The sequence below is a fragment of the Rhinopithecus roxellana genome, chromosome 2, assembly GCF_007565055.1.
Source record: "Rhinopithecus roxellana isolate Shanxi Qingling chromosome 2, ASM756505v1, whole genome shotgun sequence".
Taxonomy (NCBI): domain Eukaryota; kingdom Metazoa; phylum Chordata; class Mammalia; order Primates; family Cercopithecidae; genus Rhinopithecus; species Rhinopithecus roxellana.
In genome coordinates, this window is record NC_044550.1 from 123,656,608 (window position 1) to 123,728,696 (window position 72,089).

At 36.8% G+C, this 72,089-nt stretch overlaps 1 protein-coding gene and 1 non-coding gene across 3 annotated transcripts; both read left to right on the plus strand.

Annotated features, from left to right (window-relative positions):
• The first annotated feature begins 25,693 nt into the window (after window positions 1–25,693).
• On the plus strand, window positions 25,694–56,213 carry YIPF7 (Yip1 domain family member 7). Of its 2 annotated transcripts, none has more exons than XM_010367550.2 (6): window positions 25,694–25,777; window positions 27,223–27,339; window positions 42,549–42,712; window positions 49,187–49,332; window positions 53,610–53,791; window positions 55,804–56,213. In XM_010367550.2, the coding sequence occupies exons 2-6, from the start codon at window positions 27,224–27,226 to the stop codon at window positions 55,964–55,966; spliced, it is 771 nt and encodes a 256-aa protein (XP_010365852.1). In that variant the 5' UTR covers window positions 25,694–25,777; window position 27,223; the 3' UTR covers window positions 55,967–56,213. The 2 variants fall into 2 exon arrangements, with proteins under 2 accessions (XP_010365852.1, XP_030775451.1); XM_030919591.1 differs by having other exon boundaries at window positions 42,549–42,559.
• Window positions 37,566–37,782, plus strand: LOC115896311. Its single transcript, XR_004056198.1, has one exon. It is a non-coding gene; the product is annotated as a small nucleolar RNA U3 (small nucleolar RNA).
• Window positions 56,214–72,089: the final 15,876 nt, after the last annotated feature.

Sequence of the window (72,089 nt, forward strand, 5' to 3'; positions counted from 1 at the left end):
ATATTGTCTGTTGAGTGCTGTGCCAATTCCTTTGCATTGTCTGTTTCTCACCACTGCCCTGTGTTGTGTGTACTGTCAGTTCCCCCATACTACGTCAGGAAATCCGGACCAAGTGACTTGCCCAGGAGCTCACAGGTGGGGAGCTGTGGAGCCTGGAGTGCCGCCCAGGCAGTCTGATTCCCCGACCAGGAGCGGAGGTCTTAGTCCAGGGATAAACGATGCTACTATTAGCACAACGTTGAGACTTAGCCTTCTACCTAATGTCTAAATAATAATGGCACTTTTAAAATCTGAGGTTGAAATATATTCCCCATGTTGTCAGTGACTGAGCTAATCTTGAAGTGCATCTGAAAGGAAACGGGCGATAACATTGATTGTAATAGTGAAAGAAAAACTTTATCTGAATGACACAGTGTCCTTGATACCATGTCTATATCTCACCTAAATCTATCTTGGTGCCTCCACAGGTATTTGTCCCACACTTTAGAAAACCGCAGTATCTTATAAGGCTGATATTATAATATTTCCCAACCTACAAACGGAAAAACATATTTATTAGAAAAATGCTGAGCTCCACTGTGTCAGGTTATATACCAGCTCTGGAAACTCAAACAAATTAAGCAAAATGTCTAAAATTCCATCATAGATCAATGCAAAAATTATTTGAATCCAATTTTTTGGAAACTAAAGCTCATGTCTTGCAATATCTTTGACAGCATAAGTTTATTATTCAACTTGAGAAGAAACAGGAGGTATCTTTTCTGGGCTTTGAAGGATAGGCAGTTTTTTGTTTTTACCCAAGGAGGTGAATGAAACTTAAGCAGAGGAATAATCGACAGCATAACACGTTTTTCTCAGTTCCCAGTACTATTCTACATACTTTGTGTCAATTCTTTTGATCTTCACAGAGCCCTCTATTGCTGGCACTTTTAATATCTGTTTTATAGATTTCCAAGAAAAATGTGGCCCACGCTTTTTAAATAACTGCCTAGAGTCACAGTTAGTGATGAACTGGGGCTGTGAGTCCACACAGTCTGTCTCTAGAGCCTGCACCCTTAACCACTCCATTAAACTCGGCTCAGCTGAGCAAGGATACAAATGAGGAAAAACACACAATATATTGGGTTAATAGTCAGTAGAGAACACGGCCGACATTCAGGACAGTGGCATTTTATTTGAGGCAAGGATTTCTGAAAAGTTCAAATAATTTATAAACTCATAAATCAAGGCTCAGTTTCTCTGTAAGAATACATATATAATATGGAGATTGCACTCCTATATAGTACATTAATCCACAACTGTTGTATGGTTTCTATATTTGTAAATATACTGAAGGGAATATGAGTTTACTAGGGCTTCCATGACAAAATACCACAGACTGACTTGGTAGTTTAAACAATAGACATTTATTTTCTCACAATTCTGGAGGCTTAAGAGTTTGAGCTCAATCAGCACAGCTGGTTTCTTCTGAGACCTCTCTGTTTGGCTTGTAGATCAGTACCTTCTGTTTTCTTACAGGGTCTTCCCTCTATACATGTCTGTTTCCTAATTTTCTTACCAGAAATAAGTGAAAGAAAAACTTTATCTGAATGACACAGTGTCCTTGATACCATGTCTATATCTCACCTAAATCTATCTTGGTGCCTCCACAGCTATTTGTCCTACACTTTAGAAAACCGCAGTATCTTATAAGGCTGACATTTCTGATATTTTTCTTATCAGAAAATTATATACTTTCTTTAGAGCATAATCACACAATATTTAAAAAGGTTCTCTAGTATTGCTGTTAGGCTGCTAAAATGGTGCCACCATGTGTCCACAGTATAAAATACATCTTTCAGTTCATTTTTGAGTCATCTTTGATTTGGGCCAATCCTAATAATTTTAAATTAATTTTCTCATTAAAGACCCTATCTTTAAATACAGTCACATTCTGAGATACTGGGGGTTCGAACATCAACATATGAACATGGAAGTGCTGACACAATTCAGCCCATAACAAAGGAGTAATAAAAACAATCTATAAATAACTATCTCCTCTAAATTCTTTTTCAAAGTTAATGATATTGTGGAGCATTTTTAGCACTAACAATACCATTAATAAATGATTAAAGTAGTATCACATTAGCCATTTAAAGCGCTTGCACAATTTTAGAGCATAATCACACAATATTAACAAAGGTTCTCTAGTATTGCTGTTAGGCTGCTAAAATGGTGCCACCGTGTGTCTGCGGTATAAAATACATCTTTCAGTTCATTTTTGAGGCCCATTTTTAAATTATTCTGAGTTTTTTAGACTTTTATATTTTTTCAAATGTTGAACATAAAAATTGGATCTTTACAAATATTTTCATATCAAAAATAGAAAGTGTGTGGGGTAGAGGAGGAATCACAGAAAGAAGAGTTTGTATCACTTTGTGAAGGGCTTTGAACAGGGACTTACTAGTTAGCATTTCACCATTAATCTATGTAGAAACCATTGTAAGGAAGGAAGTAACAGAGTTTTTTGCTCTAGGGGGCTTTCTCTAACAATGGTGTATAAAATGGATTGAAAAGAAGTCAAGTAAGGTCATGAGAATCAAAAGGAAAAGAGAGTATTTTATTTTAATAGTCTAGGTAAGATACAGTACAGTCCTGGGTGAATCAATGGCAGAGAATGAAGAGATGATTAGCAGGCATTTTGGAGACAAAATTAACAAGATTAATTTGATGTAGAGAGAGGGATAAGTCCAGGATAACTCCAAATTTCATCTTAAGAATGCAACCTTGAGCTGTTAGAAACTATATTAGTGTTTGTTCAAGTCTTTTGATATGTGTGTAGGGGTGAGAGAGGGGAGGATGTGGATGAAATCAGTTTTGCTGAGAGTCTGTAGTTTTTATAGGCCAAAGTGGAGGCTTTGCCAGTAAAAGGGATCAGAGGAACCTGGCTATAGTTTAGTCAGGAAGAGTATTTTATCAATCTTCCTATTTCTCTTATATACTTAATTTTTTTAATATTAACCTACCTTTTATATATAAATGAATTTTAAAATAGAAAACATTATATGATTAATATAAATCGAAACAGCATAATGACCCATTAAAAACTAACAGTATCAACATAATGAATAAAAAATGTGATTCATTTAGCCTTTGATTTCTTTTGATTTAAAAGGGAGATTAGTCAGCATTAGGGAAGAATTATAAAAAATTAGCACCAAAATAAGGTGTTGGCTGGAACAAACAGATTCTTTTGGCATCTTTGAGCTTTCCCAGACTGAAACTTAAAGAGACTGGGGTCGTCATCTGTTTTTCTGGAGAACATTGACTAATACAGATGCTTAGAGGTAATTTTTGAAAAATGTAAGAACAAATCGATATAGGCTATTCTGTTTCCTCAAGGCATGTTTCACAAAAGGGTACCCTCAAGTGTATTGAGTTATTCTCTCTTCTTTTCTCAACAACTTTATTTCCTACCCTCTGACTTCAAAAAGTTATCTAGTACCACAGTTTTAAAAAAAAATTGTTTACAGATGGTTTCCAGAACTCTAGACCTGAATCATTTTCCCTAAACTCCACTTATAACTACCTATGAGATATTGAATATTAAAAACCTTCTAACAGCAATGTTATTCTCCAATCTATCTGAGCCAGAAATATTGGATACAATGGCTGCTCACATTATTTTTCAAGGTGCTTCACACACTGTCTGACATGCTAGGTATATATACTGGCTATACACACACACACACACAATGTATATATATATGTCTATATATTTATAGCCATGCATGGCATGCACTTGCATGTGGAGACAGAGAAAGAGATCATATTTAAAATTTTAAATAGTTGACTCACACGATTGTGGAAGCTAGCAAGTAAGCAATTTGTAGACCAGGATGGCAGTCTAGAAATTCAGATAAGAGTTGATATTGCTCTCTTGAGTCCAAAATCTGCGGGAAATTCAAAATCTGCAGGAAAACTCAGGCAGGATTCCTTCTTCAGTTTATCTTTTACCTCTCGTATTTTACTGTAAACAACAAGGAGAAACCAGGCTGCACCTTCAATACTTTGTTTAAAAGTCTCCTCAACTAAATATAAAAAGTTCATCATGGATACGTTCTTTCCACTCTACAGAACACAATTCAACCAAATTCTGTCAGCTTTTCTTCAGTTTCCATTAACATGGAACACCTATTCTCCAGTTTCCAATAAAATGATCCTCATTTTTGTCTGATACCCCACCATCTTTAACATTCATATTTCTAACAACATTGTTCGTGATGATGTATGATCTAAGATGATAGAAGCTTTCTCTGCAGCTTTCCTCTTTATGAACTCTCCACAGACTCTCCTTTAACATCCATACTTTTTACCAACGATCTCTTCAAGGCAATCTAGTTTTTTTCTGCCATTTACCTCAAAACTCAGTCTTTGCTCATTTCTTAAGTTCAAAACAACTTATACTTTTTTAGGCATTTCTTGCTGAAGCATCCCACTCCCTTTTACCATCTGTATTAGTTCTCTAGGGCTTCCGGAAACTGAGTGGCTTAAACAACGGAAATCATTATCTTACAGTTCTGGAGGCTAGAAGTTCAATTGGCAAAGTTGATTTTTACTGGGAACCAGGATGGAGAATCTGTTCTATTCCCCCCTACTAGCTTCTGCTTGTTTCCTGGCAGTCTATGGCATTTCTTGGCTTGTAGCTGCATCACACCAATCTTTGCCATATGGTGTTCTCCCTGTGTCTCTTAACGTAGGCTTCTGTCTGTGCATGTCTCTCTCTGTGTTTGGAATTTCCCTTTTTATAAAACACCAGTAATATTAAATGAGGGCCCAACCTAATGACCTCATTTTAATATGGTTATCTCTGTAAAGACCCCATTTTCATATAAGGTCACATTCTGAGGTACTGGGCATTAAGACTTCAGCATATCTTTCTGGTGGGGACAGAGTTTAACCACAACAGCATCTAAGAGCTGACCTCCAGGCAGGCCCAGAGGTAGCCTTCTGTCTAAATCTTGATCCTGGTTAAGAATCTGGATAAACCTCCTCTTTCAGAGCCTCAAAAATGAATCAGACTGAGACTCTTGTATCATAATTTATGGTAATTTGTAAAAGTTACGTTAAAATTAGCCTTAAGTTCAAAGACTCTTTTAATAGTAATAACTTTTAAAGTATTTATTTTCAAGCAGAAACATTACAAACCCAAATACTCTGAATAGATACTTATGTGGTAGTTCTAAAATGGCCATAGCAGTATTTCTTGTTTGAATACTTTCCCCAGAAACTCCATTATTTTAGTTTTGTATTGCTATGGAACTAATTACCACAAATGTAGCACCTCAAGCAATACAGATTCATTAGTTCACAGTTATAGAGGGTGTAAGTACAGCATGGTTCAGCTTAGCATTTCACAAGGCTGAAATCCGGGATCTAGTCAGCCCGCACTTTTACATGGAACCTCTAGGGTAATATCTACTTCTGAGTTCATTCAGGCTGCTGGCAGAATTCAGTTCCATGTAGCACTGAGATACACATTTCCTAGTTGGCTGTCATCAGGGGGCAGCTCTTCTGGCGGCTACTCACATTCTTTGGCATGTGGCCCTCTCCATCTTAAAGCTAGCCATGGTACATCAAATCCCCACTGAGCTTCAGATATCTCACTTCTTCTTCTGCCGCCAGCCACCAGCCAGAGAAAATTTTCTGTTTTAAAAAGATTCATGTGATTAGATGAAGGCACTCAGATCATCTCCCTATTTTAAAGTCAACTAACAAGTGACCTTAATTATATGCCTTTTGCTAAGGTGACACCCAGCAACAACCACCAGACATATGGACTCAGCAAGCCTTCGCATTATTCCAGCATTTAGTTTCTGAGCTACCACAGATTTTGCCAAGGAGAGCAGGGAAGAGCTTTCCCCATCAGCACAGCCCAAATTGCAGGTTCCTGAAAAAGATAAATGTCTCCTTGCTTAAATTCAGTAAATTTTGATGTGTTGTGTGTGTGTGTGTGTGTGTGTGTGTAGCAATGGCTATCTGTAACAACTTACGTACATATATTTATTTTATTCTGAGAAATCTGCATTCATTGTTAAGTATATTAGCCCATTTTCATACTGCTATAAAGTACTGCTGAGATTAGGTAATTTATAAAGGAAAGAAATTTAACTGACTCACAGTTCAGCATGGCTGGGGAGACCTCAGACAACTTGCAGTCATGGAAGAAGGCAAAAGGAAAAGCAAAGCACCTTCTCCACAAGGAAGGAGAAGTACTGAGTGAAAGAGTGAAAGGGGAAGAGCCCCTTATAAAACCATAAGATCTCGTGAGAACTCACTCAATATCACGAGAATGGCACAGGGAAAACCGCCTCCATGATTCAGTCACCTCCACCTGGTCTCTCTCTTTACACATGGGGATTATGGGAATTACACCGCAAGATGAGATTTGGCTGGGGACACAGAGCCAAACCATATCATTTATTAATCACTCAACAAATATTAGCTGGATGTTTACTATGTGTCAGACACTGTATTAAGCCATGGGCATGCAAAAATGAAATAAGTGTGGTTGTATTACTGAGAAAATTTACGATAAATTTAAAAAACCATTTTATAAAAGATAATAATGTTACAATGTTATAATTGCTTTGATATAATTTTCAATAAAATATTATAAAGGAATGGAGAAGAGGTCTCTTCTACAGCCAGAGTGGTGGTATCAGGAAAGTCTTTCCATGGCAGGTGACAATAATACTTAGTTATACACATTAATAATGAACTTGCTGTGTGTCAGGTACTCTTCTACACACTTTGTAAATATCTCAATTAATCTTCAAAGCAACCTTATAAATAGGTATTATTGCCCCTGTTTTACAGATAGGGCAGTTGAGCTTGGGCCGGTTGAATAACTTGACTGAGTTCATACAGATCATATGTAGTGAGGGGGCATTCAAACACCACTCTGGAAGATTTGAAAGCTATTCCCTTGACCACAGAGTTATGCCCCTAACTTGGAGGCTAAAGGATAAGTCAAATTCAACCAGGCTGAGATGAAAGTGAGGTGTGAGGTTCCAGATGGAAGATCCTACGTGAACAGAGGCATGACATATGCCTCTATATGTTGCAGGAATTTAGAGTTTGGCAAGAGGTGAAGTTGAAAAAGGAATTAGGAACCAGACCAGGGAAAGAGGAGCTTGGATTTTATGTTGCTGGTAATTGTAGCCCCTGCTAGGTTAGAAAGATTTTACACAGGGGAGTAGCATGGCAATTTTTGTGTCTCATTTAGGTCATTTTGACAGCTGCATGGAGGCAGGGAATAAATTAGTTTCAAGATATAAATGATGTCAACCTACATGGGGACAATGATACTGTGACTGGAGAAGAAATGTGTTTGACTGGATGGTAAATTTATCCTGCCTTAATATAGAATATGAAAGAAGCAATTGCCTATTACAAATCCAGAGTAAAGAAAAGTTTTTGCATTTCACACTTGAAGTGTATCAACTGATTGCTGGTTTCCATTATGCCTCCATTATCATCTGTTGGTTAAAAAAATTAAGCAGGGCAGGGAGAGGGAATATTTTGTTTAGTTTTGCACTGTAGAGACTTGTGTCATTCTTGTCAGATGAAGACCAATTCAACTACTTTCTAAGCTTGTTGTTATATTATTCTAAAACAAAAATCTCAAAAGCAAAGTTTATTGTTCTCCAATTCTTCAGTGAATCTTACTGATTCAGGAAGTTAGTAATAACTGAAAATGACGTGTCTCTGGCGTCCTTCCTTTTGCTCTTTAGGGTGTACAGAAACTTGTTTGATGCCTTAGCTTAAAGTCTTTGACCTGGAGAAATGATATGCTACTCATGCACCAAAGTATATACACAGAAAAGGCTTGGCTGTTTTTTCACCAGTCCGATAACTTTCACAAATTCCAAGACAATCAATCCCCAGGCAATGGTCGTGGCCTTTGTACTGTCCTATATTTGGGAACACACATATTCACACATACATCTTTCAAAGGTATGTCTTCTTCAGAAACCTATGTTGTGGAGCAACGGTATTTTGTTTAGGAGCACGTTATTAAGAGTTTTGATAGATTTCACTGTTAAAAATAAAATATAGTATTAATGTGTGATTTTTATCCCCTTAAAATACTAGGAAGGATAAGATTAGGAGTGTTTAAATTGAAAAATATCCCGACCCAACATACACAACAATAGCTAAATAAAAGGCATCAATTAAAGGTACTTTGGAGTTTGGGGAGTGCAGTGGCTCATGAGGCCTGTAATCCCAGTGATTTGGAAGGCAGAGGCAAGAGGATCACTGGAGACCAGGAGTTCAGAGCTGCAGTGAACTATGATTGTGGCACTGCACTCTAGCCTAGGCAGTGGAGTGAGACACTCTTATCTCTTGCTGCGGGGGAAGATGCTTTGGTTGTTAACTATGTTTTTACAGGAAGGTGTATTGTAAACTTTAAGTTACAATTATACAGCTTAACCTGGTCTAAATAAATTCTATTGGCTTTTATCACTGCCAAGTCTCTTTAAGCCCTGGATTTATCAGAACCACAGGTCTGTTTCTCTGATAGTCCATTGGTTCTGCCTTGCTCCATAATTTGGTTTATTCTTGTCTTACATCCTTAAAAAATGAGTTAGAAGCAATTGAAACACTGTTTTTTTGCTTATTCAGATACAGGGAGAGAGCACCAGTTTTCACAATTAGTGAAATAATCCTTTTTTGAGGTGTTGATGTGGATCTACTAGTAGCACTATGGAAGAAATTCTGATCTGAGCCCTACGACTCTTATACAATGTCAGCAGGGTGTTCCCCAAAAGGAAAACTGGGTGCTGACAGGAAATGAGAAGGTGGATTGGATATTGAGTAGCCATATATGTCCATCACAAGGATTAAAGGATTCGTAAGCAACCCAGAAGAGTACATTTCTAAGTGCACAATGCCAAGGAAAATAGATCTTTATTCCTTAAGGAAATTAATTTTCCTGTGACTTTGTCTTTTTAAAATATTCCTTTAGCGTCTATTTCTTACCTGTGTTATTTTTTGCTTCTCTGACATTTTGTATTCTTATGTGAGTCATTTTTTGCATAGTACTGATCAATTTTTTCTCTAAAAATTCCTCCTATTTTGTCACTAGTTTTAGATTTATTAAGCACCTCACAGTAGTATTCATTCATTTGAAAGTGAATTATCTTAGAAAAACATCATTTCCTTTTGTGCTTGTTTCTCTGTGGCAGTTGTGGAATTTAATATTTATTTATGCTCACAAGGAAGGGAATTGTCACATGTTAAATAAAGAATATGAGAAATAAACACTTTTTTTTTTGTTTTTTTTTGAGACGGAGTCTCACTCTGTCGCCCAGGCTGGAGTCCAGTGACCGGATCTCAGCTCACTGCAAGCTCCGCCTCCCGGGTTTAGGCCATTCTCCTGCCTCAGCCTCCCGAGTAGCTGGGACTACAGGCGCCCGCCACCACGCCCGGCTAGTTTTTTGTATTTTTTAGTAGAGACGGGGTTTCACCGTGTTAGCCAGGATGGTCTCGATCTCCTGACCTCGTGATCCGCCCATCTCGGCCTCCCAAAGTGCTGGGATTACAGGCTTGAGCCACCGCGCCCGGCGAGAAATAAACACTTTTAATCTTGCATTAGGAATATGAAAAAAAAAGAGAACTTTTTTTTAGGCCTAAAAGGATTTATTCAAAAGAATCCCTACGAAATCCAGTAGATTCAAGTTTGCAATAAAATGTCTTAGCAGAAATTTTTGGCACATTTAGGCAATATATCAAGCAGCTTTGCAACACAGATAATGTCTCCCCATCAGAAGCTTCTGCTGTGGCCATGTTAAAAATATAAATATTTTTAGGTACACTTACAGTATTTGAAATGTTTCAGCAGGTATGGGGGTGTCCTTATATACCATATAGTCCAGAAATATAATTTTATGCTTAGAAAACTGACATGCAGAGAAATTAAGTAAATTGCCATAGGTCACAGAGCAGGAAGAAGAGAACTTATGTTGTAACAGAAATACAATGCTAGCCTACAAGTTTACAGGAAGCTATTATTAGGGAAATCTCTGTGACAAAACTTGATGGCTCTCTTAGGGGAAAAATTTGATGATGTTTTCCCCTTGGAAAAAGATGAGCTGGAGGCCCTCTGGTACCATGTTAAGTTTTATTCTATGAATGTAATGTCTCCCATTTTCCTTCTTTGTCATAATAGATGATTTAGGGAGAAATAGCATGAGCATAATACATCAAGAGAAGATGTAAGAATGGCTACAGGTTTGTCTTGTAAGGTAAATTATCCAGTTTTCTTAGAAAATGAAAATCGCACCGTATTAATGATATATGTGAGGATAAGTTCTTATATGTTTAATTAGTATTTTAAAAGATTTTGATGTGAAGACATATTTAAGTGTGTCGTTTTACTAACAAGTTATTGTATTAGTTATCTACTACTACAGAACAGCACACATTTTTTATCTTATAGTTTCTTTGGGTCAGGAAACTGGGTATGGCTGAACTGGGTTCTCTGCTATGCAACCTATCACAAGGCTGCAATTGAGATATCATACAAAGATCAACAGTCTCATATGAAGACATAACTGAGAAAGGACCCTTTTCCATGCTCATTCAGTGATTTGGGGCTGTATTCAGATCTTGTGGTCTGATGGACTGAGGACCTCTTTTTCTACCCATCCATGAGAAATGGGATGGGTAGAAAGTGAGGCCTCCCTGATTTCCATGCTCCCTGGGTCTCACCCATACTTTAGCTTGCCTCATCAAAGTGTGCAAGCCAAAAAGGCAATAGAGTCTGCTTGCAATATAGAAGTCATAATATTTTTCACTTAATCACAGAAATGACATTCCATTATCTTTTCCGTATTTTATTGGTTAGAATCAAGTAATCAAGACTATGCTCAAGGGGAGGGGATAACACAAGAGCATGAATATCAGGATGCTGGGATTATTGGTGACCACATCAGAAGCTGCCTATCACAGTTAGAAAACAACCTTTCCAATGAGGACTGTCAGTAAAACTATTAATATTATTATATGAAAACCACAGTGCGATATCCACAGTCTAAAAACATGGTCAGCAATAGATTTTTATATAGAAACATTGATGCAATAGAAAGAAAAAAATATTTTAAGCTAGTTTTGGTATATTTAAAGCTACATAACATACTTAGGCAATAAAACAATGCCAGAAACTGTTTGTAACCCAAAACTTCTGATTTCCCCAGCCAAAAACAATCAAACATACGTAATAATATAATTTGAAATACATGTTTTTAATATAAATATTTGTCTTTAATATATAGTATGCAATTTAATTTATCAGTTTTATTAATTGCTGTGATTTATCACTGTTTTTAGTTCCACAATATGTATATGTGTGTGTGTGTATACACACCCAATTAAAACAAGCTCATGTAAGTCATAAAGATCATTATATCATTTGATACATTTTACATCATTTGATAAATATATTTAAAATAGTCCTGAAAATCAATTCTGCCGCATGAATTTGAGAATATATGTCTTATTAGTCTCATTTTTCGAATGTCTGCTGTGAACATAATACTGTATATTTTATTTATCATTTAATCAATTTATTCATCAGAAGACAAATAGATTTATATGTATATCTTATTTTTAATAAACTGCTAGTTCTAAATGACTATGAAAAGAGCAAATATATTGATGGGGTTTTGCTATGTTATATGATACTTTCAAGTATATTACACTGATAAAATTTTAAGAAAGCCTCTTACACAGAGATTTTATTATAAATAGATACACATTAATTTTGTTAAGGTAACAAAAAAGTGAGGTTAAAAAAAGTCTCATTTGGGCATTCATTAATTCACCAAACCTTTATTGAACATTTATTGCATCTCAGGAACCGTGCTAGATGCTATGAAGACTATATGAATGCAGTTAAACTCTCAAGTGAATCACCAGAATAGAATGTAAGCCTTGTATATAATTATAGTAGATGGTAAGTGATGGCAACAATGAGATATCTAAAAGAAAGATTTTCAACTTAAAGCAGTGATTGCCTATGATATAATTGGACTATTATATATGATGTGCTGTGTTTCACCCCAACTAGTTCTAACCAGCTGAAGCTTTTAAGCAATCATGAACATTGAACATTCACAAACCATGGCTGATAAATGAATGTAAACTTTGAGTGACTCCAGGACATTGGACCATTACTGAACACAATTGAAGACTCTTTTTTTTTTAATTTCAAAACTTTTAATTGCTCAAAACAGCACAAAATGACATCGCACTGTGGTAATATTGAGTCACAGGGGTTACTCTACAATAGTGAACGTTGTACTCTTCTCAGAAACGAGAAATCAAAGGGCACGCGGGAGAGGAGATGGGGTAAAACAACAGGACCGGGTGAGTGGGCATCAAGGTGAGTAAATGTGACATTTTCCACAGCGAAATATACTGTAATACGACAAATCAGAGGCCCTGGATGACACAGCCCGCTGCATCTCCAGGCAGAGTTTAGGTGCTGAAAAGATTGGCTGCTTGGTTCAAATCCTTCTGACTTTCTCACAAGCCTTGCTCCTTGCCGGAAGCTCGGGGTGTGGGGCAGAAAGCTCCAAGCAGGTTCCCCCAACCCCGGAGCCTGGCCTGGGTTACTTGCTGCACATTCACGCAGCAGGTGCTGCTACTGGTGGCCTGCTCCATTGCCTAGCCTCACTTGTGGGTGACATTACACAGTCGCCCTCCTGGGCTGCCAAGGACAGGTTCTCCTCCATTCTCCACTCTTTCCATGACAATTTGTGGGAGGCGGCACAGTGGCTGCGCAGAAAGCAGCAGCCCTGTGTGGGAGGCGGCAGCGGTGGTGTTGAGGGAGGCGGGGTAGGGACAGCTGTGAAGCCAGGACAAGGAGTCCCCAGCCCACCCTCAAATCTCCCTCAAGCTGTACCCTATAGGTGCAGAGTGATCGCCCATGAGGAATGAGCTGTCCTTCCTTCTAGCGGCCTGAGGACAGGCAAAGGGGCAGAGGACAGGGGCAAGCAAAAGGAAGTTGGCCTGGGAGGCAAACAGCAGGCCTCACATGGCAGATTCCACACCTCTCCTGCCATGACTGGCCCCAGCTTTTCCTCCAGGAAGATTCCTGCCAAGAATTAGCCAAGGAGAAAAAAGACACACACACACACACACACACACACACACACACACACATGCACAGAAAAAAAGATTATAGATTTTGTACACAGGTTAACAAAAAAGAGACAAAACCTCACATGCTAAAATTACAATGAGAGTGTGAACGTCACTCTTTCTTAACAGGTGAACAATGGGGCTTGTTTTAACTAACCTTGGGCATACTTATGGACTGGCAGTACTATCCAGAACACAAACATCAAGTATTCATTAGCATAACCATCACAAACTCTCACCACATCCCTATTGCATAGTGCTCCCTAAAGTTTTTCCCTCAGAAAACTACTCCTTGAATTTCTTCTCTGGTGTGTGTTCTCTTGCCTGGCAAATCAATAAACTCTGTACTCACTTTGATGGTCACAATAGTGGTTCTGGTCTTTCCTTTATTGTCAGATGCCAAAACACCCATCTGAATTTTAGCAATTAGAGCAACTACATTAATCACTTAAAACGTAAAATCTATAGGAGATGAGTACGAGAATATCCAAAACCACTTCAAGGAAAAAGAATAACGTATGGTAGTTTCCCTCTTACATGTGGTTTCTCTTTCCAAGTGTTGTAGTCCATTTTTGTTGCTATGAAGGAATAGCTGAGGTTGGGTAATTTATAAAGAAAATAGTTTTATTTGGCTCACCGTTCTGCATGCTCTGCAAGTAGCACAGCACCAGCATGTATGTCAGATGAGAGCTTCAGGCTGCTTTTGTTCATGGCAGAAGGCAAAGGGGAACTGGTGTGTGTAGATCATATGGCAAGAGAGGAAGCAAGAGAGAGTGGGGAGGAAGGTGCCAGGCTCTTTTTCACAATCAGTTCTCACAGGAATTAATAGATCAAGAACTTATTACTGTAAGGATAGCACTAAGCAGTTCATGAGAGATCCACCCCAGAACCCAAACACTTCCCAGTAGGCCCCACCTCCAACATTGTGATCACATTTCGAATGAGGTTTGAAGGATCAAATATCCAAACCATTAGCAAGCATACAATTTTAGTTACCTGTGGTCAACTGTGTTCCAAAAGCATTAAATGGAAAATTACAGAAATAAAAAGTTCATAAGTTGTAAGTTGAGTGTCATTCTGAGTAGCATGATGACGTCTTGCCCTGTCTTGTTCTGTCCTTCTTCTGCTCCACTCTGCCCAGGACATGAATCATCCCTTTGTCCAAAGTATCCACACCATGTATGCTCTTTGCCCATTAGTCACTTAAGCAGCCTTCTTGGTTATCAAATCAACTAAAAGAAGGGTGATTACAATACAATAAATTTTGAGGGAAAGAGAGACCACATTTACGTAACTGCTATTACAGCATATCGTTATAATTGTTCTGTTTTATTGTTAGTCTCTTACTGTACCTAATTTTTTTCTGTACAATTTTTATTTTAGACTATTTCATGTAAATTTCTTTTTTTAATTATTATTATACTTTAAGTTCTAGGGTACATGTGCATAATGTGCAGGTTTGTTACATATGTATACTTGTGCCATGTTGGTGTGCTGCACCCGTCAACTCGTCAGCACCCATCAACTCGTCATTTACATCAGGTATCACTCCCAATGCAATCCCTCCCCTCTCCCCCCTCCCCTCTCCACATAATAGGCCCTGGTGTGTGTTGTTCCGCTTCCCGAGTCCAAGTGATCTCATTGTTCAGTTCCCACCTATGAGTGAGAACATGCGGTGTTTGGTTTTCTGTTCTTGCGATAGTTTGCTGAGAATGATGGTTTCCAGCTGCATCCATGTCCTTACAAAGGACACAAACTCATCCTTTTTTATGGCTGCATAGTATTCCATGGTGTATATGTGCCACATTTTCTTAATCCAGTCTGTCACTGATGGACATTTTGGTTGATTCCAAGTCTTTGCTATTGTGAATAGTGCCACAATGAACATACGTGTGCATGTGTCTTTATAGCAGCATGATTTATACATTAAGCTTTATCACAAGTATGTATGTATAGGAAGAAACAGTATATATAGGGTTCCATACGATCTGTGTTTTCTTAGGCACCCACTAGGGGTCTTGTAATATATCCCGTAGGGATAAGGGGTACTGCTGTACAGAACAGCACAACAGTTGGTTTAATGTAACAAATGGTTTCAATATAACTAAAGAAAAACACGTTAGTCAGAAGGAAGATAACTCAGAAACAAACAAGGAAGAAAGAGCATTGAAGAGAAAAAGGCTGACAATACCTCTATAGGATTCAAAGTTGTGAGTGCCTTGAGCCAAGAACTCTATCTGCTGGCTAGAGATGGTGACAGATAAAAACCAATTAACTTGGTAAATAAAGACCAAGTCCCCATTCTCTGATTCCGCCTCGCTAAGTAATATTTCTGTAATCTTTTGTCTTCCACGTGGGTTTATCTGCAACACTTTTGGTCGAATGTACATTTTTATGTTAGGAATTTGAAGATTTAAGTCCAATAACTCTCACCTCCCAATGAATGATGTCTCCTCCCTGGTGGGAAACATATAGGATTAATAAATTATGCTGCTTTTTATTGTTGTTAAGAAGATGACATAAAGAGACCTGTGTACCCTTTACAAGTGACAACAAATGCATGTTGCAACAAATGGAACCTGTAGTACTTGCAAACTTTGTGTAAGAAATTTTACTATTTACAAATCTTACCAGCTTCTATTCAAAGAACAGAGATGCTCAGTCAATTCGCTGCCTCCCTATTTGAATTTCTTATGAATCAATTTATAATTCACTTCGCCACAAATGTTTCTTCCCAAGATAGGCCTTTTTCTACTTTAGACCCCCTGTGTGGTTCTTGTGGGATGTTAATATTTCTAAAACCCTTATTGTTTAACTGAGAGGGTTCACAAGACGTGCCCAGGAGATACTTAGAAGCCCTACTAAGTATACCCTTACATCTGTCTGAAGTCTTAACAAATAGTTTACAGTCACAATCTTGAGTTTATCTCCGAGCCCATACTTTAATGGTGGCATCCCAAGTTTTATCTTTGTGCTGAAGCTACTTTCTACTTTGAGAATTTTTGCTAAGAGAGACTAAGGTTGGAAAACTATTTTGTTTTCAAATCCAGCAAGTCCTGGCCCTTTGAAATTTTCTCTAAATTCCATTTAGAATCTTAACAGTTCCTGCTTTAGTTTTTGTAGTTCAGTCTCTTTATATGTTCTTATAGCTTGCTGCAAGAAACTGTTTGGCATATTCTGTATTTTGTCTGTAAAGCTCCGCTGTCTATTTTTCACATTAACCTGGGCACCAGTATTGCCAAACTTTTTGGTACTACATAAAATAAGTCTCAATTTTTTCCATCCTACAAAAACGTATTTTTCACTCTCCTTCAAATCCTCACCCTGGGACCCTTTGAGCTTCCACTAATAGTCTCCTTGAGGCACTTCCATCTTTTTCCTACTACTTGGTCTCAGAGCCAATGTAACATTTTCAAAATCGAATTCAATTTACCAAATGTGTTCTAGTTATTTATTGCTATATCACAAACCACTCCAAAATTTAGTGACTCAAAACAATCATTCCTTTTGTGCATTCATCTGCAATTTGGGAAAGCCTGGCAGGAATGACTTGTTTCTGTGATGTCTGTAGCCTCCACTGGGATGACTCGACCAGCTGGGAACGTGAAAATCGGGCATCTCTTTCTCTCTCATCTTGTAGTCAGTCTCTCCATGTGGTCTCCCCATTAAGCCTCTTCAGCATCACAAACTCAGGTACTTATTACATGGCAGTCAGACTCGAAGAACAAGTGTTCCAAGGGATCCAGACAAAATCTAAATGGCTTCTTATCCAACCTTGAAAGTCTGAGAACATTGCTTCCTCCACATTTTATTGGTCAACCAAGTCACTAACGCCAGCCTATATTCAAGGTGAAGGAAATTACATCCCTTCTTAAAAAAGAGTGTCAAAGAATTTGTAGCTATATTTAATATGCCTTGAAATGCAAAGTGTTCAATTACATAGGTGTATCATGATTTAATTAACTAGTCCTCTGATACTAGACATGCAGGTCACTGTAATTTTTTTTTTTTTTTTTTTGAGACGGAGTCTTGCTCTGTCGCCCAAGCTGGAGTACAGTGGTGTGATCTTGGTTCACTGCAAGCTCTGCCTCCTGGGTTCACGCCATTCTCCTGCCTCAGCCTCCTGAGTAGCTGGGACTACAAGCGCCCGCCACCACGCCTGGCTAATTTTTTTGTATTTCTAGTAGAGACGGGGTTTCAACGTGTTAGCTAGGATGATCTTGATCTCCTGACCTCATGATCTGTCCACCTCGGCCTCCCAAAGTCCTGGGATTACAAGCGTGAGCCACCGCAGCCGGCCAAGATTTTGTTTTAATGTATATCACTGAATAAGTCTTTAGGATAAGTTATTTTTGCTAATAAGATTTGCTATAAAATTTGCTAAATCAAGGGAATATAGATGTTTCATAGTGCTTTTTAACGCTTACCCGCTAAAGATTTTTTAAAACAATATATACTAAAATAAACTTTATATGAGATTTTTGGTTGTCTTCAGCCTTACTAACACTAGATATTTTTATTTTGTTTTTTCTTTGCTAACTCGATAGGTCAAACATTATGTCTTATTTTAGTTTAAAATTATTAACAGTGAGTTTAAATGCTTTCCACAGGTTTTTCCATTATGAATTGGTCATTTCTTTGCTCTTCGTTTTCTTTTTCATTTTAATTTTTTTGCCCTTTTATTTTGAATTAAGAGATAATATCTTAAGTGTAGTCTCTATAGCCCTGATCCAATTGTCAGCACTATCATTTATACTCTCTATCATTTGCACTATTTTACTAGATTTTTTTGCAGTGCTTCCTAAACTAACACGTCTTTGTTTCCTACTCTTCTCTGACTGACTTTGAAGCCATGTGTGCATATTGTAAGGTCAAGCTTAAGTTAAAAAAACATAATTTATAACTACATTTAATGCACACTTGCAAACCACAGTACCCTGTGGCTCTGTAAAAGGGAAGCAATGAAAATGGGTGCTGCTTTCAACATCTTCATGTGATGGGTTCCCGGTCTTCCTCATGATCCAGCCAACTCTGCAGATAAAGCCAGGCAAACAGGGAGAGTACAGTAATTGTGTAGACTAAATACTAGTAATGATTAGTATATTTCATATTTTTATATAGAAATAAATATAAATAATAGTGATATGGTTTGGCTGACTCCTCATCCAAATCTCATCTTGAATTGTAGCTCCCATAATTCCCACATTTTGTGGGAGGGACCCGGTGGGAGATGATTGAAGATATTTGAATCATGGAGGCAGTGTCTCCCATACTGTTCTCGTGGTAGTGAATAAATCTCACAAGATCCAATGGTTTTATATGGGGTTCCCCTTTTGTTTGATTCTTATTCTCCTATCTGCTGCCATATAAAATGTGCCTCTTACCTTCCACCATGATTTTTCTTTATAAATTACCCAGTCTCGAGTATGCCTTTATCAGCAGCATGAAAACTGCTAACACACATAGTCTACTATTGTTTTCTGTCTCCATTGGATCGTCTTGCACAGTTTCACATCAGAATTTTGGGTGAAAGTAGTGTGATACATGAAAAGCTTCATTCCCCTAATATATATTGTCATTGGGTGCTTCTTGTCTCTGATCTTGTAACAACAGGGTGGTGGAAAGACTATAGTTCCCAGGATGCATAGAACCATTATTAGTGTCTTAGTCTATTCAGGCTTCTATACAAAAGTGACATAGACAGAGTGGCTTGTCAACAGTGGAAATTTATTTTTCTTAGTTCTGGAGGCTGCAAGCTGAGATAAGGGTGCCAACATAGTGGAATTCTGACGCGGGCCCTCTTCCAGGTTGCAGACTGCTGAGTTCTTATTGTATCCTCACATATTGGAAAGAAACAGAGCTAGCTCTCTGGCCTCTTCTTATAAGATTACTAATCTCATTCATGAGGGCTCCATCCTCATAACTTAGTAACGTCCCAAAGACTCCACCTCCAGATACCATCACAATGGGTTTAGATTTCAGCATATGGATTTGGCAGGGGGTCGGGGGGAGGACATAAACATTCAGTCTATAACACTTTTTAAAAATTTTATTTATTTATTTATTATTTATTTATTTATTTATTTATTTATTTTTATAAAGATGGGTCTCACTATATTGCCCAGACTAGTCTCAAACTCCTGGGCTCAAGTGATCCTCCCACCTCAGCCTCTCAAAGTGCTAGGATTACAGGTATGAGCCACTGCACCCAGCCAGTTCATAACAATTAATGAGAACTTCCACCCCAATCCCACTAAGCCGCAACTTCCTTTCACCATATATCCTGAGAGTGGTCCTCCCTTCTCCCAGGAGTGACTTTCTCCAAATATATATCAGACCATAAGACCAGGTGTCAGGATTATTTCTCTGGCACTTAGAAAAGCAGCGTTGTTACAGTAGGGGGATGGCTGTTTATTTTTCTATTTATTACAAAGCCTGAATCTCTGAGGGTCTCAGGAATCTTCTTCCTTTCATATGAATGAGCTGTCCTGGTGCATGATAGAAAGACTGCGATGGTCTAAAATCATTTTTTTTCACTACATGCTCATCAACCTTAACACAGATATTTTACCCAGGCTCTGGCAAGAGGTTGACTCTGAGCATTAGTTTTTCACATTGTGGTATGTTTATCCTTTTATAAACCTTCATATGTCATTTTGCTGGGATTGTGAGACAACTTTCTGGCCTAGTGACACTTTAAACCAGAGAGTCAACTATGAATTTTTTAAAAGAAGATTCAATTGTATTTAAAACATTATTTTTCATGCTATACGCTACTTTCCCTAGCTTAGGTTTGTGTATGAAACATAAATACTGCAAGGCAGAGAGTTGTCCTTTAAAGAACTCCCTATATAGAGGCAATGTTTGGGTAAATGTTCAAATTAAGTTAAAATTCTAAGCTGTGAACCATTAGTTTCTACTATCGAAAGAAGGTAGAGATACTCTTTATGAAGTAGACTTTGTATATTGACAATTACATTAAAAACATACTATATCTGGTCATTTTTCTCAAACTATCTTAACAACTCTCACCTGCTGATCATAATAAAGTGTTCACTATAAACTTGGAATACTTTGACAAAAATCTTAATAATGGTGCAATTGCATAGGCCATGAAATAGCAATGTTGTCATAAAAAACATAATTACGACAGAACATTGTGAAGAATTTCACCTTTCTTTGCTAAAGGAAATATGGTCAACATAAACATATGTCCTTACTGAGCAGTACCTAAAGGATTTTAGTCAAAATAGTAAGTAATACTTGGACAATAAAGTCAATTTTTACTTTTCTTATTAGAATTTTTTTTTAATTGTAAAATAAGACATGAATGCTAAGGAAATGTTGAATCTCTAATTGAAGTCTCTCTATAAGAGAGAACATTTGCAATTGTCCAGCCTCCTATCTTCTTTTGGTAAAATAACTATTCAGATTTATGTTATATAAAAGTAGAAAAAAACGATGTGTTGAAAGATTGTAAATAATGAACACAGAGTAAATGTGGGTGCTTGCTGTTGATCCAGTTTCATCATCACCTAGAAATATAATCATAACAGGTCACATTTATTGACAATTCACTACTTGCCAGCTACTGTACTCAATTGTTCCTTTTGCAAAATTATGTCTAATCCTTATATTTTGTACTGAAGTTTATATGCACACATAAAAGTTATATATTCATTCATTAATAATCTTGATATATTGTGAAACATGGAAAAATAGAAATAAGTGGATGAGATAAAGATGAAATAAACAGTACCTAAGAGGTAAGAATAAGTTTTATTCCCTTTTACTGATGAAGGAACTAAGAATCTATGTGGTTATATAACTTGTGGGAGAATGTATATGGGAAAGACTTCCTATGAAAATTAATTACATAAATTTGCTAAATGGATGTAAATTTGACTTCTTATTATGTATTTAAATGACTATTATAGTAATATGGTTACTACGAATGTACAACTCAACCACTGCTCATATCAACTTTCATAATCTCAGGTGTAAATTATATTTTTGCTAACAAAACATATTGCCAAACTAAAAACTTAATAAGAGTTCAGCAATAAGTCTGCTAGAATGCAGTGTTTTCCATAAAGACAAATAAAGTCTTTACAGGAAAAAAAGTGGAAATTAAGAAGAAATAACCAAATTGAAAGTCAAAGATAATTATGATAGTATTAATGAAGCAAAATCCTTTAATTTTCTTTTCTTTGCTTGCTATAGAACATATTCAGCTCTTTAAAATTCATGCAGTGCAACAGAATTTTATGCCTATTTTCATGTGTCTCTGTAATATTCAGTGCTGTAGTTTCAGGCTTATAAAATAGAAGCAGCACAGTCTTTAAAAGGCAGATGATCAGGAACAAATCTTATGTGGTACTAACAAAAAGAGCATTTAGAGAACACTGATAAAAATGCATTAAAAATAAATAATGGAAAATAGAATGCATTGTATTCTTCTCTGAATTAATGCAGATGTGCATTAAATTGCAATACAGATTGCCAGAATAAAGTAATTACATGATAAACACTGGTAACTAACAACCTGTTTCTTTGTCAGCAGAGATAGAAAATGATGACATTATTTTTCTTTTGGTTTATTGGCAACTCTATTCAGCTGAAAATATTTGGGGTAGAAGGATATAAATAAACATTATTTAGTGTTCCTAAATAGGTACATTCATAACACGAGAGTTCTGGGCAGTCATACATAGTATTTTTGGAGAAACAGAGTAATCAAAGAAAACTGGGCGAGTGAGAGAACTGATGCTTCAGACTAGGTTCTTTCACATACTAGGTGTGTGACTTTGCACAAATCACTTTGCTTCTCTGAGCCTCCATTTTTATATCAGAGTACTGCAGTGATGAATGTCACAATTTTGCATTATAGTTAGATTGATAGACATCAACTAAAATATGGGATTCTGAGTATGCAGTATTAATAATAGTGATCATTCATCCATACATCAAATCATTCATTATTTAACTTAACACAATATGTATGCATAACTGTCAGGTATATGGCAAATTGTTGTCGGTATATCTGTTGAGCAACTCACAGCCTCTGCAACACGTGACAGATCACCAGAGAGAGGCTGAGAAACTATGGATGGAAATTCTTATTGATTCCTACTGCTAATTGCAGTTAGCAACCACAGAAGAATCTTTCCTGATTTTGGCAAGTCGTTAAAGGTGTATTTTTACAGTCTTTTTAAGTGAACTTTGTTATCTCCTACCTATCTGCTACTATAAAAGTGATATTTCACTTTTTAAATAATTACAAAGAGAATTATAAGTGGGAGAAAATGGTGACTTCAACCAGGCTGGTAGCAAAGGAGATGGAGGAAATTAGTTAGTGAGGAATAAATTTAAGAGACAGAATTGATAGAATTTGTTGAAAAATTAGATGATTTCTGATTTGAGTGTGTGCTTTGTGATGTCATTTCTTGAAACACAGAAGACAGTGTTGGATTGGGAAGGGTAGAGACTTTAAGAATCTAGTTTGGATTCTGTTAAGTTTGAAATGTCTATCAAGTAGTCTGATGCTGAGAAGAAAGGTCAAGGATACATATGTAACTTTGGGAACTGTCTATATACAGATAATATATAAAGCCCTGGGAATAGATAGCATCAGCTTAGGAGAGAATTCTGAGAGAGAACTGAGGGAGGGAAGGAAAGGATGGAGGTAAGGAGAGAGCGGGGAGAGAAAAGAAAATGAGAAGGAAGGAAAAGAATGGTTATGAGTAGAACATGGGGCTTTTCTTACATCAGATGAGAAACTTTATTCACATAATGCAGTCTTTTTGGTCATGCAGGACACAGAAACAATTACTGAAACAGATGAGTTAAAATAATTGATGACACTGTGACTATATGTAATATCAATCTACACTCTGTTCTTCAACATGTACTACAGCAATCAGATAATTCATTAATGGAAAAAACTCACTTAAATGTATATTTTATAGATACTCAGTGTTATATCCATAAGAATAGCTTTAAAATATTCTTGCATGTGCATTAATGGTCCATTAATGCAGTTCTAAAGAGACTGAAGTCATTTTGTCTTCAATGTTTCATGGTTTATAATTCACTTGAGGCTGAGATTAACTTTTTTATATGCCATTTTCAGTCCATATATTTCTGCAATTCATTTAATCGAGCCAGGTTTTTATGAAGGAAACTGTTGAAAAGTACAACATCACAAAATAAGTTTAAAATGTATCTAAATGGACTAAGATAAAAAATATTACCTTTGGTAGGCTTTTCGTGGAATTTATATGTCAAAAAAAAAAAAAAAAAAAAAAGAATGTACCGTAAATCTCTGCTGTTTCGTAACGGACCTATTTTCTCAGATAAAGAACTTTGAAAGAAGGAATAGAAAAGATGATAATCAAAATTTGGCCACTATATAACAATGTGGCCTTTTCCTATGGCATTATGCATTAGAATGGAAAAATTGACAGAATTCTAAAAATCATCCTCAGTAATTGCCTTTTCTTTCTTCCTCCTATTCAATAGAAGTTGAATCCTATTAAGTCTTTCCAAATATCTTCTGTATTTGTTCAGTACTCTACCTATACGTTGGACCTTTCTCAGTTTATATAACTCATCATCATTTTCCTGCACTGAATTTTCTTTTTACTGATATTACTGCTTCAGTATTGACCCCTGTAATTCATCTTTTCCTCAGTTGCCATGACTTTTGTACCAGTTCTCCTTCCACTGCAACCCTAGTTCAGGCCACTCACATCTCATGCCTGTGTTATTGTAACATTCTCTTCCTAACCAGTCTCCCTCTTCCACTTGTGAGTAATAAGAGTATCGTCACATTTTATACAACCCTAGAATGACGTTTCATTTCAGTTATAGTAACCTTTAGGCTCTTTACCATGGCCTGCAGGCTCCTTTTTGATCTGGCCTCTGTTCATATCTCTGACCTCGTCTCCTTCAACTTTTCTCTAATTCAAAAATCCCTAGAAATATTGGCTTTTTTTTCTAAACCAGAAACCACAAAACTCCTTGCCAGCTGAAAGTCTTTGCCTGAAATGTTCTTCATGTAGTCTTTAAAGTGACTTCTTCATTATCATCCATCAGATCTCTATCCGAATGACCCTCTTAAGAAGCCTTCACTGAGTATTCAAATTCTCTGCCCTTTGCACGCTCCATCTTAATAGCATATTCTATTGTTTAATTCCTGAAATTATCTTGGATACTGTGAGTTCTAAACTCAGTTAGGTTTCAAACATTGGCTTTTTCAGCTACTAGCTAATGGCCTTGGGAAAATTATTCAATCTCCATTTCTTTTTATGTAAAATGGAATAATAATACCTTATCAGGTTGTTACAAGAATTAAATGACTTAAAGTCTGTAGAACAATGCCCAGTTAATCATTATTATTAGGTGTAGGTGTAGCAAAATCAGTACTAAGATGTAACTCTTAGTTTGCCTGTTTCTGAATCCCTGGTATCTAGAACAGAGTCTGGAACTCAACAGTACTCCCTTGATAAATGTGTGAACAATTGTTGCCTGACTAGTAATGTAGGAAGGGCAGCTGTGATTAAAGATATTCAAATTCCAAATGCTTTTAAACAATGTGGAAAGAAATTACTTCAGCTTTCTGCCATTGGCTCCAGTTGAAGATTTCTAAGTGCCAAATTATCTGCCTTTGGACATAAAATTTCAGTTACTGAGATTTAGATGCATGGAAAGTTTTAAGTCCTAAAAAAGAGAATCAGCATGAAGCAAACCACAGGGGAACTTGACTTCCAACCATGTGATTAATATTAGGGATGAGAACACCAGATCTAGATAGAATTGATAGTATTAGCCAGGTTAACTGGGTCAGAACCAGAGAGCAGGCTCCCAGCAGTGACCCAGTGATACAGAGAAGGGCCAACTCAGGGAGTTTCCTGGGGTGGGGATGGGCCTAATACCTTCCAGTAGTTAGAATTGGCTCGAAAATGTACAGAACCTGTCCGTCAAGTAAGAAGCATTAGATCCCATTAGCATATCCATCTTGGCCTCTGCTGGAAAAGTAGGAAGCAGGAAAAAAGTCAGAGGTAGACCATAATTAGTTTTCATAAATATTGCTCATATAAACAGAACAGCTCTGATTTAGATAAAATTGACCACAACTCATTTTCATTTTGGTGCTGAGATCTTCACGATAAGACCATGTGCCATATTTTGATTTTTACTGCATATTATTAGGAAATCCATGAAATGGAAGGGATATTGAGGCCTCTTTTTAACTGCTTGCCTCAAATAAATGATCTTACCTCAGAGTTTAATAGACATGTACACAAGGAAACTGTATCTATCATTCCACAGTTTCCATATTATCAAATTATATGTCTGTACACTGTTCACTGTGTTTGTAAACCATAATAAGTGTTATAAGATACTGTATTTGGCTTTTGGCAGACTTTTTTATTTTTGGCTGTAGCATCTGCTCAGGATGTCAGAGTACAAATTTAGAAAGGTGTATATATAGCCAGCATGTCATCTTTTCACCAACAGATTTGCTTTAAATTTCTCACGCAAAGCTACTTTTACTGGAGGATCTTTCCATAAAAAATAAATAGAGGTATGTGACTAATCCTTCTAAAAGACTTGGCATTTCAATAAAATACAAACCTCAGTTAGGTAAGGACTGTAGTACCAATAGTCATATTACATAAAGCTTTGCATGTTATGAAAATTTAGTGTATTCTCAATAAATTACTCTCTTTGCTTTATAATAACATATTTTCATGTGTTGAGAAACTTATGCTATTACATTTTAAGTTCTTTAACTTATAAGTTGTTAAAAGATTTATCACTAAGTCCTGATTTTAGTTTACATAATTCATAGCTACTTTTATACACATTACTAATGTAAAACCTTGATTTATTGCATCAGATGTATGAATCACTGGATCTAATTCTAGAGAAGCTTTTTGTGTTTTTATTGAACTGAGCAAATTTAATGTATTTGACAATTGTTACTTGAATATTTCTGATTAACGATACCCTTAGAGTTGAGGCTGTTTATGCGATTTCATTTGAGATTTCTTATAAGTAGTATTCCACATATTATTATAAGTATATGGATTACTCCTGGTGATTTTTAAATCCACTCTTTTAAAATAAGAAGGTTTTCAAAGAAAGATAAAGAATTAAATGTTGAGTTGAGTAACCACATTTGTCCAGTTGAAAAGAGTCTCTTCTCTATTCTCTACTTTTTATCCAAAGAGCCACTATTACCTCTCTTAGGTCCTCTTCTCCTATATCTCTTCCTTCTCTCAGTTCTTTATTTTTCCCTCTTGTATTCCTGGCCATTAGGTCTAAATTCAAAAACAATCACTCCTCTTTACTCCCAGAAGTGAGTGGAAACTATAGAGAGAGTATATAGAAAAGACTTCCCTTAGCAGGATTGAGTCTTTTCCTTTTTGACTCAGCCAGAAGCCCAGGTGCAGTGTCCAGAGCAAAAGAAAAAGGAAAATAATCCAAACACTTTTTAAGAATTGCCAAGTAGAACAAGGAAATAGGTTTGTAGGGTTTTGGTTTTGCTTTGGGAAGGAGTATTATTATCAGCCATTTGCAGATAATAATCCTTTCTACGTGTGTGTGTGTGTGTGTGTGTGTGTGTGTGTGTGTATGTGTGTGTGTACTTAAAGTGAAAAACACATCATTTTAGGGAAATCCTTCTAGATGTGTCCTAAGTTTTAAGCTTTTTCTCTTAAATTGCTAAGAATAAGATATTTGGAGAAGATTAGTTCTTTCAGATCAATTAAAGTCAACATATTAAAAGCCACAGTCCAGGGTGTGAAAACTTCAGACAAAGTAATTGAAGATAACACATTTTGTAAATAACTTTCTAGCATATATTTCTATACCCTTCCCCCAATACCTTATTGACCCCATTCAAAGGACATCTTGTTTTCTGATAGGAATCCAGCCATAACCACATTGTCAGTTGAGCTTTGTAAATATCTCAAACTAAGTTTTATTGACTCATGAACTTATTAAAAACATACTCTTATGTTTCAGGATGTCAAACTTGGCACAATTTGACTCTGATTTTTACCAATCTAATTTTACTATTGATAACCAGGAGCACAGTGGTGATGACTCTAATGCCTATGGAAATCTTTATGAATCTAGAAAGTAAGTACTTAATACTTAATATTGTTCTTTTTCTCTTTTTTGACAGTCTCACTCTGTCACCCAATGAGTTAATTTATATAGTTTCATAACAGTTCCTAACATATAGTAAAAACTCAATATATTGTAGTTATTATGAAATTTGAAGAGTCTGACCCTTCTTGCCATCTAACCTAGACCCACAAAAAAATATCCAAGAAAGCAACTAATAAACAAAATATCTACAGTATACCTAAGTGACTTTAGGTAACAAAGTGTCAATTGCTTTTGTAAGTCTGGAGTCAGTGGTACAATCTTGGTTCACTGCCGTCTCTGCCTCCTGGGTTCAAGCGATTCTTGTGCCTCAGCATCCCATGTAGCTAGGATTATAGGTGTGTGCCACCTATAATATAAAGTGCTTGGATTATAGGTGTGAGCCACCGTAGTAGGCTGTATTGTTCTTATTTTAAGAAGTCTTAATATTATGACTGGGATTTCTAGAGAGGGAGGTTTCCTTGGGAAAAACCAGGCGTTTGCCTCAACATATCTCAGTAAATTGCCCAAGAAGAAATGTCAGGAAAGGGCAGAGAAATTAATCAAGTTCTCCATGAATCCCCTTTATCACCTCAGCCTAAGCCAAGTGAATGGCTTGTCTCCTCTTTTCAAACTATCACTTAACAGGGAACTGGGATACAGGCACTGGGCAAACAGAAAGCATTTTCCTTTTGCCTAATATTTTCCAGGACACTTCTTGTGAAACAGTATTTCATTTAATTTAATAAACATTTATTGAGATTCTGCTTGTGTTTCAGAAATTAAGAAGGGCACTGCACATCCAGATATAATGATGAAATTCGTAGTTTTTTCTCTTGTGCAATTTAATATTTTTATGTTGAAGAATTGGGTGATTAAATATGCAATTAAATTATGAAAAATACCGTGATGGAATCAAGGTAAACATGTCAAAATATGATAGCTATTTGAGGTAAAAATTCAACTTGAGTTGAAAATGAAACAAAATGATTAAGAATTTGATAGTAGCAAAATATGGCATTTAGTGTAAGAAGAATTTGGTTCAAATTCTGGCTGTGGCATTTTTTGTCTGTGATATTGGGATGACTTAACTTCTCTGATTGTCTTAATCTGAAAAATAAGGATATTAATAATACCTGCTTAATGGAATTGTTATTAAAAATTGTGATAATGTGTAGGAAAGTGTGTATTAAAGTAAAACCACTATGTATTATTTATTCATATAAATATGACTTACAAAAGCAATTGACACTTTGTTACCTAAAGTCACCTAAGTATATTGTATTTTGTTAAATAGTTGATTTCTTGGAAATTTTTTGGGTCTAGGTTAGAGGGCAAGAAGAGTCAGGCTGTTCAACTTTCATAATAACCACAATATATTGAGTTTTTATTATATGTTAGGAACAGTTCTGAAATTATATAAATTAACTCATTGGATCCTCAATTATATACAGTAACTCATTGGAGCACCATATGAGTTAGGCACTACAGGTTGAACAAATCCAAACCCAAATCCAAAATCAAAAACCTGAAATGTCCTTAAATCCAAAACTTTTTGAACACTGACATGTACTCAAAGGAAATGCTCAGTGGAGCATTTCAGATTTTTAATTTTCAGATTAAGGATTCTCAACCAGTATGTATTCTGTAAATATTCAAAAATCCATAAAAATCTGAAATCTAAATCAGTCTAGTCCCAAGCATTTCAGATAAAGGATACTCAACTTGCGCTATCACCCCCATTTTGCACGAGAAGACAGACACAGAGAAATAAAGAGACTTTCTCAAGGTTACACATCTAGTAAGAAATGGGGTTAGGATTTTAGCTCAAGGTTGTTTGATTAGGGCTATAACTAGTGTGAGCATATGACATTATAAAATAAAGACTTTTTAAAGTGTAAAATTAGTGCTATTATAATAATGTTGGGATAATAGGAATAAACTGTACCATAAATTAGGATGTGTGGTATATTTCAAATGTATTAATTTTTGAAGCTTTGTTATACACACACACACCTTAAAAGCTCCAGATAGAAAGATGTAAAGACAGAATAAATGTAACAGACAGTGGGGAGTCTTTTGTTCCCACTCTGTCCAGGAAAAAAATTGACTCTCTTTTTACTGACTGATCACTCCTACAGGTATAAGCAAATAGATGCTCTTTCAAGATAGGGAAAGGTATTGAGATATAATTTTCTTAGGCTGGAAAAGTTGAATATCTGGAATTGCATCTAATTCACACTCCTATGCTATCCTGTGTAGCACTAGTCAGGCTGCCTTTTATGATTTACACTTTGGAAGGTGGAAAAAAAACAGGGAAATGTTTGAGGCACAGGGAGTAGTTTGAGCACTAAGGTACACAAAGGTGGTCACTCTAAATTTGCAATCCACAATGAAAGCTATCTACTAGGCTTTTTAAGCTCTATTCTGTTTCGTAGAAAGGAACTAGTTGCCTTAAACCTTCTGTTTCTTTTCTCTACTCTCTTTTCCAGATAAGATTAGCATTTGGGTAGCGTTGATATTTTCAGATTAAATTAAACTAAAATGTACAATGAGAGAGAAAAAACTTTCTCCCTAAGCAAGGACTCATGGACCACAGCTTTATCCACCCACCCCACACACTCTAATTTTCTTTTTCCATTTGACTAAACATCTCCTAGAAATCAAAATGACAAAGAAATAGAAATTAATGTAGCCAGACGAGGAAAGCTCATAATTTTACGGTACCAGGTTGATGGCCTACCCTGCTTCAGATGCTTAGCATTTAAATCCGAGTCCTGATTTGGATGCAGCAACATTTAAATTCCTATTCACACTGTACATCTCAGGAATTAGGAAAGGGCATAGTAGCTGTGGTAGTTTTATGAGGTACATAAAACATGGAGTCAGGTCAGTGATTTACTATGTACGTCAAAGGAAATCCAGAGATTTGATCTTTTATGCATACCATGAATAGTTCAATTAAAATATACCCCAAATCAGAACAAGATGATGATCATTCTGGCAAAAGATGTAGCAATCTAGAGAATAGCTATAATCAGTCATTCAGCTTCTGTTTCTCTGTCTCTGTCTTTGCCTCTCTCTTTCACTCTCTCTCTTCCTTACCCTGTTCACAGAATATGAGAGCTTGTTTTAAAAGTCTGTTTGGCTCAATAGTGTACGATCTGAAAGCTGGGTGACTGTGCTCACTAAGACAGTGAAGATATTTATGTTTAAAAACAAGTTTTCTTATTTTAGAATGAACAGTAGAATCGTTATCTTTTTAAAAACATAATTATTCTGTCATTCAGATAGGGATAATTTCCAACCATCTATAACTAGTTACTCAGGCTATATTTTTCCACCTTTTGAAATGTGAAATCTATTCATATTATTTGGAAAAAAGAAATAGATACTGTTGCAGAAGGGTGTAAACAACTGGAAAAATCCCTTTGAGTGGTTTGGTAGGACTTTAACAGATAAATACTGAATCATCATCTTTTCTGAATCCTCAGACCTGATCTTCTAGTATTTCAAACACGGTTAAGGCATCACTGTGCACCCAGCTGGACCAACCAGAGTCTAGGAATGTTGTGGAAGCCAACTCTCCCAGCTACCACTGCCTAACTCATGCTACCACCAGATTCATCCTATTTGATAAGGTCTTACCAAGGGCACTTAAATTGCCTAAGTTTACAGGCTTCATTGGAAATTCACATAGATAAGTTACACAAATATGGTTTTGAATCAGCTATGTTTAACTACTTAATTCAGTGTTACCTCTGGAATTAATAAACACCAAAAAGTTGTGAGCTGTTCTTGTCAAACATTTTCCCTGACTCCACCAACATCTCTGCTTTTAGAAAACTATCTGATATCTAATTGTATCCAGTATAGAATTTGGAAAATATAGAAACATATGAATAAAATATTAAAATCACCTCAAATCTTGTCTCCAAGACATGACTATTATTAACAATTTGGTGTACTTCCTTGCTGCCTTTATTCTATTTTCCTACGAATGTGTATATTTTTATGTATATATATATTTAAAAATAAAATACTATTTTTCAATGAATGTATATGTATTTATGAGTACTTATACATGAAATTTGCTGATTGTTCTAAAGGAACCCTACAGTCACTTTTCTCTGTAGTTTGAAGTGATTTTTAAAGGAAGAGGAGGTGTTTACTAACAAAGCTAAAGTTTAAATTCAACAAGCCAGAGTTCAATGTTTCTTTTGATTTAATTCAGTTAACATTTATTTTATCTGTAATAATGTGCTGAATTTGAAATTATCACAATTTCAGTATTTATCTTTCAATAGAACTAAAGGTGTAATACAGGAGAAGAGTTACATTTTCTTGGCATATTCTGCAAAAGACTTATTGTGAGTGAGGTACAAATATATAACTTTAACATCTTAAATATTGAGCATATTAATCTGACTCATTACATTACCTCTAATAGGTTAATCATCAAGGATTATAAACTTAATAGAGCAAATAGTGAAATGTCCAGATCCATTATCTCAGAGACTTTTTTCATGAAAGGATATTGTAGGCTTGAAAGATGTCTCTAAGAATATATGAAAACTCATTGGTGTAGCCATTCAGAGTTAGTGGCACTTAGTAAAAAAAGGAGAATACCAGAAGACATAGGGGACTAAATGTAAATTCATAATATGTGCTTAAAATTAAGGTTGTTCATAGAAATTTTTGGCAAAGAAAACCTCTAAAACTTAAGAATTGGGTTATTTACTATATCAGGCCATTGCCACACTGCTATAAAGAAATTCTTGAGACTGGGTTAAAGCAAAGAGGTTTAATTGGCTCATAGTCCCACAGGCTGAAGAGGAAGCATGGTCGCAGCTGCTTCTGGGGAGGCCCCAGGGAGCTTTTACTCATGGCAGAGGGCAAAGCAGGAGCAGGAGTCTCACATGGCAGAAGCAGGACCAAGAGAGAGCGAGGAGGTGCTGCACATCTTTAAACAACCAGATATGATAACTTTATCACGAGAACAGCACTGGGAGATGGTGCTAAACCATCTATGAGAAACCACCTCCATGATCCAATCACCTCCCACTAGGCCCCACCTCCAGCTGGGAATTTCATTTCAACATGAGATTTGGTTGGGAACACAGATCCAGACCATATCCTTCTACCACTGGACCCTCCCAAATCTCATCTCCTACATGTCAAAGTTCAAATTAACCCTTCCCAACAGTTCCCCAAAGTCTTAACTCACTCCAGCATTAACTCAAAAGTCCAAGTCCAAAGTCTCACCTGAAGACTAGTCCCTTCTGCCTATGATCCTATAAAATCAAAAACAAATTAGTAACTTCCAAGATATAATGGAGGTGTAGGCATTGGTGTAGGCATTCTAAAAGGGATAAATTGGCCAGAAAAAAAAAGGAATGCCCCGTGCAAGTTTAAAACCTAGCAGTGCAGTCATTAATCTTAAAGCAAATTTGTCCAACCCACAGCCCACAGGCTGTGTGCAGCCCATGGTGGCTTTAATGTGGCCCAACACAAATTCATAAACTTTTTTAAAACATTATGAGATACTTTTGCAGATTTTTTTCTTTAGCTCATCTGCTATCGTTAGTGTTAGTATATTTTATGTGTGGCCCAACACAATTCTTTTTTTTCCAGTGTGGCCCAGAGAAGCCAAAAGATTGGACACCCCTGTCTTAAAGCTTCAAAATAATTTCATTTGACTTCATGTCCCACATCTGGGTAACAATGATGCAAGAGGTGGGCTCCCAAGGTCTTGAACAGCTCCACCCTGTGGCTTTGCAGGGTGCAGCCCCTGTAGCTGCTCTCAAGTACTGGTGATGAATGCCTGAGACTTTTCTAGATGCAGGTTGCAAGCTTCTTGGAGATCTGCCATTCTGGGGTCTGGATGATGATGGCCCTCTTCTCACACCTGCACTGTGAGGGACTCTGTGTGGAGACTCTGTGTGGGGGTTTCAACCCCTCCTTTTCATTCCACACTTTCCTAGTAGAGGTGTTCCATGAGGGCTCCACGTCTGCAGCAGGCTTCTGCCTGGACATCCAGGCTTTTCCATAAATCCTCTGGAATCTAGGTGGAGGCTTCCAAGCCTCAACTCTTGCACTCTGTGCACCTGCAGGCTTTACACTATGTGGAAGCCACCAAGACTTATGGCTTGCATCCTCTGAAGCAGTGAGCTGTAACTGGGCTCATTTTGCCCCAAGGCTGGAGCTGGAGTGGCCAGAATGCAGGGAGCAATGTCCTGAGACTATGAAGGGAAGTGGGGTCCTGGGCCTGGCCTACAAAACCATTCTTCCCTCCTAGGCCTCTGAGCCTGTGATGGGAGGGACTGACACAAAGGTCACTTAAAGGCCTTTGAGTCCTTTTCCTGTTTTCTTGGCTAATGGCACATGGCTCCTTTTTTTCACTTATGCAATTTTTTGCAGACTGCTTGAATTCTTCCCTTGAAAATGTGCTTTTGTTTTCTACCATTTGGCCATTCTGCAAATCTTCCTAACTTTTACACTCTGCTTCCTTTTTAAATATAATTTCAAGTTTCAGATCATTTCTTTGCTCATACATATAAACATAGGTTGTTAGAAGCAGCCAGGTCACATCTTGAATGCTTTACTGCTTTGAAATTTCTCCACTAGATGCCCTAAACCATCATTCTCACATTTAAAGTTTCACACATCCCTAGAGAAGGGGCACAATGCACCCAGGCTCTTTGCTAAACTATAGCAAAAGTGACTTTTACTCCAGTTCCCACTAAGTTTCTCATCTCCCTCTGAGATCTCAGTCTAGACTTCGTTGTCCATATCACTGTCAGCATTTTGGTCATAACAATTTAACGATTCTTTAGGAAGTTCCAAATTTTTCCTCATCTTCCTGTCTTCTTCCGAGCCCTCCACAGTCTTCCAACATCTACCTGTTACCCAGTTCCAAGGCCACTTCCATATTTTCAGGTATCTTTAAAGCAAAGCCCCCACTCCTCAGTACCAATTTCTTGTATTAGGCCATTCTTGCACTACTATAAAGGAATACCTGAGACTGGATAATTTATAAAGGAAAGAGGTTTAATTGACTCATGGTTCCACAGGCTGAACAGGAAGCATGGCAACAGCTGCCTCTGGGGAGACCACAGGGAGCTTTTACTCATGGTGGAAGGCAAAGAAGCAGGTATCTTACATGGCAGGAGCAGGATCAAGAGAGAGAGGTGGAAAGTGCTACACACTTTTAAAAAATCAGATTCATGAGAACTCTATCACGAGAACAGCCCTAGGGGGATGGTGGTAAACCATTCATGAGAAATTGCCCTCATAATTCAATCACCTCCCACTAGGCCCCACCTCCAGCACTGGGGATTACATGAGATTTGGGTGGGGACACAGATCCAAACCATATCATTTACAGATTTTGGGGTCATACTTTGGACTAATAATGTGATTCTTTTGGTATTGGTTGTGCTATTTTTATTGAGATGCAACGTTTAATATTACAGTGATGGTATACAAAGATATAAGATCTAGAAAAACATAATTTAAATTTAGATAGTTATCAAAGGTGAGCATGGTAATTTTATAAATTTTATGTTTTCCTTTATGCAACAAATTTTAAATTTTTACTTTCTTAAATAAGTGGTAGAGGAATTTTAATATTATACCCCTATTACAATAAGGACATTAGAAGCCAAGCTCCTGAGAACCTTTTTCTATAAAATTTTGTTTCTCTTTGAAGAGGAGGAGTCAAAGTTACTACTTGAAATAGTCCACCCATTCATAAAGGTTGCTTTGCAGCTAATAACTGTGAAAGTTATGTTTACTCAAGCCTGATTAGTAACACCTGATATAAGTTATGGTGAGGCCAGACAAGTACGGCAATGACATAGTTTTTCTTAGACATTGGTCCATTTAGACATCTTTATGTGTCCCTTTCATTTTTCTGTAAAGGCTTACATTAAAAAAAATAGGTATTGGGGGATTTTTATCAAGAAAAAAGCCATTCAGATTCCTATTCTAATTTGTTTCTACCAGTATTTTTGATGGTGTGCCTATTTTACTGGAAAATACATTAGAAATATTACACATGGCTAAGTGAAAAATAGTAGCAGGTAATCACCATACATTCTGGCAGGTTCAAATAGTATTACACGAGGCTCTCGCTCTTTTTTTTTTTTTTTTTTTTTTGAGGCGGAGTCTCGCTCTGTCGCCCAGGCTAGAGTGCAGTGGCCGGATCTCAGCTCACTGCAAGCTCCACCTCCCGGGTTTACGCCATTCTCCTGCCTCAGCCTCCCGAGTAGCTGGGACTACAGGCGCCCGCCACCTCACCCGGCTAGTTTTTTGTATTTTTTAGTAGAGACGGGGTTTCACCGTATTAGCCAGGATGGTCTCGATCTCCTGACCTCGTGATCCGCCCGTCTCGGCCTCCCAAAGTGCTGGGATTACAGGCTTGAGCCACCGCGCCCGGCCGAGGCTCTCGCTCTTAATGAATATACATTTGAGTTAGTAAATGATTAAGTGTGTATTCCCCCCTCTATATATGTGGCTTTCTTTTCCTAAATAAGTTATTCTCTTCGTCAGGCTAACTCACATAAAGGAGGTTGAATATGTTATTCTTAGATTTCATATTAAGATTAATATTCGAAGGAAAGTACTAAAGGCCATTTTGTAAATATTTTGTCATAAAGAAATCACAAGAAGTTACCAAGTTCAGAACCTTGGACTGTATATTTAGTTTACCCCAAAGGCTTTTGTGAAAGAAACTTAAAACATGTTACTGGACAGCTCTATGTTTCTTTCCATTCTTTAAGGTAAAAACAATTTAAAATGAATAAAAGTAAACAGCAAAAACATGTCAAAGAGGTATTTTGGTTTGGAAAAATTTAATTGCCCATTTTAAAAGAGGGACTCTTTTTTTGTTCAAGATGGCTGGCTTGAAGCATTTCAAGCATGCTTTATCCACTTAGAAGAAGCAAAACGGTGTGTGGACAGTCACACTTCTAATATGTTATCCAAGGCAGAACACTGGAATTCAACAGGAAAGTGACAGAAAACACCAGAAGCTAGGAAGGGGAAGGAAAATAGGCAGCGTACATGGCCAAGACCAGCCAAGAACCAGGAATGACTCCCCAGTACAGGAGAGGGTGAGTGAGAGTCTTTAGGCGGTCCACTCTTCTGCTGGGGAATTGCACGATCCAGACTATGGGAGAGCACCTTGACCCTCTCAAGCCCTAAGTCTAACTTAGAAAGCAACCAGGAAACTGTAAGAAGGAACTGCTTTAGAGAGGGAGCATGCCTTGGATTCCATGCTGTTTCTGAAACCCAGGCAGCTATAGCAAGACACGATTCTAGATCTTAGCCCTTAACAGACTGTGTGAAGTCCTGAGAATTCAGTCCTAGGCATTAGGGAAACTTGGGCTGCTGTTTGCAGAACTGGGGTGTGAACTAGGGGCTGGCCCTAACAACCAAGACTAAGAAGCTAGTGTGGCATGGGCTGCAGCCACCAGTACGGGAAGCAGGTACCGCTCCTACTTAAGCAGGATGAGAGTTGCCATGAAGCCTTAGTGTTGAGCTAAGTGGGGACTCCTATGGGCCATGAGCATGAACTGAGGGGCATGGGGTCTAACAGAACAGTTGGGATGGCTATGACACCTGAGACAGGGGAGTGAACCCTGTCCGGACTGGGGGCTGTAAGAAGGAAACAAGTCTCTTACTGGCCAAGGCTATGGCCACTGGGACTGGTCCCACCCTTCTCGTGGCAGGACCTCAGTGCAGTGGTGACTACAGTTTACCCAAGAATTCAACCTGAGGCCTGAGGACTGTTTCTCCCCTACCTGTCATGGCTGGTGCATGCACTCATGACTGGGGAGCCTGAGTGTAAGCTTGCCCAGTCTAGCTCCATCTGGCTTTGGCCCTCAACCAATAATAAGTGACAAAATTGAATCAGCCATAAAAAGTCTCTCAACAAAGAAAAGGCCTGGACCAGATGAATTCACAGCTGAATTCTACCAAATGTACAAAAAAAGAACTAATACTAATCCTCCAGAAACAGTTCCCAAAAATTCAGGTGGAGGGAATTTTCTCTAAGTCATTCTACAAGGCCAGTAACACCTGATACCAAAACCAGACAAGGACACAACAACAACAAAAACTCGACCAATAGTTCTGATGAACATAGATGCAAATATCCTCAACAAAATACCAGCAAATCAAATGCAACAGCACATCAAAAAATAATATGTCATAAGACTGTACTTTCAGGGATCATTTCTATAGTTTATTACTAGAGAAGTTTCTCTGAAGGTGTAGAGCACCGGAAACCACGAGGAGGAAGCGCAGTGTTCTCTCCTGAGCGTGAAGCTGGCTTTTGGTATCGCTTCATTTGCGACTGCCTTTTGCCATTGATGATCGTTCTTTTCTTCCTTTGGGAGAATAGGAGGGAGAGAACGCAGTCTGGGTGGCTCCAGCGTTATTATTCGCGTACTAAAAGTAGTTTGTTAATTAGTCAGCGTTTTTTCTTATTAATTATAGCGTAAGGCAATGCTCGTTATTTTTGTTTGTTTGTTTGTTTTTGGAGACTCGTGGAGTGTGTATGTGTACTGTGTTGTTTTCTTTTTTGAGTCGGGACATTGTTCTGTCATCTTAGGCTGGAGTGCAATGGCCCATTTTCGGGTCATTGCAGCTTCCGTCTTTTAAGCATTTCTCGTGCTTCCGTCTTCTGAGTAGCTGGGACTGCAGGTTCGCCTTCAGGCCCCGCTAGTTTTTGTATATTTAGTAGAGTGGCGATTTCATATTGTTGGTCAGGGTGGGTTCGAGCTCTTTAGCCTCAGGTGATCCAGTCGCCTCCGCTTCCCAAAGAGCTGGGGTTACAGGCGTGCACGATTAATTTTTTCTTGGTAGGTAAGACGTGTTTTCTTTTTTTTATTTTTTTCTTGGTCGTGTTACTACTTTGGCCTTTTTCTTTTTTTTCAGTCCCTTTTAATTATTCACAGCCTCATTGTTTGATAGTACTGGAAATTGGTCTGTTTTGTGTATTTTGTTTTCCCTTGTCTAATTAGTCTTTATACTTCACTAAGATCTTTTAGGTGAGGACTTGTATTCCAGTGAGCTCTTTTTATGTTATAGCCTTCCTCCCAACACACACAGTATCTTTAGTCCCTCCCTCATCCCCTCCCATGATTGAGAACCATTTTAATCCATTTTGTAATACACCAGAGTGTGGTGAACTAAATGCTTCAATGCAACTTTCTATAAATATTTTTGATGAATAAACAGTGAGTTTGCCTTCCAGTATATCTATGTGTGACTAAATAATAATAATAATAATAATAATATGTCATGATTTAGTAGGTTTTATACAAGGGATGAAAGGATGATTTAATACATGTAAAGCAATAAATGTGATAAATCACATAAACAAAGCCCAGGACAAAAACCATATGATTATCTCAATGGAAAATTCAACATCCTTTCATAATAAAATCCCCCAACAAACTAGGAATATAAGGAATGTACCTCAAAATAATAAACTCTATTTAGGACACACCCACAGATAACATCATGCTGAATGTGAAAAGTTGAAAGCATTTTCTCTAAGAACTGAAACAAGACAAAATGCTCACTCTCACCATTCCTGTTCAACTTAGTAGTGGAAATCCTATCTAGAGAAATCAGGCAAGAGAGAAAAAAGCCATCCAAATTGGAAATTGGATGACATGATCTTATTTCTAGAAAAACCTAAAGAATTCACCAAAACCTTTTAGAGTTAATAAATGAATTCAGTAAAGCTGTAGGGTATAAAATCAACATACAAAATCAGTAGCATTTCTATACAGCAATAACTGTCTAGCTGAGAAAGAAATCAAGAAGGCAATTTCGTTTACAATAATTACAAACAAAATTTAGGAATACATTTATTAGCCAAGGAGGTGAAAGATAACTACAAGGAAAATGACAAAACACTGATGAAAAAATATTGTGCATGACACAAACAAATGGAAAAACATCTCATGCTCATGGATTGAAAGAATTAATATTGTTTAAATGACCATACTGCCCAAAGCAATCTATAGATTCAATGCAATCACTATCAAAATACCAGCATCTTTTTTTTTAACAGAATTAGAAAAAACTATCCTAAAATTCATACAGAACGAGAAAGAAAGCCCAAATAGCCAAAGCAATTCTGAGAAAAATGAACAAACCTAGAGGCATCTCATTACCTGACTTGAAATTATATTACAAGGCTGTAGTAACCAGAGCACTATGGTATACTGCTGTAAAAATAGACATATACATCAATGGAAAATAATAGAAAGCACATAAATAAGGTCACATATTTACAGCTAACTAATTGTTGACAATGCTGACAACAACATAAGTTGGAAAAAAGACACCCTTTTCGATAAATGGTGCTGGGACAATTGGATTGCCATTTGCAGAAGAATTAAACTGGACCTCTATCTCCCACCATATACAAAAATAAGATGGATTAAAGACTTAAACATAAAACCTAACACTATAAAAATGCTTGAATAAAACATACGGAAAACTTTTGGACATTAATCTAGGCAAAGAATTTATGACTAAGACCTCAAAAGCATAGGAAACAAAAACAAAAATAGACAAATGGGATTTAATTAAAAATTTCTGCACAACAAAGGAAATAATCAACAGAGTGAACAGACAGCCAGTAGAATGGGAGAAAATACTTGGAAAATATTCATTTGACAGGGGACTAAAAACCAGACATACAAGGAACTGAACTCAACAGCCAAAAACCCTGAAACAATCCCATTAAGTAGTGGGCAAGGAGTAAGGTGGTATTGCATCGTGGTTTTGATTTGCATTTCCCTGATGATTAGTGATGTTGAGCATTTTTTTCCTATGTTTGTTGGTCATTTGTATATCTTCTTTTGAGAATTGTGTTTATGTCCTTAGCCCACTTTTTAATGGTCTGTTTTGCCCTCACCTGTCATGGCTGGTGCATGCACTCATGACTAGCGGGCCTGAGCGCAAGCTTGCCTAGTCCAGCTCCATCTGGCTTTGGCCCGCAGCCAATAATGAGTGGCAGGATTGAATCAGTAATAAAAATAGCCAACAAATGGCCAAAACAGTCAAAAATCCCTGACACAATCCCATTAAAAAGTGGGCAAGGAGTAAGGTGGTATCGCATCACGGTTTTGATTTGCATTTCCCTGATTATTAGTGACATTGAGTATTTTTTCATATGTTTGTTGGTCATTTATATATCTTCTTTTGAGAATTGTCTGTTTATGTCCTTAGGCTACTTTTTGATGGGATAGTTTGCTTTTTTTTTTCTTGCTAATTTGTTTGAGTTCCTTGTAGATTCTGTATATTAGTCAGTTTGGAATACTATTCAGCCATAAAAAGGAATGAATTAGTGGCATTTGCAGCAACCTATATGGAAGTGGAGAGTATTATTCTAAATGAAGTAACTCAGGAATGGAAAACCAAACATTGTATGTTCTCTCTATACGTAGGAGCTAAGCTATGAGAATGCAAAGACATAAGAATAATACAGTGGGCTTTGGGGACTCAAGGGAAAGGGTAGGAGGGGTGTGAGGAATCAAAGACTACAAATTGGGTTTAATTTATACTGCTCAGGTGATGGGTGCACCAGAATTTCACAGATCACCATTAAATAACTTATTCATGTAACCAAACACCACCTATTTCCCCAAAACCTATGGAAATACAAAATTTTAAAAAAAGAAAAAAGTGGGCAAGAATATGAATAGACATTTTTCAAAAGAAGACATACAAATGGCCAACAATTATATGAAACAATGTTCAACATCACTAATCATCAGCGAAATGAAAATTAAAACAACAACAGTGAGATATCATCTTCCCCCAGTCAGAATGGTTCTTATTAAAATGACAAAAAGTAACAGATGTTGATGGGGATGTAGAGAAAAGGGAACTCCTATACACTGTTGATGGGAATGTAAATTATTAGCCTCTATGGAAAACAGCATGAAGATATCTCAAAGAACTAAAAATAGAATGACTATTTTATCAAGCAATCCCACTACTGGGTATATATCCAAAGGAAAAGAAGTCAATATATCAAAAAGGTACCTGCACTCATATGTTTATTGAAGCACTATTCACAATAGCAAAGACATGAAATTAACCTAGTATCCACCAGTGGATGAATTAATAAAGAAAATGTGGCATGTATACAATGAAATACCATTCAGCCATGAAAAGAATAAAATCATGTCATTTACAACAATATACATGGAAATGGAAGTCACTATCTTAAGTGAAACAAGCCAGGCACAGAAAATCAAATATCACGTGTTCTTACTCATAAAGGTGCTAAAAATACGTACACATGGAGGTAGAGAGTAGAATCATTGGCAGTTGATACTTGGAAGGGTGAGGGGGTAGGAGAGGAGTGATGAAAAATTAGTTAATGCATATAATGAAAGTTATTTGGGTTATGGATACCCTAAAAGCTCTAACTTGACCACTACACAATCTATGCATGTAACAAAACTTTATATGTACCCCATAAATTTGTACAAATAAAGAGACACTAAAGCCAACTAGATAATACATTTAGCTAGGAACTCAGAGACAATTCTGTTGGTAATGACTGTCTGGGAATGGCCAGAACTGAAGTATATTTCCTTATGCACAGTGATTAGTATATGTATTTATTTTTCCTATCAGTTGACTATACTATTAAAATTATAATTTTTCCTTGCTGCTTCCACATATTTGGAGGGGCTTCATTGCTGGAGACTGTCCCTGAAGATAAGTAAAAAAGCAGCACTGTGTGATGAGCAGATCACTGCTCAGAAAGCTTCACGCCAGAGTCCAGCACCTGCAATATTATTTTGTGTTACTGGACAAGTCATTTAGTCTCTGTGAAGTTCTGTGTCTTTTTCTGTAAAATGGGATTAGAAATACAGCTTTTACCTTACAGAGTTTTAATTGAGAAAAGATTAGGGGAAGCATTCAGCATGTTGTACATGCTCAATTAATGTTTATTGATATGGATTATTTTTCCAGAAGCCTTTAGATGACCAGTTATTTTACATTTTTGGACTAAAGTTAAATTTTAAATAAGTTTCTTTCATGAGTAAATACTCATAAAAGCTACGTGAATTCGTATAAGTAAAATTGTAATTTTCCTACTTTGTCATGATACCTTTTTCTTAGACCTAAAAATGTTTGTATTTTTCTTTTTCTAGACAACAAGCTGGTGAGCAGCCTCAGCCTGCCTCTTTTGTTCCATCAGAGATGCTCATGTCACCAGGTTATGCAGGACAATTTTTTCAGCCAGCATCCAACTCAGATTATTATTCACAATCTCCTTACATTGACAGTTTTGATGAAGAGCCTCCTTTGCTAGAAGATAAGTTAAGGAAGTGTTATTAATGTGTGTACAGCTAGAAGAACAATAGCAATAATTAGCACTTAATGTGTGCTGTCAGCCTGCAGTGTACAGTGTTTTATGTGTGATTGTTTCACATATAACAAGTTTGCTGAGCCAAAACCCTTAAACCGTTGGAGGTTCGTTGCATGTTTGCATAGGGGAAATTGGGTGTAGATATGGGATATTCTGTGACATTGCCGCACTTATTAAATGCTCCTTCACTGTTTCTTAAATTTGAACTCCTTGGCCAAGAATAGAAAAAAATGAAGACATCTTTTGGCAGAGTAGTTACATCAAAGTGACCACCCTTCCCACCCAGTTAATGAAGCACTTCATAACAGCATATTTTATTTTCTGCTATGTTTTCGTGGAAGCAAAGTGGATAGTTTCTCAAATTAATATTTTTGTTGTCATTGTTGACATGGAGACAAGCCAGTATTTTTCTTTCCTGACTCATACAAGCCCTTTCATCTCACTTGGCATGAGTAGGCGAGGAAGTATATAAATCCAGTAAATAACGCTCCTGGTGGGAAGGTAATCCAGAGATTCTTAGAGCTGAAGGTCCTTAGGGGATTTTGGAATTGCTCCATCCATTGATTTTTTTTTTTTCATATGTAGCCAGTCTGTATGTGCTGTTTTTGCTCTTAAACAAGATTAATACAGTGCTAGAAACATAGGTGTTAAGACACTAAAACCCAAGTGGATTTAAATTTGAGAACCAAGCAGAAATAGTCACTGGTTAATTGCTCCAAGACCTTTGCATGTAGTCAAGTGAAAAGGAATAGATTAAAATTTCCAGTATTTTACATCACAAGATGTAAAGATGTTTGCCTCACATGAACACAACCAACCACATTCTTCTTTCTTTTCCTTAAAAATGTAAAACCATGAAAGATTTAAACTGTTCAGAACAGAACAGAGATTTATATAATTGATCTATTGGCTCTTTGGAAGCCAGTCAAGTTTCTGGATCAGTTATCTTTAACCAGTTCATTCTGTTTTGCTTCTACAAGTAATAAACACTTAAAAGTTACAAGTTATTCCAGTTAAACATTTTCCTTGGCTTTGCCAATATCTCTGCCTAATTGTCTTCAGAATTGGGAAAACAGAGAAGCATAATAAAAATATAAAAATTACTTCAAATCTTGTCTCAAAGACATGACTATCGTTAACAATTTGATGTATTTTCTTCTAATCTTTATTCTGTTTTCCTATGAATGCCTATGTATATGTATTATGCATGAATATACATGCATACTTTAAAATACTATTTTTTCAATGAATATATATACGTTCGAGTACTTAAGTATTGCATTCTTTTTATTTACTTTATGTCACGAGCATTTTTTTTTTTTTTTTTTTGAGATGGAGCCTCACTCTGTTGCCCAGGCTGGAGTGCAGTGGCCGAATCTCGACTCACTGCAACCTCTGCCTCCTGGGTTTAAGCGATCCTCCTCCTTCAGCCTCCTGAGTAGCTGAAACTACAGGTGCACACCACCGTGCACAGCTAATTTTTGTGTTTTTAGCAGAAACAGGGTTTTGCCATGTTGTCAAAGCTAATCTCGAACTCCTGACCTCAGGTGATCCGCCTGCCTCGGCCTCCCAAAGTGCTGGGATTACGGGCATAAGTCACTGTGCCCAGCCTGTCATGAGCACTTCTATGCAAGCATTCTTTAAAGTCATTAAATATTATTTGAAAACAATTTATAATGGTTTCATAGAGTTATATTATATAACATAACCATAATTTAAACACACCTTAAAGGTTATTCCTTATAGCAAGTAAGGAATCTTTGACCTTTATAGAGTCTGTCCTTAGGATGTACCCATAACAGTGGGATTGCTGGGTTAAAGGTACTGACACTGTCAACTGATGTCAAAAATGGTGTTCTACTCCACTTCCAGAGTAGAATATGACACGTCTTTGTCAATTTCATAGGATAAAAGGAAAAAGGAATACTTTATACCTCTGGGTTACTAAAAAAATTTTGACATTTCTCATATGTGTATTGACTTTTTATTTTTCATGGTTTTTTTGGTTCAGATTTCTATAGAATCTAAAGAGTTTTCTTTCCTTGTTTATTTTTTAGGCATTTTATATAGTAACTATATTAATTATTGTCTAGAATATGTATTTTAAACATTTTTTTCCTAGCTTGTGTTTGCCATCTAATTTGTTTATGGGTCATTGGAACATATTAAAAGTGTGATATTAATTTTTTAAACCCAGAATATGTTTCCTAGTAACATTTCTTTCCAATTGTTGTTTGTTTAAAATCTATTTCTCCAACTCTAGGTACTGCCTCTATCTCCTTATAGATGCTCACATTTTAAAATTATCCTTTTGTGTTTTTTGTTTTATATTGAAATTATTATTTAATAGTTGTTTAAGCTTAATATGTGAAGTAAGATTTAATTTTTTTCTGTACTGCTTATTTTTTTCTGCAGCATTTATTGAAAATAATCTTTTCTACTATCTGAAATGTCTCTATTGTTGCATGAATTTACCGCTCTCTATACATCCTCATCTAACATGTCTTTCAATTTGAATAGAAAATATGTAATCGATTTTTATTTCCATTTTATACAGCTCAGAGTTAATTTCCCCAAAATATATAGTGTATTAGAACAGCAGTCCTCAACCTTTTTGGCACCAGGGAACAGTTTTGTGGAAGACAATTTTTCCACAGACAGGTTGGGGAGATGGTTTTGGGATGAAACTGTTCCACTTCAGATCATCAGGCATTAGTTAGATTCTCATAACAAGTGTGCAGCCTAGATCCTTTGCATGCACAGTTTACAATAGGTTCATGCTCCTATGAGAAACTAGCAAGCTGATCTGGCAGGAGGTGGAGCTCAGGTGGTAATACTTGCTTGCCCACTGCTCACCTCCACCTCCTACTGTGTGGCCCGGTTCCTAACAGGGCATGAGCAAGTTGGTATGAGTCCATGGCCCTGAGTTTGGGACCCCCAGTATTAGAAGATAGACTGCCTAATATAATTTTGTGTTTTGAATCTATGAAATATCTGGATTTTGGATCCAATGTGTTCTTCAAGCTGAGTGACTTGTGAAAGCCTCAAGCCTCTTTTGTCTAAAGATATGAAAAAGGCCAGGATATGTCTTTTTCAGATATAAAAAAAGATACAATTTCTAGGATAGTGCATTAAACAACATTTACCAGTTTTTATTGACCATCCATCAGAATGGCTTATAAAATTATCAAGCTATAATAATGAACATTCCTTGCACTAAAAGCATGTTGTTTCTAAAGAGTCCTTCTTTATTTCTTAAATATTTTGTTGTCTAAAATATTTGTTTGGTTTTATGTAAGAATGATAAATTTTGCTCTTAATGTAAAATCAATATGTTAAATGCATTTTCAAGAATAATAGTAAATTCAAGCCTGTCAGATAAGAAGAATTACTGATATTTGGTATGTTGTATTTATAGCATAGCTTGACGCTTCTATATGAAAGGCCAGTGCCACAATTTGCATAGAAAATAGAGATCTTAATTCACTTTTATAGCATATGTATCATATACTTTACTACCACTAGATGACAGCAAAACAATACATTTTGCATTCAAATTTTACAGCAGTTTTATCTTTTATTTTGTACAATAAGATGTTATATTAGAGTATCTGTAATTAATAAATAGTTATAATCACTCACATACCTTATAATAAATAAAAAACACAATATTATAGAGATACTTCAGTAGAAAGCACATAAAACATTTTTCATTATGAAAATATTTATATGAGCTTATGTTAATTTACTGTCTCATGGCTTGATGTTAAAATATGTGCAGGGGTTAGTTATGCCATTAAATAAATGGTTGACATCAGTAATGATGTTGCATAAAGCATTTTTCATCTGAATTTCTTCCAAAATAATTATATTGTTTGAGGAAAAGGTATTTGGAATTAAATACCACTTTATTGTGGTAAATACTGAAAATATATTTTTAGCATAAATGCCAAAATTAAAAAATAAAGTTTGAGAACATAAGCTTCAGGTGAAATTAATTTAAAATTAATTAATTTTAAATATATAACATGTCTCAATTTTTAAAGTCTTCTCTTTCAAAAATTACATTAGACATTCTAACCTCCTTTAAGCTTGGTGAACTGCTCATGTTACTCAAAGTGTATGTTCATTAATAAATATACAAATGCACTGTAGAAATAAAGGATGAAACAAGGAATCGGAAATGTAAATTATTTGCTATTAATTTAACTATTCAATTTTTTAAAGCTTAAAATAGCAGATGTCATTCTGGGCATGAAATGAATAAAACTTTATTTCTTGATTTAGACCAGTGTCTAGCTGACCCTCTGAAAATTTCTGAGTTGTTAGAACAAGGGTCCTCTGTGTCATGGGGTTTATTAAAAGTCTATCTTGTAGTCTGTGTACAGAAAGTCAGCTTTGCAAGGTATTTAGGTGGTATGTCCCTCTGTAAAATAAGTTGAGCTATACCCTTGTATCTGACCAAAGAAAGTTACTAAAGCTTGGAAGGGTAGTTACATGCCAAATACAAATACATTCAGGAAGACAGTCCTTCACATGGAAGAATTGGGCTCATTTAAAAAAAAAAAAAAAACAAAAAAAACAAAAAAAACAATTATGAGATTAGATGAACATTGACCCGACCACAACTCTATGGTTAAACACGTGCTTTCTTGAGTCAGATTGCGCAGCGTTGAAACCTAGGTTTTCTATTACTGCTTTGTGTCTTCGGACAAATTAATCTCTCAAAGCCTTATATATCCAATGCATAAAATAGGGATAAAATAATAGCAATTGATTGTGCATTTATAAGACCAATTTATGTAAATCTTGTGAAGTCCATAGCAAATGCTCAGTAAATTTTAGCTTTCGTTCTTCCTAGGCTCCACCTCACCCTTTTTTTTTTTTTTTTTTTTTTTTTTTTTGAGACGGAGTCTCGCTCTGTCGCCCGGGGCTGGAGTGCAGTGGCCGGATCTCAGTTCACTGCAAGCTCCGCCTCCCGGGTTCACGCCATTCTCCTGCCTCAGCCTCCTGCCTCAGCCTCCGGTAATTCTGAAATTATAGAAGGAAGATAACCAATTTGATTGCTGGTCCCTAAATAGTCAAGTCATACTCTTCTCTTTGATTGTTCTCTTTTTCTACCCTAGATACATCTTAGTTGATCTCTACAGGAGTGGTAGGAAAATAAACCAATGTGGTATCAATACTTGTTTCTATGTTCAGGGGATGTCAAATGGCTAGGTATTTGCTTTATAGTAATGAGAGAAGCAGATTCTAGCAGAAGGATCTGTGAGGCAGCAGTTAGAAGTCTTTGAAAAATGGGAATTGGAGAAAAACAATTAGAAATTTCTAAATGGGTTTGGACTCATGAACACTGAACTTCACTGATTTTGGATACTTTATTTGAATACTACCATGTATAAAACAGAAAGGTTAACTTGTCTCAAGAATTTAATCTTTGAATACATAGACTCAGCTTCACAGTACATTGACCTTACAAAAATATGCGTGCACATCATGATCACTTTTACTTGCAGAAAAAGCCCTTTTCCCCTCTGTGTAGTTTCATTCATTTAGCATAAAGTTGCTCTTCTCATTAGGCATAGTGGAAGTAAAACCCCAGACTTGGACTCAGTCTCATTAGTTTAGTATAGTACTACTAATTTAAAAATTATGCCATGGCCGATATGACAGGATTTCAGAAGTGTCAGCAATTGAAAATACAGGAAAAGGGCCAGGTGCGGTGGCTCAGGGCTGTAATCCCAGCAGTTTGAGAGGCCAAGGCAGGAGGGTCCCTTGAGCCCAGGAGTTCGAGACCAGCCGGGGCAATGTAGTGAAAACTCATCACTATGAAAAAAAAAAAACAAATTAGCCAAGTGTGATGGTGCTTGCCATATCTGAGACATGAGTCTCAGTTACACAAGAGGCTGAGCGGAGGAGCTGGGATCATGCCACTGCACTCCGGCCTGGATGACAGAGGGAAACCCTATCTCAAAAAAGAAATTAAAAAAAAAAAGAAAATACAGGAAAAAGAACTATCTAGATGGACAATAGGATGAAATTTTTGATCTGCTAGCTACAATTTTATTTTTTACTGTATATTGCCAATTTCCCAATTTTTAATTAGATTTAAAGCTTGTATTTGCTGCATAAATCAGGGAATGTTCTCCTTGATGGAAATATTTCTCTAACACATTTCTTTTAAGTCATTCTTTGGAAACCAAATTACTTTTTAGTTTGTTTTTTAAAGATTTATATGTTACATAGAACTTGAGTTTCTGTGTAATACAGAACATAGAACTTTAGAAGGTATAATAGACCAATCAGATTAAAATGCTAAGTAAGTTAATCAGATATGTTAACCTTTAAAGAGTGTAACTTATTTTTATTTTTCTATATTTATATTATCATATTATCTATCTTTTTTTTTCCTTTTTACAGAACTTGGAATCCATTTTGATCACATATGGCAAAAAACTTGGACAGTGTTAAACCCAATGAAGCCAGCAGATGGCAGTATTATGAATGAAACGGACCTCACTGGACCCATTCTTTTTTGCGTAGCCCTGGGAGCCACCTTGCTTCTGGTAATGTGTCACAGTAAGCATCAGATTTTAATGCTTGTCCTTGCCTGTGCTGGTTTTGAAGCAATACGTATAAATATAAGAGAAACTGTGTCACTTTACATAGTGAATTTTGTTAAGTGAGAGAGAATAATTTAACCATAGTGACAAAAATATGCTACCATTATGCATTGCAACAGCTAAAAAGTATAAATTTAAATAGAATTTCAAAAATCAAGAAGGAGATCAAAGTAGGAGATCACTTATGTCTTTTTTGTTATTAAGAAAAGACTGTAAATCTGGAATAATGGGAGGAAAACAGTTTTGGGAGATATAAGGCCTACATTTTATTTTTTGTTTTTTGTGAGAGTTCTATTGTGACACTGAACAAGTCGCTTCTCTTTGGTCACCATTTTCTTTGCTGTGATAAATCTCCAGACTATTTCTAACATCTTATGAGGTATGAGACTGATCTCCTTGTTTTGGGTTAGGCTACTAGGAAAAAGTTAATTTGCAATGACAACCTATGATTTGTTTACTCAGCCTACATATTTCCTCTAAAATGTTAGTTTTCCACATTTTATGAAGACATTTGTTCCCCGACTTCACCATATGTCTTATGTATGCTTTCGTTCTTTATATCTGGAAGTAATGGTATTAAGGGTCACTAAAAAAGTGACCTAAGTAAAGTTTAAAAGACATTCTAGCTCATAGTTTAGGAAAATGTTTCATTAAAAAAAAAAAAAAAGGAATAAGAAAGAAACGAGAAAATGTCTCTTACTTTATACCAAGGAGGAGATGGCAATACAATAAAAACAGAGAATGATAAAGATGGTCAAGGCAGTCTGAAAAATGTAGTTTCATTAAGACACAAAGAGATAAACTAGGCAGAAGAAATAATATGAGAAATTAAACATTATGGGAAAAGCTCTTACAATAACTATTTAGCCCTTTTTCCCATTTTCCTGCTCTTCATGTTCCATAATAATAATTTCTTCCAATGGATATACAATTTTCAAAAGTAGTTGTAAAATGCATTTGCAACTAAATAAAATTCTGCTTTTCATTATTATATATAATCAATCAAAATACTGATAGCAATCTAGTTTCTGCAGGTAATTTGGCCAATAATAACATCATATTAATCCAATACAATAGTATTTAGTGATAACATCTTATTTCTTTGTACTACACCTAGTGCAAATACTCTGTAAATCAAACACTATACCAACTCGAGTTTTAATTTAATCTCTAACCTCCCTTCTTCTGTCTTTGTCACAGTAATTTGATAATCTTAGATTAACTGCTAAATAAGGCCATGTCAATTAATCAAATAGTCAGAAACAATCAATTTAATATATTAACTCATCTTTCTTTTTCAAGTCATTTGTAATAAAACAGCCGTTCTGTAGCAAAACATCACTGTTACCATCCCTTAAAGAACAGCATCAATTCCATTATGATCTCTCTTGGATGCATAATGTTAGTTAGAGTTATTTACATATCCCTTCTTATATTTTAAATACAAAGCAGTAGAGGCAAAAATTCTTAACTGGAAGCGAGAAAATTGGATCTACCCTAGCTTTGCCACTTGCTGTAATCTTTAACCTTCGGCTTCATATTTCTAGGCTTTCATTTCATTTTCTTCAAGGCAAAAGGAGTTTATTTAAGTAGCTCTTCAGGTTCTATTTAGTTCTAAAATTGTATAGAATATGTGAAAATATGTATTTTCTGAATGTCTTTATGCAAATCTTATCACTTGAAATTTTACCATTAGATATGATAACTTTCAAATTGATTCTGATATAGAGCAAAAAGGACTCCCCCAAAACTCCAATTGAATATTAATTGAAGTATGATTTAACGCAGAATTCATTTGATTATAGGTTAATTCTTTCCTGGATATGTAGAATTAAAATGTAAAAGTGATTTTACTGGCTGATACAGGAATTTTGCTGGAGAAAGCAAAACTAAATCCAGAATCAATATCCAAATCTGTTTATCATCTCTGGAGTCATAAGAGTCATAGTCACATATGCTTCCTTCTTTGAGATTCATGCTAACATAAGACACCATTCTTTCAGTGGACTTTCTTTAGGCAAAAGGAGACAAACCAAAGAAAACAGCTTCAAGCGCTTAGCACAAATTTAGTTTTACTTATTCTTTTCCCCCAAATTATTTTCATTTCCAACACCAAGAAGACAAATGGTGTAAAGCTTTTGCTCCATTTAACTTTTCTGGTAGGGCCAAGAGTGTGGTCTGTAAAAGCAACGTGCATGGCCAATATAAAAGTGCAATCAGAAGAACATTAAGTATTTTAAATCAAGATGTGGTAATGAGGATGGTATAGGGAGGATCCTTAAAAATTTTGAGGTTAAAAATTGGAGCATTTATTTTCTATTTCGATTATAAGCCCTTGTTAGAATTTGAAACAATTCTTTAAAATGGCAGTGATTTAGGCTAAATGGAATTACAACTTAAATTGGACAAACTACCAAAGAAAGACACGATGAGAGAAGTTCATAACTGACATGAAAACACACAACTTTACTACCAAATTAGCTTCATCTACTCCCTATTTGCCCCACTCCATTTGTAGAACTGCCTTTTCAGGACAGGAAGGTGCAGTTACGTGTCCTTTGGCTGTAAGAGAGTTGTCCTATACCATTAAGACTAGCCCTACCTCATATTTATCCCATCCAAGTAAAATATTAAGTAGATGGTTTCTCTAATGCATGCCAATGATGTGAAATTGTCTTTATTTTGCAAGTGGAGCAAACTCACCCAATAAAGCAGTGGATAGCTGATGTGTTTCTGCTAGCATGTCCATCGTTAGCATTATTTCATTAAATGGCCACAAGAATACAGAAGATATCATAAGAATTTATCAGTGGCTAATGCTGCAGACAATTCTGCCAGCAAAAGTCAGGAATATTTATGAAAGGACTTCGTAGTGATCAATGCTCCAACTGCAGAGGAAGAAGAATTCAGAATAGGTGAACACTTTTGAACATTAAAATAGCTATGACATTCTCCATTACCCCGATTAATTATAAAGCAAATATCTCTGTAAGACTTCATAGATAATAGCATGGAGAAGGAAAAGTGGCAGCTAAAAAGCTCTTTCTCTCCTGAATCAACTTATCAGATCCTTCACTGGTTTTGTCTAATTCCCATGAAAACCAGAGATAGCCTATTCAACTTTTATCTAGAAGTTATGATCAGCATAATGTAAATATAAAAAATTAATGAATTTTTAACTGTAGCTTTGGTATTCTCAGAAAGCAAACATTAAAATATCCTCTTTTGAAGTAGTAGTACACTGTGATTTTCTCTGAATGCATTTACTGGGGCTTGTACTCACAAAATACTAGCTTTGTGAGCAATGGCTGTTTTTATGAGTTTTCCTCAGAAGATTGGTGGTGTGCTCTGAACACTACTAACTTCCTTTGACAGTACACCTTTTATGATTCATTACCAGTTAGTTTATATAAATCACCTTTTCATAAGGCGTGGTTAATCAACCTGGCAATAGGTATCATGAAACATAAAAGGATTCTGTGGTCAACTAAGTGCTAAATTAAATAGGGTTAAATATATGCCATTATTTTGGGACTTATTTAGGACTTGTAAGAGCTCCCGTTGATGTTCAGGACCTACATTTTAGAGCTGAAATACCTATGTTCAAAGCCAACCTCCATTGCTTAGCGTTATATTACCTTGGGCAAGTTACTTATCCTCTCTGCACCTCAGTGCCCTCATGTGTAAAGTTGGTGTCATTATGATACCTATTTCATAAGGTGGTTATGTGGATTAAATAAATATATGTGGCACACTTAGAATGGGATCCAACATGGTAAATCCTGTAGATGTTTGCTAATTTTCCTAATATGCCTTATAAATCCCCAAGACTAAAATTGGATTTTTTATTCTTCTATTCAATCACATAATTATTTAATAAATATGTGGACAAAATATAGTCTTACTTATGCCTTGTACTCTTAATAGACAATTTATAATAAAAAATAAGTCTAGAAATATTCTATCTTCTTTGTAGCATGCTTATTCTGTCCTAACTCTAGTCAGAAGTGTTTGTTTTCAGAATCTGAATTCAAACCATTGGCCATGTTTTTCCCAGAACTGCCAGTCTCCTGATGACAGTCCTACAAAGACAGGGAACAGCACTGAACTGACTCTAAGATGCTCTCTGCATCATGATATTCAGATTTCCTCTTGGTGTCCATTGTGTGTTCAAACTGTTTTTTTTTTTTTTTTTTTTTTTTTTTCCCACGTCGTTTCAGGCAGGAAAAGTTCAGTTTGGTTATGTGTATGGCATGAGTGCCATTGGCTGCCTTGTGATTCATGCCTTACTGAACCTGATGAGCTCTTCAGGGGTGTCATACGGCTGTGTGGCCAGCGTGCTGGGTTACTGCCTGCTCCCCATGGTCATCCTGTCTGGCTGCGCCATGTTCTTTTCATTGCAGTAAGTGTCGGTGTGCTCTTATTGACCTCACATGCACAATCATAGCCAAGGTTTGCCACAGTCATGCAAAAGCTAAGCCCTTTCTGATTGTTTTGGTAGTGGAACTGGGAAAACCATGGCTATTAAAAGCTACACATAGATTCAGAAAAGTAGGTCAGTTTTGGCCCAGGTGCTGTTGTTACTTCAGTTACTTAAAAAAATAAATTAATCCAAGTTATCTTTAAAACTGGCACTTTTTGGCTGAGCACGGTGGCTTGTGCCTATAATCCCAGCACTTTGGGAGGCCGAAGTGGGTGAATCATCTGAGGTCGGGAGTTCAAGACCAGCCTAACCAACATGGAGAAACCCCATCTCTACTAAAAATACAAAATTAGCCAGGCATGGTGGCGCAGGCCTGTAATCCCATCTACTTGGGAGGCTGAGGCAGGCAAATCGCTTGAACCCAGAGGCGGAGGTTGCGGTGAGCCGAGATCGTCCCATTGCACTCCAGCCTGGGCAACAAGAGCAAAACTCCATCTAAAAAAAATAAAGAAAGAAAAGAAAAGAAAAAAAAACTGGCACTTTTTAAGTTGTCACATTTTTCAATGTGAACTATCATCATGTGTAAAATAACAACTACAGGAAATTCACTTGTTTGATTTTGGAAGAGTAAGTGCCTGGTGAACACTGATAAATTGCTTCAGCTTTCCGGCACTCTGCCTTCTGGGCTGAAAACAACTATTCTTTCTCAGCTGGGCTCCTTGCTGGGTAGAATTCCCAGGAACCCTGATGAGTATATTAATGTTGGAGAATTTTATAACATACATGCTCAGTCAATATTTTTTTTCTTCCTTAATTTAGGCAATTAGTATGTGCAACTCAAGACCATTGCTAAGAATACAGTACATTAAACAACTCTAGAAATTATCCCTAATAGGTATTACTTAAATCAATAAATGTAGTACTTACTTGGTGTTTTAAAATTATGTTTGGTTTATTAATACTCTGAGGCATTAGAAGCTATACTATAGAGCTTTTCACTTGTTTTGTTTTCGTTCAATTATTAGAAGTAGATATTTCTGTCATTTTCACAAATAATACACACAATTCCCAACTTCAGAGTCAAACCAAGATCAAGTAAGGCAGTTTAGTTTGGTGGTGAAAAGAGTACTATGATAGGAGAGATCTTGATCTATTGTCCACTTCACCATGCAATTTTTGTCATCACTTTATTGCTTTAAAACTGGGCAGTAGACATCTCCTGAGATTTCTCCCAGCTCTCATGTCTTATTTTTCTAAATAATGCATTCTGTTTAACACATAAGAAAGGAAATTCACTCTCGACCACCTTTCCTGCCTTATTATACTCCAAGTGACCAGACTTAACTCTCTTATTTGCTCACTTGCCTCTGCAGTTACTTTTTGAAGATACCAGTTGAACAAATCTATTTCAACATTCTAAAAATATACAAAATGGAGCTTCAAGGATGAAGTGGGAAGCCACACACATACGTGCTTTCCTGTCCCATGTGCTCCTTGCTTGAGCTGTGTCAGGCTTTTTGTGATGTCCGACAAAAACCTGAGAAGCAGATCTGGAAGTAGCAGGAATTAGGCACCCCACTGGAATGTAACTCTGTCTATCCTTCTCCCATGCCATTGGCCAATTTTTGAGACAAGTAGGGGAAAGGAAATCTATAGCTATAAGGATGTGAAGGCTCTCAATGCTGTATTTAAGAGAATTTTATGAGTTAGGATTTGAATATTGACAGATGAGAGGAGAGTGACTGCGGGTGACTTCTACTGTTTTTTCTAATTCGGGTTTAACAGAAATATAAAATATTTAGCCTCTGTAATGAACTTGACTAAAAAATGCCTAACTGGCCAAGGGCTTTTGTTCATATATTTCATGATTTTCATTTTACCACTGGAAAAAGTAGTTATAAATATTGTACCAAGGATATTTCAGAGGCAACTTTAACTCAGTAATCTCTTTTCTACTGGCACAGGCAATCATCTCTTTGTCTTTGCTGCAGGGGCACCTTTGGAACCGTATCATCCCTGGTCATCATTGGCTGGTGTAGTCTCTCAGCTTCCAAGATCTTCATTGCAGCCTTGCACATGGAAGGACAGCAGCTTCTTGTTGCCTACCCTTGTGCCTTACTTTATGGACTTTTTGCCCTCCTAACAATTTTCTAAAGAATGTTTGAGACAGCATTTCAAGACTCTATTTGCTTGCTGTCCAGATTATTTTGGAAATAAATTAACATTCAAATTTAATGATATGATTTTTGTTTTATTGCTTTTGAAAGAGTAGTAAGCAGAGAGACAAAGCAGCACTTAAGGGTGGTGCTCTAATAGCCCGTTGGTTTGACTGATGTTTTGCTTTTGAGTTTGGTGCATTAAAACATTTCAAAATACTTAAAATAAAAAGGGATACAGTTGCTGTACTGATCAACCCTGCCTTTCTCAATAGATGTATTTCTGAGAAACATAAGTAAATAAAATCATATGTGTACTAAAAGGAAATCTCTAGTAAGCCTTTTCAGAAACTTTCATGACAACTCAAGCTGTGTGCATGTGGCTGAAGTTCCACTGTTCTGCACCTTTGGAGAGTTCAGGGATATGTTATACAGGGTTTTACTTACCTAAAGAATCAAAGAACCTCTTGCTTTTCAATTCACTTACTTTAATAACTATTCTTCAGTCTCATTTAAATAATGCATTGATTCACCGCTTTTTCAAGCCCTCACTTCCTTCTTACTTGGTTTAGATGCCATGGCTCATTACTATAATTTCTTTCTTGCGTGTATCCTCAGCAATCTTGCCTTTTCTCCCTAAGTGGGTGAATGTTACTAGAAGAAATCCCACTTCATATTTATTGTATTACCATGCCTTAAATGGTCCCTCAGTACTACCCTTGAATCCCACTACATTCTCTTAAATTTACCGCCATGCTATCTGAGATGAATATATCACACAAATTCTTCACCGCTCAAATCCCCAACACTCCTTCCTCATGTTCTACTGTTTGTTTATTCTTATTTTATCACAAAACAGAATCATCTAGAAGAAAAGTGCTTATCTTCCCACTTTCTTCTCTCTCAACTTACATGCACCTTTACCCATATATACTCTTATTTTCCTCTCATCTCTCTCTTCTCTCCACAGCCAGCCCCTCCACCTGCATAATCCATATTTTCTCGTCACCTATCATTTATGTCATCACATGAACATGTTTCAATAACTCTTATCTTAAAATAAAACTCCTTTGATTTAACATCTTTCTCCAGTTATGGCTCATTCTCTGCTCCTTTTTATTGCAAAAATCCTTGAAGGAGTTTTCTATTGTCTCTGCTTCTACTTTATCGTTTCCCATTCTTGCTTTTCTACATTCTAGGCAATAATTTATCACCCTATTTACCAAGACCACCTTTGTTAAGTTAGCAACAATGCCCACATCTTGCAACATTCAGTGGTCAATTCTCAGTTTCATTTCATTTGAACCCTGGCAGGTACTTATTTGATTACTCAATCTCCATTAGCCACTATGCTGAAGCACTTCTTCACTTAAATTCTAGAGTGTCACATGTTCTTGAATTATTTTCCTACCTCACAAGTAGCTTCTTTTCAATCTCCTTGGCTAACCTTTCCTCTTCTTCTCAGACTTAAATATCTTCTCTAATTCTCCCTTGCTAGATGAGCTCATTTTATTGGATAACTTCAAAATCGAATGACCCCTAAATTTCCATCTACATTCAATACTCTTCTCTAAGCTCTTAACATATGTACACAACTTATACTTAATATTTTTATTTGATCGTTAATATGATATTCTCAATAATAGCATATCTGAAACAAAACCCTTGACTTCTATCCTGTCCTACCTGGCCCTCTTACATATTTTCTCATCTTTATAACAAGAACCACAAATCACTCACTGATTCATTTAAGAGTATACAGTCTTGATTACTCTGACTTTCACATACAACATCTAGTCTATCAATTATTTTGACTGTGTAATCAAAACATGTCCCAAACGTCACTGTGTGTCCGGGGCTCCTTCATTGCTCAGACTACTCCAAACCACCCTCCTCTGTTGCCTCACGGAAGTAGTTTCCTAACTGGCTTCCTGCTTCCATGCTTTCACCTCCATAGGCTTTTCTACACACTGGTGTGATCCTTTGAAAATGAAAAGCAATTATGTCATCCCACGGCCCTTTCATGGCTTTTATTCATATTTACAATAAAACTCAACCTCCTTTTTATAACTCAGAAATTCCTTTTCAGAGTGGTCCCCAGAACAACAGCATTAGCATCCCTTGGGAGCTTATTAGGAATTCAGAATCTCAGGCCCTGGCCCAGACTTCCTGAATCAGTGTGCATTTTAACCAGATTCCAGATGATTTACATGCACAACTAAGTTTGAAAAGTGTGACACAAGAAGGCCTTGCCTGCACAATCTCACTGTGTCTTAACTTTGTGACATCATCTCCTTCCATTCTCTCTCTTGGTCACTGGTTTTATTGCTGCTTCTCAAACCACCAAGTTTATCCACCTCAGGATCTTTATAGAAATTCAGTCTTCTTGCAACATTTTCCCCTCAGATCTTTCATGTTACACTTCTCCGTTCATATGTTACCGACTCAGAGAGGACTTCACTGGCTTCTTTTTATTCCAACAGTACATCCACCCAGATTTGCTCAGTCCACCCTATGCAGTAGCTGTTATAATTACTTGAAATTATGTTATTTATTTGGTTATTTGCTTTCTGTCCTCCCCCAACTCCACAGAAAATAAACACTCTGAAGGCAAAGACCTTGTCTATATGCAACAGTTCCTGATAAGAAATAGGAGACTAATATTTGTTTATTCAATTAATGAATACATAAACGAATGAGACTGTGATTGGACATTGGTCACTGTGGTGAGCAAGACCGTTGAAGGTTGCAGCCCTAATGGAAATACATTGGCAGTGGACAAAAATAAGCAATAAGCAATCAATTAATATGAAATAATTAAAGAAGTATGAGAAGAATTCTAAGGTAGGAGTATGTGGAAAAGAAGGCAGGATTGTAGTAAATGTTAGACTGTTATGGTCTAATAACCCATTAATAGACATATTAATTAGCACAGAATTTTCTTAAGTTTTTGGTCTTTCTATTCGAGCTGAGATCCTTCATGGTGAAGCAAGAATGCCATTTATTGTAATGATTTCTCTGTAAAATCACCCCTTTGCTTAGAAGTATACTTATATTATGGACCTAATTTTTTTTTTTTTTTTTTTTTTTGAGACAGAGTCTCACTCTGTTGCCCAGGCTGGAGTGCAGTGGTGTGATCTTGGCTCACTGCAAGCTCCGCCTCCCTGGTTCACACCATTCTCCTGCCTCAACCTCCCAAGTAGCTGGGACTACAGGCACCCACCACCACACCCGGCTGATTTTTTTTGTATTTTTAGTAGAGACAGGGTTTCACCGTATTAGCCAGGATGGTCTCGATCTCCTGACCTCGTGATCCACCTGCCTCGGCCTCCCAAAGTGCTGGGCTTACAAGGCATGAGCCACCGCGCCTGGCCTTATGGACCTAATTTTTTTTTCCTCTTTGGAAAGTGCTTTTACTTTTAAAAAGATAAAACTAAAAATTACTCTAAATTCAGCATGTAAGTTGATGTTTTTCTGTGTATAAAAACAGTCATACACAGAAAAGGTTTGATATTTTTTACTGTGAAAAATTATAACCTCTATATTTGAAAGTGACATAAAGAAACTACTAAATATTCCATAACAGCAAGAAATAAGAGTAAATTATATTTAATAGTTCCTAATGACAAAGTTGTGAAACACCAAAGAATTAATGTACAAAGAAATACAGATAATTTATATGAAAATAATTACAAAGCATTAGAGGTTTATTTTAAGCAGACTTAAATTTACAGAAAGATAAACTATATCCCTGGATGAGAAGACTGGACTTCATAAGCAAATCTCCCCCAAATAAATGTGTATGTTTAATATAATCTCAGTTAAAATCCAAGAGGCATTTTTTTAGAAAGTTGACAAATTGATTGGGGGTTAATCTGAAAAATTAGGCAAATATATAATATAACTGTGAAGAATTGGAAAAAAATCTAAAACTTTATGACAATTATTAAGTAGATTATTGTTCATCTCTGTAATTGAATGCTTGGTAACTAACAAATATTTTGGAAGAATCATGACAGGAGAAAATAAACACAGTAAGTTTTCACAATTTTGATATTTACTGAGGATTTACCATGGGCTGGCCTGGATGCTTTACATTTATTAACTCATGTTTAATCCTCACTGTAATTTTATGAAGTACACTTATCATCACCTCCATTTAATAGGTGAGGCTACTGAGTTACAGAGAGGCTAAATCACTTGGCAAAGGTTACACAGCCAACGACTAGGATTTGAGAAAAGGAAGCTTGATTCCAGAGCCCATAATCACTACATAACACTGTCTGTAAGTAAGCAGCAACGTGTCTACTGTTCATTCTACTAGGGTTTATCTTTTCTTTTTCATCTTGGCCAATGCTAGACAGGGCCAATGGGCTTTACCTACAAGGCAAAAATAATACTATAAAAGATAGAAGAATCCAGAATGTCTAAGTGGATTATAGTGGTACCTGTATGGCTCCTGGATTCATTTCTGAACTGTAATTGAAATGAATGATGCACATTTAGATCTAGTTAGCGTTTGTGTAAAAAATTTCACAAAATATCGTTCTCTCCCCCAATTCCAAGAGGTGTATACATTGTATGGATTTTTGTGGAATGAGGATATTTTCCTTTTAAATTTATTATATACTTTGTGAAATGTATCTGCAGTCAGTAAAATCTGTTACAGAACAAATGAGAAAGTGGAAGAAAACACATATGGAGTGCACAACGAAAAATATATCTTTTTTTCCTTTATCTGAGAATGTAACATTTTCCATTTTTCTGTCTTTACTGTTTGGATGAAAGTTGCAGATTATTACTAAGGGCAAACGGCACATTTAGTGGCAAGAGATGGCCTTCATTTCAACAGGAATGATTGGGGACATGGGCTGAAAATAAAAGTCCTGAATTACTCAGACTCAAGTGCCCCAGTTCACAACAGTTTAACTAGGGCAGTGGCCTTTGTCACATTTGATGACAGATGCTTTTCTACTCTGTTCTGACTCCAAGTGAGGGATGCCAACTGTAAACCCACATTGACAAGCTCCTGCTCCTCTTGTTCTCAGAGCATTGTAGTTTCTATTCTGTTTCTCTGACACAGTGAAGAGTCTATAGCTTTCTAAATAGGTTTTCATATTTGAGTAAAAGTATCAAATAATTTTTTAAAATTTAGAAACCAGCCAGTCTATGTCACAGAGAATCTTTGATGAGGGTGACCAAATACATATGTTCAGAAAAAAATTGATTTATTTGTGTGTGAGTTAGGATTCATAGTCTTTTACACTGCTGATTAGCCATACAGAGTGGTGAAAATATCTTGAACAGAGACTTTGACATAGAAGAAAAGAAGGAAAGAAGTAAAGCAGGAAGGAAGGAGAAATCAGTAAATCCTAGGTTATCATCCTCGCTCTGCCTGTAAACAGTTTGCTGTATTTGAGACCATTACGTAGATTTTTGAATTTCATATTCTTTACATGGAAAATGAAGTGAGTAATGCAGAGTTTGAAAGGGCCTTGTGAGGACTAAATAAGATGCTGCATATAAATTACCTAGCCCAGTGCCCTGCATATAGTAATTACTCAGTAAGTGGAAACTTGCCACAGCTGTAATAGATCCTCAGGGATAAGATTTTAGGAAAGTCTATTTGCTTTTCCGTAATATCATGAATAAAATTATGGGTGAAATATGATGACCTTAATTGACATACAGACTTAATGGAAAACAATTATTTTGGCATGGTGGTGCAACTGGTGAGGGAGATCATGTCAAGGTCAGCTAAACTTTTTGTTAAGTATTGCTAGAAATATTAACACAATTTTATGAATTTAAGAGAAGGTCCTTTGTTGAAGTTTCATTATTTGGCTGCCAAGCATCTGAATATTTTATATTGAAGGCATTTTCCATATCCTAAAGCGGGGAGTTATTCCCTCTCTCTGATCTCTGGCAGCTAGTGGAGTATGAAATAGGATCAGCCAATTTGATCCTTTTGTTCAGCACCTGGAATCCTGATAAAATGATAGAAGGGCAGAGGAGCAGTTAGAAATATTCACGGAAGCTGAAGGGCAGATTCTGGCAGTGGTAGTAACTATGCATATGTAGCTGGGTCCATATCTGTAGAACGAGTTGAACTTGAAGACTTGGGCTGTCTTCTCTACCCAGTCTCTTATAAGATCATGCATTTTTAGCAAGCTCTGACCTCTTACTTTACGGTTGATTCTATGATCTAGCCTATATCCTTCTTATAAATCCTATTTCTTTTTATGTTAACTAGAACCAACTATTGTTTGTGTACAAGAACTCCTAAGGTACTGGTAGACTAATGAACATTTCCTCTCCTGGCATCACCAAACCTTTGGAGGGCATATTAGGTTATCATAATGGAGAAGGTTGAAATACACGTTATTCGTTACATTATCTGAGAAGACACAACTATTATAGTGTATGTAGCACTCACAAGCAGAACACTTAGCACCTAAACTGTCACTGTAGAGGTATTTTTATCACACAGAACAACATAAACATGTCACTTGAAACTGACTGTAATTTGAGGAGAGATTTTTAGTAACTAGAGTATAATTTCCAGACTCTGGGAATTAAGAACTTGTGTATTATTTGTCCCAGCTGCAAATCTTGCGAGACAGATTGAAGATGGTATTTGCTGGTGTATAATGTGGTTCAGAGATGAGCCTTGCTGGAAGGAAAGCAGCATGTGAGGAAGAACGTGTTGAGTATTTCACTGAGGCAGAATCCAGGGCCAGAGCAGCAGGAATGACAATGAATACCAGCCAATGGCAGAGCAGTCCGAGGGATCCCACAGACCCAGTGACAGGGCACACAGATCCTCAGTTGCTGCCTGTTGCCAGTGGAATCATCATCTATAGGTGCTGCAATCTGTCTTGCATTTTAAAATGTGAACACTGGGAATTCATCCCTATTTAATAAAAAGCGTGGGACTTATAGATAAGCAACTGTTCTGAACTTCCCTCAAAGGAATCATTTATTGAACTGACAGGGGTGAGAGAAGCCAGTCCAACAAGTAAAAGCAAGGTTGTTCTTGTGTCAAAGGCATATTAGAGGAACTTTTACAGAATGCTTTCAAATTTCTGGGATTTGCTTAGAATGCGATTTTTTAGAGAGGCCCCAATGTGCCATTTGGTTTCTGTGTTTAATATTCTTTATTTGCCAAGGGAGTTTATTGGAGGGAATCCAAAAAAACGTATAGAATGAGCAAGGATATTTTTATTCCTAGCATTATTTTTGTCAACACTGACTACAAAAGCATTTATTTCCTATCTATTTGGATCTGCCCCTGGACTTGTCCCTCTGCGGTAAATCACAGAGCCTGGCCTAATGCTTCGCATACCTATAACCTTTACCCTATGTATCTGCCCTGGATCATCACTGAGCATTGCTTAATTAAAATGATAAATCAGAAATGTAAATAACTCCTCCCTGATGAATCATATGCATTAATACTAACTTAATCTTAGAAATCAACTTCCAGCAAGATTTCCCAAGTTAAATTCCTTTCATCAAAATCCTTTTTTAAAAACCTCTCATCATTCATAAACTTGGATAAAATAAATCCTTTAAATAGCCATTAGTATTGGCTTCAACATTATATTTTCATGAATTATTATTTTTAAATAATGAGAAGGTCTATTTACTAATTTTTGCTTTCAGTCACAACTTGAACTAATCTCAGGAAAATTCCTCTTAACTTGAGAAGAATGAACTCATCCAGAATATTTTAAAATGTCTTCAGAACCACCATCCTGGTTCCAACACACAGCTTCATAAGGCTTCAGAATTAGTAGCCCTTTTGTTGTGGAAAACTCCTAGGTGGCCCAGAGCTGCCAAAATGAGGCTTCTGCCTCACTGTTGGGTGCACATACAGTCCCCAGGGTCAGTGGTGTGTTTTTCATATGCTTCCACTCCGACTTTCTACTTTTTTTTTCTTTCCATGGGTAGAAGGAGAAAAAAATATTATGTATGTATGTAATAGGTTTGAAGGAAGGAGCTAAAGAACCAATATATAATAGACACCTATTATTTCAGGGCTTTATGTAAAATGTCTCATTTCATCATCAGAAAAAGCAATGATACATTATTTTAAAGAAGAATCTAAAGTAAGAGAATATGGTGTCCTTTTTCTATGTTCCCATGGCATCCTGTGTCTACCCCTATTGGAGGTATTATCACACTGTATTGAAAAATCTACTTATTTGTCTACATCATCCATGCAGTTTAAGTGTCTTGAGTATACTGTATTCAGTCAGCTTGCTGGGACCTCCATAACAAAGTACCACAGACTGGGTGGCTTCAACAATGGAAATTTACTGTCTCACAAGCCTAGAGGATGGAAGTCTAAAATCAAGGTGTCAGCAGGTTTGCTGTCTTCTGTGGCCTCTCTATCTGGCTTGAGGATGGCCCCCTTCTTGCAATGCATAATATCTGCCCATATGACATCATTTTACTTTATTTACCTCTTTATTTTATTGTTATTATTATTTGAGACAGATTCTTGCGCTAGCCAGGCCTGGAGTGCAGCAGCATGCTCTCAACTCACTGCAACCTCCACTTCCTAGGTTCAAGCAATTCTCGTGCCTCAGCCTCCCAAGTAGTTGGGATTACAGGCACCTGCCACTGCGCCTGGTTAATTTTTGTATTTTTAGTAGAGACGGGGTTTCACCATATTTGCCAGGCTGGTCTCGAACCCCTGACCTCAAGTGATCCACCATTTCAGCCACCCAAAGTGCTGGGATTACAGGCATGAGCCACAATTATCCTCTTTAAAAACCCTATTTCCAAATGAAGTCACATTCTCAGTTACTGAGGGTTAGAATTTCAACTTAATACATTTCGGGGTGCAGGGAACACAAGCAAGCTTATAGCATTGCCCATATTGAATCATTTTTATATCTTCACCATCAAGCATTGGAAAGGATGTATATTGGACACTCAGTGAAAGAAGGGTGATGCCAAAAGTAGTGCTTATTTCTATCATATGACCTTTTTTATTCAAGTCATTTTCTAATCTCTTTCTCAATCTGCTACAGCTTCTTTCCCATACCCCTTACAACTCTCTGCACTTCTCATAGGATGTCTCAGGAAAAATGGCCAATGCCGTCAGTTCCTTTCCTCTCTGTACTCATGGCTGTCTCCCCTTCTTGACTCTCGACTGCTTGTACCTAATTTGACTAATAGAATAGTTGAAAATGACATTGTGAAACTTCTGAGTCCGATCTTTAGGCAGACTGGCTGCTTCTGCTTCCTGGCTCTTGAAGTCTTGAACTACTTTCTAAGAAGTTCAGGCTCCTCTGCTGAAATGAGACTCCACATAGAGGAGCTGGAAACGGAGGTGCTAAAAACATCAGTGAAGACATCTCGTGCAGATAATGTCTACCTTGAGAAAATAATGCTGATAGGAACTCTGACTAGAATTACTGTCTCTCCCTTGAACCCTCTCCCTTGACATCACAACTACTTCTAGGCCCATTTGACTTCACTGAAGCCCCTCCTTCAATTTTACTGCCTTGAGGATGGATAGATTATCATAATGTTAGAGAATTATTTCGCACTAGCCCAGGGTACATAGTAGGCAGTGAGGGTAGTCTTTTCTTCTGTCCTTTCCCAAGATGCTAGCTGGCTCAGTCGTAAGAGAACTCTAAGTCTCTAAACAATTTAATAAAATTAATGCATTTTTAGGACAACTTTTGCACTTTTAACAAAAAACCAATTTCATATAATTTGAAAACTATTCACTGGAGCAACCATCCACAGAATGGTTCTCAACTATTCCTGAACCTGAAATGTCTGTTCAGAAGCAATTGGTACTGTCAACATTTCTTGTACGATTTTAATGAGAAAAAAAATTAAAAGCAGATTCTCCATAGGGCCAGTCATTAGTCACTGCAATGATAGCTGGGAAGTAAATTAACTGATACTGTAACCTCTTCCCCTTCAGAAGCTAAGGAATCATAAAGGTACCACAGGAAAATTGGTTACATCAGAACACGTTTCTAAGGAAGTGAATATAATTAAAAATATTAAAAATCAAAGTTTTAAACATTTATTTTAAAAGTAAGACATCCTGAGAACTTCAAGTGTAGAGACAGTGCTGCAATTCTCATCTCTTCATGTCACTTCCTGTGTGCTGCTCAGGCCGGGCCACCACCTGCTCCAGGGCACCCCTCTGCATCCATTGAGGACTTAGGATCCTTATTGTGTCCTGCTCTTTCCTCAAATGTTGGAGTAATCCCAAAGGACCTGCAGGACCATGTAGACTGTGTGTCCTGCATCACGTCTTCCAAGCATCTCCATGACTGCAGCATTCGATACCCCAGCTACACTCTGGACTTTTCTGTTTCCTAGAGTTGTTTCACCTCGAAAGAAAAATTGCATTAGGATTCTCAGTCCCTCAATTTCTTCATTTTACTTCAGTGTTTGTCTCGCATCCTAACAGATACAATTTTTGTTTCTATCCAGGGCGGATAACATGGTGTCACACTCTCAACTCCCTAAGCCTTTTGCCCTTCTGCCAACTTGTTTTGCTAAACGTCACACAGCTTAAATTGAAACAAACTCTTGGTTTCCTAATTCCCTGCTTGGTCTGATGGGAGCTGCTGGACAACCGTTGAATCACGCAACCGTACAGATGAGTTTGATTTCATACTTATAAGCCAAAATGTCAAATGAATTTTCAAAGCAACTCAATAAGTAAAACATATTTATTTTAGAACTCATAAAAGCAGACAAACAAACAAAAACAGTGTAGAAAAAAAAGGCACCCATAATACCATCACACAGAAAACTGGGGATCAGCTTTTTGGTGCTTTTCCTCCCAATCTTATTTTTATGTGAATAACAGGAACAATGTGCATGTTATCTTATAAAATACCCCTTAATATTATAAAATTCACTTAGGTAATGTCACAGAATTGATTTCCAGCATCTAATTTTTCATGGTTCCATATTATTCCTCTTTTTAGACACTCTATTATTTATCTTCAACTTTCCCTTACTGGTGGTTATTTAGATTATTACTGACCAGCAACTCTAACTTTTTATTTAGAATGCATTTTGAAAGATAGAATTCGGGAGCTAAAGAAAATAATGGCTTAAGGTTCTTGATGCACTTTGACAAATCAATTTTGAAAATAGTGAGAACAATAGATTCCAATGACAGTGGAAACAAGAACAACTGTTTTGTCCTGTACTTGGCACGCTGAGTAGCTTATATCACCAAATGTGAGACCATACATGATCAGTGACCAAAGTAGCACTGATAGCACTTAAAATTCTTTAAGTGAGTAAAAATCGGATATATGTGTGTTTTATCTCTGTGATTACTAGTAAGATTAAGCTTTTCACTTTATAAGTTTCTTAGCATCAATTGTTTTTGTGAATTAGTTGTTCACAGTTTTAAAGTAATCATTTGAACTATTCCTAGCCATCTCATTTCTAATTCCACAACTTCCAAGTTTGCTTCCTGCATTTTAGGTGGTATTTAGTTTGTCTGGCAAAAATATTTCTTCTTCTTTATCCCCATACATTGTCTTCTGTACTGTGCTGGTTTATTTATGGGCAACTCCGATTTTTTTTCCCATTTTTTGCCTATTACTTTATATCACATGAGCTAGAACCATGGGGATTATGTTTACTTAAATTCCACTAGCTGGATTTCAGGTAAGATTTCAATACATCTTTTATGCAATATGGGGTAGGCCAAAAAGAAGCAGAAACCATCATTCCTCATAAGCAGCAGTGGCCACACATATGGGTTTTGGCAGAAGGCAAATGTGAGGTTTTTCCACCTTCTGGGTGTTTTCCTGCCAGCCTTCCAATTTGATGCTACAGGCAGCTGAGATTATCCTGGCATTTTTCTACAATACCCATATAATTAAAGTCTTGAATGCTAGCAGTTCCCTGTAAGGAGTCCAGCTCAGCTCCCAAATTCTATGTGTGATCTTTCAGGCTAAACCACAGCAAGGGTGGAGAGGCCTCCCAGGGGGAATTCACCCTCCCCACACCAGACTTGTTGCACTGCCAGTCCATTGTAGTTTTCTGGAGGGAACTGCAGTCAAGGAATCAGGCACCCCAGGACTAGCCATGCTCTTTCATGGAGGCATTTTTATTAGGCCCAAGGGGTCTTCATCACTTTCCAGGAACCTCCTCCCAGACCTCAGTAGAGGACTTGCCTAAGGCACTTCTTTCCATTTTGACTCCATACCTGCCAACTCCTATTACTTCCCCTATGACTCCCCAATAGGTTTTCCTTGCCTGCTGCCCAGATAAAGCCAATTTATCAAGACAGGGGAATTGTAATAGAGAAAGGGTTCAGTTCACACAGAGCCCACTGAATGAGAGACCAGGGTTTTATCATTCAAATAAGTCTCCCTGAAAATTTGGAGACCAGGGTTTTTAAAGGATAATTTGGTGGGTAGGGGACAGGGAGTAAGGAGTGCTGATTGGTTGAGTCAGAGATGAAATCATAGGAGGTCCAAGTGTGTTCTTCTTGCTGTCTTCTGTTCCTGGGTGGGATCACAGAACTGGTTAAGCCAGATTGCCAATCTGGGTGGTACCAGCTGGTGTATCAGAATGCAGGGTCTGAAAAATATTTCAAGCATCAATCTTAGGTTTTACAATAGTGATGTTATTCCTAGGAGCAACTGGGGAGGTTCAGAACCTTGTGGTCTGTGGCTTTATGACTCCTAAGCCATAATTTGTAATCTTATGGCTAATTTGTTTGTGTTACAAAGGCAGCCTGGACCCCAGAAAAGAAAGGAGTTTGCTTCAGAAAAGAGCTGTTATTATCTTTGTTTCAAAGTTAAACTATAAATTCTTCCGAAAGTTAGTTGGCCTATGCCCAGTAATCAACAAGGACAGCTTGGGAGGTTAGAAGCAAGATGGGGTCAGTTAGGTCAGATCTTTTTCACTGTCATAATTTTTGGAGTTCCTCCATTTGGCTCACAAATTCATAAAGAGGCAGAAGCATTCATTTGGGGATCCTCAGTAGTGATATCATGCTCACCGTCTGAGCTGCATCCACCTAGTTCTTGCCCAGTTGCATTTCTGGGGGAAGAGTGGAACACTGAGGAGTCAGTGTCTGCTTATGCTCAACGCTGTGATCTTTGTTTCCCTGGGCCCTAATATGCTGAGTTAAATCTCTTCCATATCAAATATCTAGAGATGTTTCTTTTGTTCTGATAGAATCTTTACTGAATCTGTTATTTCCAATGGCAAAACCGCAATTACTTTTGCACCAACCTAATAATATTCTTTTTCATCCACTTTACAGGGAAAAATGTTGCATTTCCTCCTCAAGGTTAATAATTCATTCTCTCAGTCATTAATTCATTTAAACATGTTTACTGCATATCTGGTACTATGTAATAATCACTGGCACTGTGTTAGTTCCTAAGAATACAAGATGAAGATCTGGTCTATGCCTTCAAGGAGTTCTTGTCTTATTCAGGAGAGATAAATAGACATATCATTATAATTCACCAGTTAACACAGGGAGCTATTGGGAAGCAGAGGAAGGTTACCCAATCCAGTCAATGGGTAAGTATTTACAGAGAAGTTGATATTGTGACACAGAAAAGAATCATAGCATGAAAATATGTTAAATAATGCTGAATAGAGATGGAAGCTTGTCAGAGGATGTGAAGCTGAGGAGAAGAAGGAGAAAAGAGGGGAAAGGTAATACAGCCAGAGGAGAGGAGAGATCTTCAGCCAAGAAAAAGAAATGACAAGGACTATGTGTGCAAAAACCGTGGGCAGTTCTGTGTTGTTTGACTATAAAATATGAAATAGAGGAGAGAGAGATGACCATGGAAATGAGGTGGTGGCCAGAAAATGTAATGATTAGATATGGTAAAGAAGAGTTTGAGCTTAATCATGAAGATAATCAGAAGTTATTGGAGGATTTTATCAGAGAAGTTGTCAACTAAAAAAACTAAATTTCTTGAGCAATTTTAATTAAGATCTTCATCATCATTAAGATTTTCTGTAATGGTGCTGAGAAAACCAAGAATTCTTACAGGCTTCCTGGCGACTTCCCATGAAGAAGCAGAATGTATAGGCATGGGAGACAAGACATAAGTAGGAATAACAGGAAAGGGCTTTGGCTTCAGACTCTTTGGTTATCAAATAATATAACGAATTAAAATAGTAATGCTCTACCATTTCCACCTCTAAAACTAGCATAGATAAAAAATGTTAATCCTTATGAGGGTATGATGAAGTAGACACACAGTAATTATTGCAAGCTTCTGTGGAAATCAATTTAATGATATGCTCTGAGAGCTTCAAAATGCTCATACCTTTTGACCCTTTAATTCCACTTTTGTGGATTATGAATGCAGACAATGATTATCACTACCAAGTGGAAAATAAAACAGCAGTAACTTACGTTGCTGTAAAGAATAAATAAGATAATGCTTGAAAAGTGCCTGTACTACTGCCAGTACACAGATGAGTTCAGGGAGTGCAAGGAATCATTCTTCTTTTGCATCTTGATTTTTAGAGTGCTTATTTATTAAATAAATAGTGAGCAAACCACAGTATGTATTGACTGCCCACTGTGTGCCACTCTCCATGCCAATTGCTGAGCATGTAATAGTAAATATGGTAGGCTTTTTTCTTACCCTTATGATATTTACAGTCTAATGGCAGAAGAAGGCTCCAAGTAAATAAATTGTACAAAATATTACATATGTGTGTGCATATACACATACAGATGATTAAGGAAATTAACATAGTGTTATGAGAGAAAAACAGGAGAGATTAAATTTAGAGAGGAAGGTGCAGAGCAGCACTTGCTGAAAGTAGGGACCTTGTTACTGACTAAACTGTGTTCTCCCAAATTCATATGTTGAAGCCTTAACCCCCAGTGTCACTGTATTTGGAGATAAGGAGGTAATTAAGGTTAAATGAGGGCAGAAGGGTGGGTGGTACCCTATTCCAATCGGACCATTCGTTTTATAAAAAGAGGAAGAGACATCAGAACCCTCTGTCTCCTGGAGGATGCACAAGGTGAACAGGCCAGCTGAGGACACAGCTGAGAAGGAGTATTCTAGAAGCTGAACAGAGAGGCCTCACCAGAAACCAAACCTACTGTCACCTTGATCTTTCACTTGATTGTGAGGAAATAAACTTCTATTGTTGAAGCCACACAGTCTGTAGTATTTTTTATGGAAGTCCCAGAAAACTAATGCAGACCTGAAGGATAGGAGGAGATGGCTATTTGAAGAAGGGCATTTCCAGGGAGAGAAAACAACAGACACAGCCTTGGATGCTGAAAGGCTCTTGGTGTGTTTGGACAGCTGAAAGAAAAGTGGTATACGTAGAATCTTATGTATCCATTATGAATATTTCTGAAACATCTTTGGGAAATAAGGTCATGATTTCATCACTAGCTGCAGCAATAAATCGATTTTGGTTCTGAGGATCTGAGTTTTGGTTCAAAGGAATACAATGAAATGGAGATAGAGAGAAGAGGCCAATGTTCTACAGGCCAGAGGAGTGTGAGGCACTGGTAACCACTGAGTGAATTCAACCTTTGCATATTACAGATGTCAAAACCAAAACTCAGAAGCAGTAGATGTATTAACAGGGATTAACGAGAAAAACAACATATTAGCTAATGCCAGAAATGTTTAAAAAAATGAATATCCCTTACATATTGTCTGTTATATCCCTTACAAATTAAATGCCTTAAGCAAGCCCATTAAACTAAACCAAATTCCGTGTCTCAAACTGATGTTTCATAATTGAGCACCAAACCTGGATTTCTAGAAAAATGATCTACATGGAGTCTGAATAATTCTAAGGAAAACAGAAACTGCAAACTACAAGAATTAGCTATAAATTGTCTTGAATGTATTTGCCTCTATATTCTTAGGAGTATTGACCAAGCCCTGTTTGAAGGTTCTAGGACTGCAGGTTTATGAGTCTATTACATATATTGTTTATTTACATTGTGCTATAACATCCCAGGAAACCCTCACTTTTGTAATTGTAGTAATGATAGGTAATGTAAATTTTTGGAGTATTTAGGTAAATGTTTAACAACCAGTTCTCTAGGGGCAGAGGATTGCCTTGAATCTATAGATGGAAAGTTTGCATCACTTCAG

Coding starts and splice junctions, on each gene's coding strand:
- YIPF7 (XM_010367550.2), top strand. CDS start 27,224: ATGTCAAACTTGGCACAATTTGACTCTGATTTTTACCAATCTAATTTT. Junction 27,340..42,548: donor AATCTTTATGAATCTAGAAA/GTAAGTACTTAA, acceptor TTCTTTTTCTAG/ACAACAAGCTGGTGAGCAGC. Junction 49,333..53,609: donor TGGGAGCCACCTTGCTTCTG/GTAATGTGTCAC, acceptor ACGTCGTTTCAG/GCAGGAAAAGTTCAGTTTGG.